This window comes from Heterodontus francisci, chromosome 12, assembly GCF_036365525.1.
Source record: "Heterodontus francisci isolate sHetFra1 chromosome 12, sHetFra1.hap1, whole genome shotgun sequence".
NCBI classification, from domain to species: domain Eukaryota; kingdom Metazoa; phylum Chordata; class Chondrichthyes; order Heterodontiformes; family Heterodontidae; genus Heterodontus; species Heterodontus francisci.
Genome location: NC_090382.1, coordinates 65,103,749 through 65,175,837, shown reverse-complemented (window position 1 = coordinate 65,175,837; position 72,089 = coordinate 65,103,749). Strand labels below are relative to the sequence as shown.

The following is a 72,089-nucleotide window of genomic DNA, read 5'->3' as shown; positions in this document are numbered from 1 at the left end:
ATTTAGTATCCACACTGCCACTGTTCCCTTAATCCCTTGGGTTCAATTTTGCTAACAAGTGTAAAATGTGGTACATTGTCATACACCTTTTGGAAGTCCATATACACATCAACCATCACTGTTACTTAGCTAAAGCACACAATTAAGTTAGTCGAGCACGATTTGCCTTTTACAAACCTGTACTGACTTTCATTCATTAGCCAACATTTTTCAAAATACCAATTAATTTTGTCCTGGATTATTGTCTCTAAAAGTTTCCCCACCACTGATGTTAAGCTGACTGACCTATAGTTGCTGGGTTTTTCCCTCCACCCTTTTTTAAACAGGGACATATAACATTTGCAACCCCCCCAGTCTCCCCCATCACCCTCATATTTAAGGGAGGTTGTAAGAATGGCCAGATCCTCCCCTATTTCAACTGTTAATTCCCTCAGTAACCTAGGATGCATCCTGTCCGGACCTGGTGACTTTTCCACTTGGAGGACTGCCAACATTTTAAATATGTCCTCCTTATCTACATTTATCTTATTATCGCTACTACCTCTTCCTTTACAGCTACATTGGCAGCATCCTCTTCTCTAGTGAAGACAACTGTAAAGTATTCATTTAGTACCTCAGGCATGCCCTTTGCCTCCACAAGAAAATCTCCTTCTTGGTCCTGAATCAGTCCCACCCTTCAGTTGACTACCATTTTACTACTTATATGTTTATAAAAGACTTTTGAGTTTCCTTTTACATTAGTCGCTAATCTATTCTCATACTCTCTTTTTTGCTCCTCATTCCTATTTTATATATCATCTGTACTTTCAATATTCATCTTGGTTCTCTACTGTATTATGTAACTTACATCTGTCATCAGCCTGCTTTTTCTGTCTCATTTTAATCGCTGTATCTTTTGCCATCCAGGAAGCTCTAGCTTTGGATGCCCTTTATTTCCCCCTCTTGGGAATGTATTATTTCCCCTCTGAAGGACTCTCATTGTTTAATTACTGGTTTGCCGAACAATTTTTGATTCCAGTTCCCTGGGGCCAGATCTCTTTTCAACTCACTGAAGTTAGCCCTCCTCCAGTTAAGTATGTTTACACTTGATTGTTCCTTGTTCTTTTCTATAACTATTCTAAACCTGATGATATTTTGATCACTATTTCCCAAGTGCTGCCCGCTGAATCATGCTCCATTGCCCCACTTCATTCCCCCAAATTAGATCCAGTGTTGCTTCCTTCCTTGTTGGGCTGGAAACACACTGAATCAAGGAAGTTCTCTTGTAGGGACACAAAGGGCCGACTGGCCTCCTCTGTGCTGTAACCATTCTAGGATTTTATGATTTGTAGATGCCACCTGATCAAGTGCACATAGTCAGATCATCACATGGTCAGAATGTCACGTGATCAAATCTTCAAGAATGCCTCCAGCCAAAGTTGGCAACTCGAAATCACTGGCTGCATTAGGGCTGTGCAAATGGTGCAATTACACAGGGCCCTGGCTCCAAACTAACTTTTGCTCGGGTCTGTCGTAATACCAGCTCTCTCCCTGCTGAGCTTAGTTGCTAGAGGTGCTTCCTCTGTGCTTGGCAGAATTCAGTCTGGATGACATTGCCTGAGGAGTCACATGATAAAGGTCGCACTGATGTGAAGCTGAAATTGACTTCCGCCTGCACAAATTGTGAAGTGTAATTGTGTCAAACTAAAACTTGACTGGATGTTGCGAATGGGTTAGTGATCAATGGCTGCTATTGCAGGATTTCAAATTTTAAATATATTTAATGTGACTGGTGTACAGGACAGCCATCCCAGCATGTCCTCTTTAAAAGAGAGCAGATATTTCAGGGTGCTGAAAAGTTATTCCATGCTTTCATTGTCTTGAGGGTTTAATTCTCTAATATTCTTTTTGCTGATCTCCCTGCTTCACAAATTCCAACCTATCCACAATTTTGCATTCTCACTCATATAAAAGTTCTTTGCACCCCATCCCCACTGGCTCCTGTGCCCTGGCAAAGTGACTTAAAGATTCTCATCCTTGTCAAATACAGCTTTCCTTTGTGCTATCACAGCATTTTCTAGCGCACCTTCCATTATGCACTGTTTGTTCTTCTGACGCTCATTTAGTAGTCATCCCTTGCACCCTCTATCCAACATTGAAACCATTTTTGCAATCACCCAGCCCCTACCTGCTGTGGTGCTCGTCCAAAACCACTCAATCCATCTTGCCAGCTCCCTTCCTGCCTTCAAAACCACCTAAACATTGCTTTGATTTTGACGATGCCGTCAACAGTGTGTACTTGGCATTTCTCCCATTCCCAATTCTCATGTCTTATAACGTGCAGTTTTATAAAACTTTTCACATAATGAAATTGTCTTAGAGCATTTAACGTATAATAGCATATAATCTGGTAGGTACTGACAGTGGGGTCTGACTGAGTTTTTACAGTAAACATCTTAGTTCATCTGGAAGGCTCACTGAGCAGCCAAGACTTTCAAACTGAGTTTACTCGACTGTGTTTCTGGCATTTCTCTCTCAGCTCACATGTCTCTTCTGCTGTTGCTGTCCCTCCTGCTTTTGGTTATGCAACAAGAAACAAGCTCTGCCGGTTTCTGTGACCATTGTGCAGTGTCAAAGTCTCTGGCTATATTTGAGCCAGCTGTTATACTAAGGCTGGCTGAGAAAGACTGAAAGTAGTGCTCAACGTTCCAGCCATGCTGTCTCCTACCTTGAGCACTTCACAACATATCTATTTTAATTATTTTAATATTATGCCCACTGCCTTAGCAGTTTTTTTTTACTGCTCTACCTTGGAAAACTAACAACAAAAAATTTGAACCAATTTTTCAACTGATTGGATTATTTGCAGTAAGGCTGAAAAATAATAATGGTTGCATTTAAACTAAAATAAGTTTCAATCTTCTTGTTTGTAAGCATTGGAGATTTTGAATCATTCTATGTGCTATTCACGAGGACTGAAACATCTCAAAGGCTCATCTGTTTATTTTAATATTTATTCAAAGTTATTTTATCACCATTTTTTTCTCTCTTTTCCTGAAGACATGGACTCCTGCAGGGGTATGCTTCCAGGGCCCCAAACACCTCATATTATATACATGTGGCCATTTTTTTTTAAAGTACGCCCCCAGTTAGTGAGTGTTGGGAGGCATTCAACTATGATGGGATTGTGGACTGAATCAGCCACACATTTCAACAATAATCACTGGACAGAGCTCAAGAGTGTGGGCTGGCATGAGGAGCCTGCAACCTGTGCAATTCCACAAGGCCCTGAGTGAATCCAACAAATACTTAGCATCGCCTAGTGAAATATAGGGGCCACAAACCAAATCTCTGCAAAGGGGACCACACAAGACAAACTCTGTCCCGGATCCCATGTTTAAATGTAATAGTTCCAGAAAAAATAATTGTCAGGGAATATTTCAGTCCACTGACAGAAGCATTTCGCACATTCTTGGCCAAGAATTCAGTTAAAAAAACTAATCACATCCTAGTTGCACAGTGGCTAGTAACCCTAAGGAAATTTAGAGCAGTTCACAAGAAAAAGGCAGTGCACTGAATCATTTTGACAGGCTTGTCAAAACTATCTTAGCAATAAACAGAGACAAACAGGGTGAAGAAGCAAGGAGGCTGTTCTCAGAACAGGAACACATTTACTGGTGGGTAAAATGATGCACATGATAGAGGTATATAAAATTATGAGCAAGGGGAGAGCCAACTGTGCAACAGCCCCAACAAACAAATTTCTCTGCAGCACCTGTGGAAGAGCCTGTCACTCCAGAATTGGCCTTTATAGCCACTCCAGGCGCTGCTTCACAAACCACTGACCACCTCCAGGCGCGTATCCATTGTCTCTCGAGATAAGGAGGCCCAAAAGAAAGAAGAAAAAATTATGAGAGGTATAGATAGGGTAGATAGCCAGAGTCTGTTTCCCATGGTATGGGTGACTAAAACTTGAGGACATAGATTTAAGGTCAGAGGGAAGAGTTTTAAAGGTGATCAAAAGGGTAAATTTTTCACACAAAGAATAGTGGGTATCTGGAATGAGCTGCCAGAGGAGGTGGTGGAGGCAGGAACAGTAGCAACATTTAAAAGGCTTCTGGACAGGTACTTGAATGAGAAAGGCATAGAGGGATATGGAATTAATGCAGGCAGGTGGGATTAGTATAGATAGGCATTATAGTCAGCATTGACGCGATGGGCCAAAGGGCCTGTTTCTATGCTGTACTACTCTATAAAGAAAATCCACTTTTTGAAATAAGGATAAAAATGCGGAAGCAAGCAAATGGATCCAAATATAGAATATACACAATATCCTCAAAGTCAAAGGTGGTGACAATTCTGGACATTGATGCCAAGTGACTGTGCACAAATCTCATTAGGTTATAAATGAGACCTGGGGGGTAGGGAGCAGAAATTTCTCTTTTAAGTTGGGAACCCGACTTCAGGGTCAAATACGGGTTCCGACCCTGCACCGTGTTGGGAGCAGTAACCCAATGTCAGTTTTTGCTGGAATAGCCAATTAATGGCCAGAGAGTGCACTCGCCATCAAATTAAGGACAGCTGGCTGCCTCTCGAAGCTGGAGGGCCAATAGGAGACTCTCCAGCATTGAAGGAGCTACAGCCTTTTGTTGCAAGTAAGGGGGAGAGAGGGCACCTTCATCTTGAAGTACCCTTTCAGTTCTTTTAACATATTTGAAATATAAAATGGCCACAGCTGCTGGACCAGCATTGAGGGGGTTCCCCTCCACAGGGCAGCATGCAGCCACAGCTGTGGCCATGTGGGTGGGAGGCCCCTCAAAGTATCCTGGAGCACTGGCCCACTGGTCTGCTGCCAGGAGACCGCCTCCAGGCATCTGCCATTCTTCTGATGCCACAGGGGGCTCACAGACCAACTGGAAAATTCCAGTTAGCTTCTGATCAATGGCCTTAATTGACATTTTAATTAACTTAACAAGCTACCCACTGCTTGCGGGTGGGTAGTCATTCCTTGCATGATCTGCCCTCCAGGAAAATGGCTGGAAGTCAAAATTGTAGCAGGGACCAGCGTCAGGATATTCCATGCGGGCCCGCCTCCATTCCTGCCTCCATATTAGTGTCAAAATCCTGGGGTGGGGGTTTTAATTCCAAGCCTCATTTAAATCCCACCAGCTGACATCCTACTCATTGCAAGACAGAAAGTAGAAGAAAAATCACATGGCCTGGAAGACACCCATCAATAGCAGGTAAGTGGTAAGATCGGATGCCGGGTCCTCATAATCAGGAGTGGGTCAAGATTGTGGAGGGGTGGGGTGGGGGGGGGGTGGCAAAGCTCTCTGAGCACTCCTACTCCTTTGATCCCATAACTAAATTAAATACTGTTTTGGGCCTCTTTTGGCTCCACTCCACTTTGTTGCTGGGTTGGGTGTTCTTGCTGCCTGGTGAGTTGAGCATTGTAAAATTGAGGCATGTCAGCTTCCAGCAGCTTCGGGATAGGTAAAATTAAAATTGCCCATGTCACATTGTAGATGTGTCTGGGAAACCTTGGGCAGGATTTTACATGTCCCGGGCAGGGAGGCAGGTGGGCTGGTAAAATGCCGGAGAGCTGCGCCAGGACAGCTCCCTGACGCAGTCATGGCACTGGGGACATTTCCCAGCAGTGGGAATGGCAGTGGCTCGGCTGCCCACCAACTGGAGATGGGCAGCTAATCTGAATAATTAAAGGACTAATTAAGGGCCATTTTCCTGGGCTGCTGGCATTTTGCCAGTGGCAGAGCAGCCCCCTGCTGCATGGGGAGGCTGCCAGCTGCATAGAAGTGGCCTCCCACTGGCGTCCTGGATAGGGGACCATTGGAGCCGGAGGCCCCTCTGCCCCGGAGGGGGCTTCCAGGGGCAAAGGCCTCCCCCGCAGCTCTGACACCGCCACTGGAGGGGTTTTCCTTCCGAACGCCAGTGCCTGCCTGCTTGGCCCCGGCAGAAAAAATCTCTGACACTCTTGCAACGTACCCCAAAATGGAGATGCCCTCAAGTTCTCCTTGCTGTTTCAGCAGCGGCCCCCTTCTCTCGGTGGCACTGCCAAAGCTGCAGAGCTGCTGGCCCTCTGATTGGCCCGTCTTCCTTAATTAGCCACCTCTCCTGCCTGCTGTTTGTTAATTGGACCGCCCCACAAGTATTGTTTTCTCATTTCCACCCCCCATTTGCATGGCTACACCACCTGCTTTACATCCCGACGTCAGGACTTCATCATTGCCAGAAAAATTTCACCCCTTCTGTGGATACCAGGTCTGGAGAGGACTTGTGTGTTCTGATAAAGGGTCACTGACCTGAAACGTTAACTCTACTTCTCTCTCCACAGATGCTGCCAGACCTACTGAGTATTTCCAGAATTTCTTGTTTTTATTACTGGAGAGGATTTTGCTTCCTTTCCAATTCCTTCTGGAAACTAGTTGAAACTGAGGTGTTGCGATCTGTCATTGGTGATTGGCAGGCTTCGTTGAATCATACTGCAGTTCTATTGATACTTTGAACTTACGTGTCAACTGCTCATTCTTCGCGGAATCATACTGCAGTTTTATTGATACTTTGAACAAGTGTCAACTGCTCATTTGATACACGTTCTTTCTTTCTTTTTTCTTTCTTTTGGGCCTCCTTATCTCGAGAGACAATGGACACGCGCCTGGAGGTGGTCAGTGGTTTGTGAAGCAGCGCCTGGAGTGGCTATAAAGGCCAATTCTGGAGTGACAGGCTCTTCCACAGGTGCTGCAGAGAAATTTGTTTGTCGGGGCTGTTGCACAGTTGGCTCTCCCCTTGCGCCTCTGTCTTTTTTCCTGCCAACTACTAAGTCTCTTCGACTCGCCACATTTTAGCCCCGTCTTGATGGCTGCCCACCAGCTCTGGCGAACGCTGGCAACTGACTCCCACGACTTGTGATCAATTTCACAGGATTTCATGTCGCGTTTGTAGACGTCTTTATAGCGGAGACATGGACGGCTGGTGGGTCTGATACCAATGGCGAGCTCGCTGTACAATGTGTCTTTGGGGATCCTGCCATCTTCCATGCGGCTCACATGGCCAAGCCATCTCAAGCGCCACTGACTCAGTAGTGTGTACAAGCTGGGGATGTTGGCCGCCTCGAGGACTTCTGTGTTGGAGATACGGTCCTGCCACCTGATGCCAAGTATTCTCCGGTGGCAGCGAAGATGGAATGAATTGAGACGTCGCTCTTGGCTGACATACGTTGTCCAGGCCTCGCTGCCATAGAGCAAGGTACTGAGGACACAGGCCTGATACACTCGGACTTTTGTGTTCCGTGTCAGTGCGCCATTTTCCCACACTCTCTTGGCCAGTCTGGACATAGCAGTGGAAGCCTTTCCCATGCGCTTGTTGATTTCTGCATCTAGAGACAGGTTACTGGTGATAGTTGAGCCTAGGTAGGTGAACTCTTGAACCACTTCCAGAGCGTGGTCGCCAATATTGATGGATAGAGCATTTCTGACGTCCTGCCCCATGATGTTTGTTTTCTTGAGGCTGATGGTTAGGCCAAATTCATTGCAGGCAGTCGCAAACCTGTCGATGAGACTCTGCAGGCATTCCTCAGTGTGAGATATTAAAGCAGCATCGTCAGCAAAGAGGAGTTCCCTGATGAGGACTTTCCGTACTTTGGACTTTGCTCTTAGACAGGCAAGGTTGAACAACCTGCCCCCTGATCTTGTGTGGAGGAAAATTCCTTCTTCAGAGGACTTGAACACATGTGAAAGCAGCAGGGAGAAGAAAATCCCAAAAAGTGTGGGTGCGAGAACACAGCCCTGTTTCACGCCACTCAGGATAGGAAAGGGCTCTGAGGAGGAGCCACCATGTTGAATTGTGCCTTTCATATTGTCATGGAATGAGGTGATGATACTTAGTAGCTTTGGTGGGCATCCAATCATTTCTAGTAGTCTGAAGAGACCACGTCTGCTGACGAGGTCAAAGGCTTTGGTGAGATCAATGAAAGCAATGTAGAGGGGCATCTGTTGTTCACGGCATTTCTCCTGTATCTGACGAAGGGAGAACAGCATGTCAACGGTCCACATGAAAGCACGAAAGCCACACTGTGCCTCAGGGTAGATGCGCTCGGCCAGCTTCTGGAGCCTGTTCAGAGCGACTCGAGCAAAGACTTTCCCCACTATGCTGAGCAGGGAGATTCCACGGTAGTTGTTGCAGTCACCGCGGTCGCCTTTGTTTTTATAGAGGGTGATGATATTGGCATCGCGCATGTCCTGGGGTACTGCTCCCTCGTCCCAGCACAGGCGTAGCAGTTCATGTAGTGCTGAGAGTATAGCAGGCTTGGCACTCTTGATTATTTCAGGGGTAATGCTATCCTTCCCAGGGGCTTTTCCGCTGGCTAGAGAATCAATGGCATCACTGAGTTCTGATTTGGTTGGCTGTATGTCCAGCTCATCCATGACTGGTAGAGGCTGGGCTGCATTCTCCCTGGAGTACAGTTCTAGGTAGTGCTCAACCCTGCTCATTTGATACACATATTGATCTTTTAACACATGCTATATTGATCTTGGCATTGTAACATTATCTGTTATGTACTGGCCCTCTCCTGTTCAAACCTCCACCATCAATCCCCTCCTTTCTTGACCCATCAGTTCTTGCAAACTATCCCTAACTCCCTTTTTCTCCAAAGTCCTTGAACATTTTGTCACCTCCCAAATCCATGCTCATCTTTCTTGCCACTTTATGTTTGAATCTCTCAAATCAGGGGTTCAATCCTGTCACAGCACTGAAACAGCACTAATCAGTCACAAAGACATCCTCTAGTGACCATGGTAGACCATCCTCTATCCTGCCTTGTTCATCTCAATCTCTCTGCAGCCTTTGAAACGATGGACTAAATCAATCCTCCTCCAATGACTCTCCTGCATTGTCCAGCTGAGTTGGACTGCCCTTGCTTGGTTGCACTCTCACCTATTCAAACATAGCCAGAGCATCTCCTGCAAATGACTTCTCTTCCCACCCTTGCATTGATACCTCTGGAGCTCGCTAAGGATTTATCTTTGGACCCCTCTGCTATGTCATCTACATTCTGCCCCTCGGCATTATCATCCAAAGATATATCAGGCTCTGCATTAGGTTCTACAGCTCACTGTAGGAACTAAGGGATTAACAACTTCCATGTTTAATCTGTTGAATGAATCTATGCAAGTTATGGCCTGATCCAATTCATGAGTCGCTATGTTTTAAAGCACTACATGAACTGCTATGCCTTTGCTGGGACGAGGGAGCAGTACCCCAGGACATGCGCGTTGCCAATATCATCACCCTCTATAAAAACAAAGGTGACCGCGATGACTGCAACAACTACCGTGGAATCTCCCTGCTCAGCATAGTCTTTGCTCGAGTCGCTTTAAACAGGCTCCAGAAGCTGGCCGAGCACGTCTACCCTGAGGCACAATGTAGCTTTCGTGCTTTCATGTGGACCGTTGACATGCTGTTCTCCCTTCGTCAGATACAGGAGAAATGCCGTGAATAACAGATGCCCCTCTACATTGCTTTTATTGATCTCACCAAAGCCTTTGACCTCGTCAACAGACGTGGTCTCTTCTGACTACTAGAAAAGATTGGATGTCCACCAAAGCTACTAAGTATCATCACCTCATTCCATGACAACATGAAAGGCACAATTCAACATGGTGGCTCCTCCTCAGAGCCCTTTCCTATCCTGAGTGGCGTGAAACAGGGCTGTGCTCTCGCACCCACACTTTTTGGGATTTTCTTCTCCCTGCTGCTTTCACATGCGTTCAAGTCCTCTGAAGAAGGAATTTTCCTCCACACAAGATCAGGGGGCAGGTTGTTCAACCTTGCCCGTCTAAGAGCAAAGTCCAAAGTACGGAAAGTCCTCATCAGGGAACTCCTCTTTGCTGACGATGCTGCTTTAATATCTCACACTGAGGAGTGCCTGCAGAGTCTCATCGACAGGTTTGCGGCTGCCTGCAATGAATTTGGCCTAACAATCAGCCTCAAGAAAACAAACATCATGGGACAGGACGTCAGAAATGCTCCATCCATCAATATTGGCGACCACGCTCTGGAAGTGGTTCAAGAGTTCACCTACCTAGGCTCAACTATCACCAGTAACCTGTCTCTAGATGCAGAAATCAACAAGCGCATGGGAAAGGCTTCCACTGCTATGTCCAGACTGGCCAAGAGAGTGTGGGAAAATGGCGCACTGACACGGAACACAAAAGTCCGAGTGTATCAGGCCTGTGTCCTCAGTACCTTGCTCTATGGCAGCGAGGCCTGGACAACGTATGTCAGCCAAGAGCGACGTCTCAATTCATTCCATCTTCGCTGCCACCGGAGAATACTTGGCATCAGGTGGCAGGACCGTATCTCCAACACAGAAGTCCTCGAGGCGGCCAACATCCCCAGCTTGTACACACTACTGAGTCAGTGGCGCTTGAGATGGCTTGGCCATGTGAGCCGCATGGAAGATGGCAGGATCCCCAAAGACACATTGTACAGCGAGCTCGCCACTGGTATCAGACTCACCGGCCGTCCATGTCTCCGCTTTAAAGACGTCTGCAAATGCGACATGAAATCCTGTGACATTGATCACAAGTCGTGGGAGTCAGTTGCCAGCGATCGTCAGAGCTGGCGGGCAGCTATAAAGGCGGGGCTAAAGTGTGGCGAGTCGAAGAGACTTAGCAGTTGGCAGGAAAAAAGACAGAGGCGCAAGGGGAGAGCCAACTGTGTAACTGCCCCGACAAACAAATTTTTCTGCAGCACCTGTGGAAGAGCCTGTCACTCTAGAATTGGCCTTTATAGCCACTCCAGGCGCTGCTTCACAAACCACTGACCACCTCCAGGCGCTTACCCATTGTCTCTCGAGATAAGGAGGCCAAAGAAGGATTTGAAGCGATGTTGCGATTATGCCACTGTCACAGGCTAAAGCTGGCATTTTGCAGCCTTGTCCTATTTAACTGAGCTCTGGCTCCATATCCTCTTCATAACAATGACGCTCACTTCCACTTCCATAACATCGCTCATGTTTGCCCTGGCTCAGCCCATTTGCAACGAAGACCCCATTCATGGCTTTTTCACTTCCAGACTCACTGAGGAGAATTTTTACAAGGGTGAGTGTGTGGGATTGAGTGCAGGTGAGGGGTTAAATGGGGAGTAAGTCCAATAGGGTCAGGAAGCCGGCTCCAACCTCCCAACTTCCAGGTTTTACTGAGGTGCAACAAGGCACCACAGGCCAACTCGCTCCCAGGAGGCAGATTTATATTTTAAATATGTTAATGAATCTGGAAACCTCTGATTTAACCTGTTTTGTGGGTTTTACTGTGGGCTTCCCATGACAAGGCACTTCCCCTCGCCTCCATCGGATCCCCCTCATAAAAAGACTCCCAGGAGCTGCAGTATCCCACTAACCACCCCCCCCCGTAGCTCTAATCCCCCTGACCCTGGTTGTGGTTTGGACCTACCTGGTCCTGCAGCTTGCTCGGGAGTGCTCCACATCTGACTGGAAGCTGATCCTGCCAATCAGGCTGTGTTCTAGGCAGGGAACCTGTCTGGGATAAAAGACACATGCTGTGGAATTAAAACTCCACAGTCTGCAGGGAAACCCAAACTTCAGGATGTCCTATCTGAAACTCCGCCCCCATCTACATTACCAGTCCTAGTAAATATCCAGGCCAACTATTCCAAAGCTCTCCTGGCCAGTCTTCTATCCTCCACCTTCCATAAACTTCAGTTTGCTGCCGTGTCCTTAGTTGCACTGAACTCTGTTCACCCATCACCCTGTGCTCACCGACCTCCATTGGCTCCCTGTCTCCCAATATGTCCAATGTAAAATTCTCCTCCTAGCATTCAAATCACTTTGCAGCTTTGCCCCTCCCTAACTCTATAACCTCTTCCAGCTTTACAACCCTTCTGACAGCTTCTGAATGTGCAACTCTGGCCACTTATAGGAACTTAGAAACAGATGTAGGCCATTCAGCCCCTCGAGCCTGTTCCATCATTCAATGAGATTATGCTTGATCTGTAACCTAACTGCATCCACCCACCTTGGCTCCATATCCTTGGCAAGGAAAAATCTATTGATCTCAGATTTAAAATTAATTAAACTAGCATCTACTGCCTTTTTGCAGGAGAGAGTTCCACACTATCCTTTGTGTGAAGTGATTCCAAACTTCTCTCCTGAATGACCAGGCTCTGATTTTAAGGTCCCTCGTTCCAGACTCTCCCACCAGCAGAAAAGGTTTCTATATACCCTATCAATTCACTTCAAAATCCTTAAAACCTTAATCAAATCACCCCTTAACTTCCTATATTCTAGAGAATATAATCCTAGTTTCTGTAATCTCTCCTCATAATCTAACCTTTGGAGCCCTGGCAACTTTCTGGTGAATCTGCACTGTACTCCTCCAACTCCTTTAGTCCCAACATTGGCAGCCGTGCCTTTAGCTATCCAGGACCTAGAAGCCCCGAATTTGCCCCCCAAAACATTTCTGCCTCTCCAACTCTCTCTCCTTCTTTAAAACCGTCGCTCAAATTTACTTCTTTGACCAAGCTTTTAATCATCTCTCCTAATATCTCTTTCTTTGGTTTGGTGTCAATTTCTTTCTGATTATGCTTCTGTAATGTACTGAGACATATTTCTACATTAAGGGCAATATATAAATGGAAGTTGTTGGCATGAATAACTTCTATTGGTGGGATTTGAGGTCAGATTCTCATTGTACAAGTCTTCAAAGAAAAAAAGACAGTACTCTTTGTCCTTTTCTCAACACTGCTCCCAATTCCGCGACTTCAGCCTGGATTAAGAATGGCACTAAGATTTAAAAAATGACAGGTGGAATGACTTTGAGTGCTTGGGCAAACTTGAATTTTTAATCAATTTTCTTTCTCAAATCCTCTAATTTTCTCCCTCTCTGCCTCTCCTGACAGTCCTTCTCTAAAGTAGAATTAAATGGGCACCAGTTGTCTTGTGGAGTTTGTCCAAATGACCGCTATTTCTGTTGTGTACCTTGACAGGGAATATCCATAGCTTGTAAATATTGTGGAGGGAATCATACATGAGCCTGGTCCTGTTTCACCAGGCATCACACAGGTACGCTTCTCGTAGGAGTTGTTGTTTAGCAATAAGGAACAGGAACTCTTGATTGATATGGCACTGCATGGACCAATTTCTAACCTCCATGTCTGAGCCACACAGACCAAAAAAGATTCCAGGTTGCATATCTGGTTTCTGCTGTCATCCTGGAGCATTGGCTCCCCCAACTGCCACAAGGAGGGCACCTCCACGTACACCTGAATCAGGCATTGGGCAACTTATATGCATGTGCAAGGGCCTAACACCTACTTGAGGCACCTCTCTAAGATTGCTTTGCCCTGAGGCATTCCACATCAGCTCCATTTGCATTCAGGGAAACTAGCCCCAGAGATCGCCTGTGACTAAGAAGGTAAATAATTTACCTGAATATGGAGCCAGGAGGGTCAGGAGCGTTCCTCTCGGATCTAATAGCTGCTCCCAATCCCATGCCCCATCACCACTGTTCTCCACTCAATTCTCAATCACCGTTCTCTTCTCTGCTCCTGGTGCAACCTGCATGATTCTCCCACCCTGACCCCTGATCTGAGCCCTGACAATACTTACCTGAAACTTGGGGCAGGATTTTGGCTCTAATATGGGGGGTGGGGGGTGGTAGAGGGGTAGGAACAGAGGCAGGCCAGTGCAGAATTTCCTGACACTGGCCAGCGTGCCAGTACCCCACCATGGTCCTGACTCCCAGCCATTTTCCTAGGGATGAACGGCGGGTAGCTTGTTAAGTTAATTAAAAGGTCAATTAAGGCCATTGATCAAAGGCTGACTGGAGTTTGGGAGCACAGCATGTACCTGGAGGTGCCCTCCTTGTGGCAGTTGGGGGAGCCAATGCTCCAGGATGACATTGAGGCCCCCCACCGCTGCCTATATGGCCACAGCGGCAGAGGGGTTTCCCCTGTATTGGCCCTCCAGCTTTGAGAGCCTGCCTGCCATCCTTAATTGAATTGCCAGCATGCCTGCTGGCCACAAATTGGCCAATCCAGCAAAGATCGATGTTGGTTTACCGGACCCAACATGATGTGGGTTGGTACCCACATTTGACCCTGACATTGGGGTCCCAACCCAAAATGGAAAGTCTTGCCTTTGGAGACCTCTTCACTGGTGAGCTTCTTCATGCTACGTCAGCAACACTGAAATGGGATTAGAGGACAAATAACTGGGAGGCTCAAGCCTCATGATACAGGTGCAGAGATTGTGAATTAAACCCCACCGTTATGGGCCCTAAAATGGTTAAGTCCAGTTTCTAGGTCTTTAGACTTTATGGACTTTTTCTAGGACTTTATGATGGAATAATTTGGGAGGTTGTAGGCAATTTGAATTTATTAATATATTCAGGACGTGATTCATGAATTTTTCTTTTTAGAATATCAATCAATTGAAAGTAGTTAGGTTCAATATGTTCTAATTATTGTAGCAGAAAATCTGAGCTAGTGAGTATATAAAGCAGGCCAGTTCTGAGCTGAACACAGTGAGGAGACACAGTGGAGATGTGGCTGCAGGATGACAAGGATTGGGTCCTGAATAATGAGGGGTATATAACATTCAAGAAGAATAGGAAGCTAGGTAAAGGTGGAGGTGTAGCACTGTTAATTAAGGATAGCATTGGTGCTATAGTTAGAGATGACCTTGGTTCAGGACACAAGCAATTCAGCCATAATCTTATTGAATGATGGAGCAGACTCAAGGGGCTGAATGGCCTACTTCTGCTCCTAACTTGTATGTTCGTATGAATGAATGAAAGGCATTGAATTTGATCCATGGTGAAAGGAAAACTTTTCTGCAATTTACCCAAAGTTTTAGCCATTACTTGTCATAATTAGAACCAATTTCAATATTTTACAAGTAAACCAGCTATAATATTTACTGAGTCCAATAACCCACAGATCAAGAAGAGTTATGCTATGGAATAGAACGTGTTCTTGTTATTTACGAAAGCAAGAGAAATACATCTATGGCTGAAAATGAGTAAAAACTGAAAAAGGTTCATGGGGGACATATGGAAATGATATGGAAAAGATCACAACAGGTGTGAATTCAATTCAAAAGGAACATTTCCTGTTTCTGCCTTTAAACAAAATCTTCTGTGTCTTTTGACAGATCACTTGACTATAGCAGTTTGCATAACCACATAAATTTCAGTAATAAAGGTGACTATCCAGTCCACTGTGTTTGCACCAGTTTCCATACTCGAGCTAATCACTGTAATCTGTTGTGGGACCAGTTTAAGAGCAGACCACCTTAAGGAGCTGTAAGTGAAGATCACTGGAGGAAGTGATGTCACGTCACACATGACCCAGGCAGTTATGGGGGGTGTCCAACAGGGCATGACGTGTTTAGATGTAGCTCGTGCAGTAATTGTTTGTATATATATGTTCCAGTTAAAGTATAATAAAATCCATGCTTACTTTGGATATTACTTGTAGCCCTGTGAGTCTTACAATAGATCGCGTGCCAAAGGATCAGTATTACATAATCTTACTCCCCTATTCTTTCTCTGCACTTTCTAAATATTTCACGTGGTCCTATTTGACCGATATGAGCTTCTGACCAATATGCACTTCATCTCCAACACACCCGACTTCTTCCTTTGTACTGTCACCTGTCTCCACCCCACCTCAGGTCATCTGCTGTTGAAACCCCCATCTGTGCCTCTGTTACTTCTAGATTTGACGATATCAAGGCTTTCCTGGCCGACCTTCCAACATGCACCCTCTATAAATTGAGCCCATCCAAAACTCTGCTGCCTGTATCCTAACTCACACCAAATCCAATTACATATGAACATACGAATTAGGAGCAGGAATAGGCCACTTGAGTCCTCGAGCCTGCTCCGCCATTCAATAAGTTCATGGCTGAACTGATTATTCCACATTTCCACCTACCCCCGATAATCTTCCACTCCCTTGTCAAGAATCTATCTACCTCTGCCTTAAAAATATGTAAAGATTTACCCACCCCTGCTCCTGTACTCTACATTGGATCCCTATCCGGTAACATCTCAATTTTAGAATTCTCATCATAGTTTTCAAATCTCTCTAGGCTTCGTCCCTACCTAACTCCATAACCTCCTTCAGCTCCAGAACCCTCAGAGATATCTGCATTTCTCCAATTTTAGCCTTGTGAGCATCCCAATTTTAATTGCTCCACCACTGGTGGCTGTGCCTGCAGCTGTCTAGGCCTTAAGCTCCAGAATTCCCTCCCTAAACCTCTCTATCTTCCTTTAAAACACTCCCTAAAACCAAACTTTTCTGCAGCTGTCCTAATATGTCCTGAAGTTGCTAAATTTTGTTTGATATCATTCCTGTGAAGGACTTTGGGACATTTCACCAAAAACGTGGCAATGAAGTGGGCCGAGACAGGTGGTGGTGAGGTACAGCTGGGTGATGTCCGCATACATGTGGAACCTATCAGGTATTGAACAACTGGTGAGTGCTTTCAAAGAATGTAGTACATTCACAAAGGCTTTCTAAAAATAATTATTTCACACAACAGAAAATAAATCAGTTTTTGCAAAATATATGGGTAAGTTTCAGTATTCAATTGATTTTCTCGGAATGCATGGGTTCACAAAAATGTGAAAAATTACGTTCCAAAAATGATCAGATTAGGCTGTTAGTAGGACAGCAGAGATCAACATAAAGTACACAGACTACACACAAATAATACAAATCTGCACCATTTACTCATTTTCTTTCATATGCACAGCAAAAAGCTACAGCACAGAACAAAAAAAAAAATGCAGCAGAATGCATACAAATTTGAACCAATTCCTAGAGAAAAAAGATTAAGAGATTATGGCCTGGTGCTTGCACTTGATTGCGCCATTTCTTTTAAAGCACAATTTGCCTGAATTTGCCATAACCAGTGCAAAAGATTGTGGTATTTTACACACCATTTGTGTCCAATGCAACTTGAGTTTTCACGATCTTTTGTGCTAGTTTTAAAAAAGCACGCTGAAAGTAGGCTCCGCCCAGAATACTGGCTGCAACCCCAGGATGAATTAATCACAATTGGGAATTTTCACTAATGGTGCTAGTTAGCAGGTCTTCAGGGAGGCTTTAAACTTAAACTGATTCTGTTGGACACAAAGCCATTGAAAGGTATGGTTTAAAAGTTTTAAAATATAATTTTAATTTACTAAGAAACTGACCATTGTACCCCCATATAACTTGAATTTGTATCTTGCCTTTAATGTAATAAAATGTCCAGGGCACTTCACAGGCACATTACAAAAAACAATATATGACATGAGGAGATATTAGGTCAGGTAACCAAAAGCTTTGTCAAAGAGGTAGTTTTTAAGTAGTGGCTTAAAGGAGGAAAGTGAGGTAGAGAGACAGGGAGATGTAAGGAGGGAATTCCAGAACTTCGGGTCTAGGCAGCTGAAGGCATGGCCACCAATGGTGGAGCGATTAAAATCGGGGGTGCTCAAGAGTCCAGAACTAGATGAGCACAGATATCTCAGGGGGTTGTGGGGCTGAAGGAGATTACAGAGAGAGGGAGGGGCAAGTCCATGGAGGGATTCAAAAACAAGGGTATAAAACAATATAACTCGAAAATACCATATATTTTTTTAAACAGTGAAATTCAGTAATTTATAAGTCAAGTTACTTACATGTCATGAATTGACGCCGATTAAAAATGATTATTTATGATAAACCTATCTTCAGCTGTTTTAAAAAACTTCAGCAAGTTACCATTTATAAATATATGAAGGAATTGCTTTGAAAGTAAAATTAATTTTTTTTAAATTGCGTTTCAAAACACTGCTGAATTGTGCTGGTTGATGGCAGATTTTGCATTTGGTGATATGTAAATGAGTTGAGTGGAAACTCGGCAGGAAAACTAAACACTTTTTAAAACGGGTGCAATTTTGGGTACAATTTACGCCAGAATGAGCAATCGTGCTCAAAGGGTAAACTACCCCATAATTTCATGTGATTTTCATACAGGCAAGTACATTTAATGAAATTGTTCATTATAAGAAAAACAAATTAGGAGATGATGTTGCATTAAAATATTCACTGACTGCTACATATTGCACTGATAGATTGGGAATTAAGCTATTTTCGTATATTGGCTTTGTTGACTAGCTGCATTAAATTCTATCCATTTCATTCACAAATGCAAAACAGTTGGGAAAACTAACCACATAGAAAACAAATAAAAGGTTAATATCTTGCAAAATAAAGAATGGACATTTATACTGCACCTTTCGTAACTTCAGGACATCCCAAAGCATTTCATAGTTAATTAAGTAATTTACAAGTGTAGTCACTGCTGCAATTTCCAACAACAATTTGCATTTATATAACAGTTTTAACATGGTAACATCTTAAAAGAGATGTAGAGAGGCGAAGAGGTTTAGGGAGAGAATTCCAGGGCTTGGGACCCAGGCAATGGCGAAGCACAAGAGGCCAGAATTGAAGGAGCAGAGGTCCCAGAGGAGGGTTGGAGGAGGTTACAGAGATAGGGAGGGGTAAGGACGTGAAGGGATTTGAAAACAAGGATGAGAATTTGAAAATCAAGGCATTGCCAGACCGTGAGCCAATGTAAGTCAGTGATCACAGGGATGATGGTCTTGGTGCAAGTTAGAATATGGGCAGCAGAGTTTTGGATGAGTTCAAGTTTATGGAGGGTGGAAGATGGGAGTTCAGCCTGTAGAGCATTGGAATATTCAAATCTACCAGTACCAAAGACATGGTTGAGGGTTTCACCAGCTGATGAGCTGAAGCAGGGGCAGACCCGGGCAATGTTAGAGAGATTGGAAGTAGACTGTCTTGGTGATAGAGTGGATATTGGTCAGAAGCTCATCTCAGGTTCAACTCGGATGCAAAGGTCGGTTTCATCCTCGTGCAGGACCCAGAGAGAGGGATGAAGTTGGTCACACGGAGTTTGTAGTGTGGACTGAAGACAACGGCTTCAGTCTTGCCTATATTTGGTTGGAAGAAATTTCTGCTCATTACGTATATTACTGTTTGGTTATTGAAAGTCATTAAACTATTTAGTGTATGTAAGATAAGTATAATTCGATATCTTTTTTAAAACTAGATTTTATATTTTTCAAACAATGTTATCAATATTTACAGGGAGGTGGAAGGGAGCAGAGGTGCGTGTTTCTGGGGGGCATGGGTGGGGATCTGGAAACAACGGGAATGCAGAGGTCCTGCCAAATTTAATGGCAGGTCCTCATTATTGTTTCTTCTTACTCCATTTCCCATCCAGCAGTTGGCCGGATTCAGAATCTGGTCCACTGCCGAGTGAGTAAGCTAGTGGTATATAGCCACAGTACGGGACAGTCCCCAGGTAACCAAGGAGCATCGCAAATTGGTGTGGGGAAGGATCTGACCAGAAATTGGGGTGGGGTGTGGTGGAGATCATCAGATTGGTAAGGAGGGGTTGATGTTGGACCAATCATGAAGAGGGGAGGGGAGATGGGTGATATCAACAGGTTTGTAGAGCGATGGAGGGTTGTCAGCCAATCACAGCAGAAGATTTGTTTGGGGGGAGCCGGAGGGAGCACTCTTGAGCCTCTTGGCTCATAAGCAGTGCTATACCTTGCCTCCTGGAACTAGCTGCTCCCACCTCCATTTAGTCGCCAGGTTTTCAGAGTCCAGGGAAATCCAGCCAGCCAGCATTGAGCCTAAATCGCTGCAATATATTGCAAATGCAGCCTCATTTGAATAGAATTATGGACCAACCCCACCTCTACCAGAGTGGGTTACTCTGTGCCAGATAGTCACTACAATTACACTGTAAGTAGGCCCATTGGGATTATGTTTCACAAATTCCCAAGTTAATCTCCTCCAACCCTCTCCTTCTTGTTGTAGGGGTGTTAAAATTACCCCCAGTGAAATTACAGTTCGAGAGAAGTCAGAAGAGCATTGTGTATATTGTTTTTATTATAATCAAATATTTCAAGTTCACTGAACTGTATAACCTCTGTTCAGGAGTGTGGCAATTATGTTATTCACCTTTACCCACCACAGAATAAAGTTATTTTCGTTGAGTAAGAAAATGACAATAAATATATTGCCTTAACCGTTGTATAGTAGAAGCCCTTATTACAAATTTGCAAAAGGATATTTAATCAATCAGCGCTTAAAGGTTTTAACATAGACATTTACAGAACTGCAAATAATATTTTTTGCCTCAGGAGAGTGTAACTGTAGGAACAAACATCTCAGTCCCCATCACCCTGGTAATGTTGCTCCCCAGAGCTGTAACAACCCTAACATAATCACTGCCAGACAGAAAATAGCAGGCATTTTCAGACATAGCAGTTTGTACTGAACTCACTGATTGATTGTTTTTATTGTCAGTAGTTGGCTTGGTACAACTCATAATATTCCATTCATGTACTTTAAGCATTGAAGTTAAACCAATATAAAAGCTAAAATGATCAAAAATGAGAAACTTACTAAATTTTACAGTACTTATTTTATTTGTATACAGAATCGCTACAGACGAGACACCATATTGCTGATGCATATAATTTGTTCCATTTTCTTTTGCTGTTTTTGCTTTAAATATACCAAACAAATCTTAAGACCAGTTTACAACACTGAAATGAATTACATAACTAGAAAAAAAACTATCAATATATTTTGTGTGTTTCTTTGCAAATCATTTGCATTGCTATCTCTTACAATATCTGGAAGGCATTTTTAGAATCAACATAGAAAAAAAAATCAGTGCTCAAGCTGAGACAAAATAGTCAAGGGCTCTAAAATAGTGATTATTTCAAAGTAGCATGAATCCTGTCTAAATAACTAGATTCTTGCACATTGTCATATGATTCACCCTGAAGCAATATTGATTCCAATGAATCATTGAAAAACATGTAAATTCTTAGAATCTTTTTTCTCTTGCTTATCTTATGAGGACTATAAAACTTTTTTTTTTCTGGGAAACAAATACATTTCATCATATTTTGATGTCTAATATTATTCAAAAAGTATAATAAAAAAAAACTTAGTATCTATTTTGGAGAATGGCACAGCAACAGTATTGGAATCATCATAGGTTAATTGTTTCTACACCCTGGCTCTTGTCAGAACTAATTTTCACCAGTTCAGCTTAGCAGTCATTTGTAATGCCTATCAGAGACCTGTTTTTGCTTTAAACATACCAAAGGCAACTGATGTCATCCATTTGGATTCCCTGGGGATGCAATTTTTCTTGGGGGGGATGCAATTTTTCTTGGGAGGAGCACAAAACAGACGATGGCAAATCAGCAGCCTGTCTTACACTCCACCTGATTTTTGGTTCCAAAGTATTTGCTATCGTTCGTTTTGTGCTATCTTCCAAGAGAATCTTCATCTCCTGTGTTTCAGACAGAAGATATTTACTCAGATCAATGCTTTTCCAAAAAGGAATTTTGGCTCTGTAATTCTTAACATGCACAACTGCATGCAATCAAGGGTGTGTTTACATCATGCACAGTTATTCACACTTCCTGTTTACACTGCTTGGCATCTGCCTGGCTGGAACTTCAACTGTCCTGTATAACAGAGAACTGGATATGTCTGAATAGACATATGCCCAGAGCTCTCCCCATAACAATTAGCTTGAATGTCAAGAAAGCAGGGAGGGGAGAACTCTCTTTAAACATTTTAATTGAGGTTAAGTAGATTTACAAAACACCCAGGGGATCCACTGCACTGAATTTACTCTCCATGTGGTGTCAAATGGAAGCAATGTGAGACTACCCAATTCAAAGATGTTTCACTTTGTTCTGGAGTCAGGTTGGACTGGATTTACACTGTAAACTGGACCTTGGAATGAAGCTCAAGTCAGGCCACAAGGATGCTACACTTGCAGCGTGAAGGCAGCTTAAACCATATATTTTACTTTAAATTATTTTTTGTGTCTGTTTTTATTTTGCATTTCTATGTGGACAGGAATGGTAATACATTCAGTGCTCAATTTGGTGAGGTGCATTTAAGTAGCTACTATTGATTACAGCCAATGTGTGCATCATTTGTTTCAAAGTACTGTAGTCCTGTCTCAAAAATAAAACACTGTGCTCCTTTCCACACAAGTTGTATAAACATAAATACCATTCTCTATTTTGATCAACAAAGTACAATTTATGTGGCAGGAAAAATACTTGCTTGCTGGAAAAAGTCCTTTTATTTCCAAGTATAGCACCTTAATCCCTTGGCCACCTTTAAACCATTTCTGTAATATGCTGTGTTCCAAAAATGACATGCTTTTGTGATCCAACAGGCATGAGGTTTGAAAGATTTCACAAACAAGGGATTCCAGTCTAGGTATTGCTGGGGCACTGATTTTCTTCGCAGGCAGTTAGAACAATTGTGTTAAGTGTATCTTTACACCAGAAGCAACATAAAGTTTGCTAGATCATGAAAAGCTAACCTCTCGAAAAAGCATTTCCAGAATTCTGTCTGTTCATCATAAGGGATGTCAAGTGCCACATGCAAGGTTATGAGCTGCAAATTGAAATTTGATACACAAAAAAACACTAATTGTCTACACAAAACAGCCAAAACAGCCAAATCATTACAAAATGCACCATGCAATAGGTGTGAAGCTGGTGATTTTACATGAAAACCAGTGGCTTAATGACCACCACAGAAGTGATGTTATTTCAGCAATTTACAAAAATGTTTATAAACAAAATTATGAAAATTATATTCTAGTGTCTACTTAAGTGTCCAAGACTACAATGTCAAGAGGTGCCATGATACAATGATCAACCCAATGACTGCTGGGGAAATATGCATTAAAATATAGAATAAAGGTAGATTGGAAAAGGCATGTAATTTAACCATTGTGCTATGTCTAGAACAGTGTGTTCAGTCAACTAGTCTTAAAAGATATCTGTAAAATTAACTTTCTAAACACTCCTAGCATCTTCCACTATATGCAACAGACATCAACATCAAACACAAATAAAATCTGATTGTCCATACTCTGCCCATTTTGTCTTGGTACTGCATTTTACAGATTAGTTGTAATAGCACTGACACATTGTACAATGACTAAAGATATTCATTCTTACAACATAAAATTCACCTCCATAAAAATTGGAATGAAAGTTGCAGAAAGAGAGTTTTGGTTCTAAGAAAACACAGGGTGCGTCCATTTACTTCAGCCGACAATGTTTGCCTGAGACAATACAAGCAAGCAGACACATTGCACTTAATGACACAACTCTGGGAATTGCGTGCTCACATCTATTGGAACCATCGAAATGCTGCTCCTGAAGGAAGAATCACCTTCTGAAAACAGAAAAAAGAAAAAGGAAATAATTACCAAATATAAGAAATAATCAGCAGTAACTGTTAACAATCTGCATGCAACGTGAAATCCTGTTACATGAAATACCTTAAGGACAAGAGGTTTTAACAAAACTAAACTTGATTGTCTAGACTAGACCAGGGTGACTATGCTATTTCTCTGAATAACCACTCAAATTTTACAACAAAAAAAACAAATTAGTACATAGGATGCACATATTCCTGAATGAGCAGCAACAATAATCATCAAAATTTCCAGTCACAAATCTGCTACCAGCAAATATCTGGATTTCCCCTTTGCAACACAATTTGCACTTACATTCCAATGTCTGACAGACTGCACCGATCACTTTCTTTGGCCTCCACCAGAAAATAGAACAGGTACTAATCCTGCCCATTGGTCAAGTGTATTCTTTTTTGGGTTGTTGATAACTTTAAAAAAAAATCTATATTAAATATGCTATACAATGTCCAACTGGCCTCCAGTCCAATTATAGCTACAATGACTTAGAGTGCCTACTTGTTCAACAGTTGGACAGAGAAGGTCAGCTTCTATTTGGCTGCTACTAATGTCCCCAGACTGGGAAACCAGATAGTGGATCAGTCTTTTCACTAAGTCTCCCTTTATCGATAAATATTCCTTCTTTCCAAACTCCAGCGATTGAAGTGGAAGAAATAATTTACGATTGGTGGTAAAAATGGAGTTGTATGACACCACTCCTGGTTACCACCAAGAAAATGCTGTGACAACAGCCTATACTATTTTGAACCTTCCAATCTTCCTTACAATCTTCTCCCCTTCTCTTTCCTCTCAGGAAGCTGTGATTCATATCAGGGAGAGGTGTGCCTTTCCATAGAAGGTGGGAGCCCTGCACCACCTCGTCAAAGTGATGATTCTGCATGCAAGAGCTTATTTAGTTTATGAAGGTATCACAGTTGAGCCCGCCACCTGCTGCCACCACCCCCCACCCCAATCCCCGAGCTAATAACTACACATACAAACTTGAATCTGAGATCATTGTTCAAACACGCAAAAATCCATGCAAATTTACCTGTCCTTATCCCAGAAATGTCAACCTAAACACAGTAGAATGGCTACCTCAGCACAGTACCACACAGTTAGAGCAGCTGTAACTTTAAAAAAAAATCAGATTTGCATACACATAGTTTCAACAGTAGTAATTTCACCAATAATAATCCTTGTTATTGTAGTCTTAGTGTTCAACAAGTGAATTAGTTATTTATCGCAGTCCTGAAGAATTAATATATCAAAGATTCTTCTAAACCATAGCGATAACGCTCAATCTTAAATTCACCCAGGAGTAGTGAACAAATGCTTAACAGACCTTTATTTAAATGTAAAGGCAGGAGGACAATAAGTAATCCACTTCTTTTCTTCTAATGAGGTGTTCCCCACACTTGAGTGGTAGTTACGTAGCAACAGAATTGTACTTATCCAGGAGATAACCTGTCAAGGTGATGCCTCATAGGATACAAATGCTACATAGGTGAAGGCATTTATCTTCTGTGATGGGCACTAAATTCCAGTGCTAAATTGTTCCTAATCAGTAAAGTTTATCTAAATATACCATTAAAAATGTTAAAGCACTGTGTTGCAGATCACTGTGTGATACTGATATCACTTCGGTCAAGGACACAGCCAGAACTTTGGCAGTCTGGCCTTCAATTGCCCTAAGTAGACAAGTTTGGTCTTTAGATAACAGCAGAGTAATGGATATCAATAGTCATCTGTAAACTCTGTTAAAATAGATTGGCCTATTTCTCCCTCTTTGTGGATGATGAATTGGTTCAGAGATCTGAGCCCAGATTATCGGTAAGCAGAAGAATGAAATGGACTCTCTAAAATTAGATTGTATTTGAGTTTTGTCTAGAATGTTATATTCATTTGTAGAAATGTTGTGTCCTCATACAACTAAGTGTCCATTATAGTGAACTAGATCCAATGTGTTATAAAGTTATTGTATAATTAATTCAAGCTGCAATATCCTTACTATAAAGGAAGCAGCTGACCATGCTAGAGCTTGCTTAGAAATTATTCTCTCTCCCTATTAAAGGGCTAGCGTCACCATTTTCAGACACTGCTCATTCCTGGAACAGCCTGTGAAAATACTATTCAAACATAAGAACTTAAGAAATAGGAGCAGGAGTGGGCCATTCAGCCCTTCATTGCAAAGTCAGTCACAAGGAAAAGCTCTCAATGTATCTGATGTTTACTTATTGCTGCATAAACTTTCTTTCCAATTGCAGTTTAAGATAGTAAAGATGCAATTAACAATGCAATAATGTTGTTGTGGCACTGATTGTGTCACACCACTGAAAAGGTGCTTTGCCATGACAGCACCACTCCTTTAATGTAATGTAATATAACATAATTTCATTTTAGCATGAGCTTAATATCAAAAGTAAAAGTTTCAAATCACAACAAATTTCAGGAGAGCTAAAGATGCCTGCAGGCAGGCACTGCTCAAGTTTGCCTAAAAAATGAAGTTTAAAAAAAAATATTTTTCTTGCCAATTTCCCTCCTCCACTCCTTGAAAGAGGTGACTCCTTAGGGTTCCACAGGTACAGATTGCTTTGCCCTTGTCGAAATGGCCATTATTTCTGCATGAGCTTCAACAGTAAGCGCTGATGGACTATTCAATCATGACAAGTACTAAAGCTAAGCCTGATCTTGACCTCATTTAATATCCACCCACATGCAATCGCAACAGAGGTTTGATTTCCCATCTCTAACCCAAGGGTGCTGCAGTTATCTGTAGCACACTCCTGAGATCAGCTGACTCAGCACAGACTGAGAATTGTTTCCCATTTCTTTGCCTCAGGGACTTGCTGAGCGACTGGCGGAGCCTGACAGTGTTGTTTTTAACATTAAGGGAAGATGGACCTCAAGAAAATGCTTCACAAAACTACCAAAATGAAGACATTTAGAAATAAACTTATCAAGGCCAGAATTCTGCCCCTTTATAGTTAATGAGGAGGTAAAATTAGAGAGGGTTGGGGCCGACCATGACTCATGGCCCTCCTGCCTTGGGCGCTATGGCGTTGGAAGGATGAATGAGAACGGGCAGAGACTGCTTGAGTTGTGTACCTATCATAACCTCTGCATCACCAACTCGTTCTTTCACACTAAACCCTGTCACCAGGTTTCATGGAGGCACCCAAGATCACGTCGTTGGCACCAGCTAGACCTCATTGTCACAAGGCGAGCCGCCTTAAACAGTGTTCAAATCACACGCAGCTTCCACAGTGCGGACTGCGACACCGACCACTCCCTGGTGTGCAGCAAGGTTAGACTCAGACCAAAGAAGTTGCATCATTCCAAGCAGAAGGGCCACCCGCGCATCAACACGAGCAGAATTTCTCACCCACAGCTGTTACAAAAATTTCTAAATTCACTTGTAACAGCCCTTCAAAACACTCCCACAGGGGATGCTGAGACCAAGTGGGCCCACATCAGAGACGCCATCTATGAGTCAGCTTTGACCACCTACGGCAAAAGTGCGAAGAGAAATGCAGACTGGTTTCAATCTCATAATGAAGAGCTGGAACCTGTCATAGCCGCTAAGCGCATTGCACTTTTGAACTACAAGAAAGCCCCCAGCGATTTAACATCCGCAGCACTTAAAGCAGCCAGAAGTACTGCACAAAGAACAGCTAGGCGTTGCGCAAACGACTACTGGCAACACCTATGCAGTCATATTCAGCTGGCCTCAGACACCGGAAACATCAGAGGAATGTATGATGGCATGAAGAGAGCTCTTGGGCCAACCATCAAGAAGATCGCCCCCCTCAAATCTAAATCGGGGGACATAATCACTGACCAACGCAAACAGATGGACCGCTGGGTTGAGCACTACCTAGAACTGTACTCCAGGGAGAATGGTGTCACTGAGACTGCCCTCAATGCAGCCCAGCCTCTACCAGTCATGGATGAGCTGGACATACAGCCAACCAAATCGGAACTCAGTGATGCCATTGATTCCCTAGCCAGCGGAAAAGCCCCTGGGAAGGACAGCATTACCCCTGAAATAATCAAGAGTGCCAAGCCTGCTATACTCTCAGCACTACATGAACTGCTATGCCTGTGCTGGGACGAGGGAGCAGTACCCCAGGACATGCGCGATGCCAACATCATCACCCTCTATAAAAACAAAGGTGACCGCGGTGACTGCAACAACTACCGTGGAATCTCCCTGCTCAGCATAGTGGGGAAAGTCTTTGCTCGAGTCGCTCTGAACAGGCTCCAGAAGCTGGCCGAGCGCGTCTACCCTGAGGCACAGTGTGGCTTTCGTGCAGAGAGATCGACTATTGACATGCTGTTCTCCCTTCGTCAGATACAGGAGAAATGCCGTGAACAACAGATGCCCCTCTACATTGCTTTCATTGATCTCACCAAAGCCTTTGACCTCGTCAGCAGACGTGGTCTCTTCAGACTACTAGAAAAGATCGGATGTCCACCAAAGCTACTAAGTATCATCACCTCATTCCATGACAATATGAAAGGCACAATTCAACATGGTGGCTCCTCATCAGAGCCCTTTCCTATCCTGAGTGGTGTGAAACAGGGCTGTGTTCTCGCACCCACACTTTTTGGGATTTTCTTCTCCCTGCTGCTTTCACATGCGTTCAAATCCTCTGAAGAAGGAATTTTCCTCCACACAAGATCAGGGGGCAGGTTGTTCAACCTTGCCCGTCTAAGAGCGAAGTCCAAAGTACAGAAAGTCCTCATCAGAGAACTCCTCTTTGCTGACGATGCTGCTTTAACATCTCACACTGAAGAATGCCTGCAGAGTCTCATCGACAGGTTTGCGTCTGCCTGCAATGAATTTGGCCTAACCATCAGCCTCAAGAAAACGAACATCATGGGGCAGGATGTCAGAAATGCTCCATCCATCAATATTGGCGACCACGCTCTGGAAGTGGTTCAAGAGTTCACCTACCTAGGCTCAACTATCACCAGTAACCTGTCTCTAGATGCAGAAATCAACAAGCGCATGGGTAAGGCTTCCACTGCTATGTTCAGACTGGCCAAGAGAGTGTGGGAAAATGGCGCACTGACACGGAACACAAAAGTCCGAGTGTATCAGGCCTGTGTCCTCAGTACCTTGCTCTACGGCAGCGAGGCCTGGACAACGTATGCCAGCCAAGAGCGACGTCTCAATTCATTCCATCTTCGCTGCCTTCGGAGAATACTTGGCATCAGGTGGCAGGACTATATCTCCAACACAGAAGTCCTTGAAGCGGCCAACATCCCCAGCTTATACACACTACTGAGTCAGCGGCGCTTGAGATGGCTTGGCCATGTGAGCCGCATGGAAGATGGCAGGATCCCCAAAGACACATTGTACAGCGAGCTCGCCACTGGTATCAGACCCACCGGCCGTCCATGTCTCCGTTATAAAGAAGTCTGCAAACGCGACATGAAATCGTGTGACATTGATCACAAGTCGTGGGAGTCAGTTGCCAGCATTCGCCAGAGCTGGCGGGCAGCCATAAAGACAGGGCTAAATTGTGGCGAGTCGAAGAGACTTAGTAGTTGGCAGGAAAAAAGACAGAGGCGCAAGGGGAGAGCCAACTGTGCAACAGCCCCAACAAACAAATTTCTCTGCAGCACCTGTGGAAGAGCCTGTCACTCCAGAATTGGCCTTTATAGCCACTCCAGGCGCTGCTTCACAAACCACTGACCACCTCCAGGCGCGTATCCATTGTCTCTCGAGATAAGGAGGCCCAAAAAAGAAACCCAAGGGTGCTGCAGTTATCTGTAGCACACTCCTGAGATCAGCTGACTCAGCACAGACTGAGAATTGTTTCCCATTTCTTTGCCTCAGGGACTTGCTGAGCGACTGGCGGAGCCTGACAGTGTTGTTTTTAACATTAAGGGAAGATGGACCTCAAGAAAATGCTTCACAAAACTACCAAAATGAAGACATTTAGAAATAAACTTATCAAGGCCAGAATTCTGCCCCTTTATAGTTAATGAGGAGGTAAAATTAGAGAGGTCTGTTTTGTGAAACTGAACTTATTTTAAGAATATGCAATACAATTTTAATTTTAGACAATTAGACATTAAGAACATCAAATCCTTTATTAGTGCAGACCAGTATCGTGAAAGATTTGAAAATATGTCATTGATAAAATTCAGTCGCTTCACACGACAACTGCTTTATTTTCAATAACATACTTTACAACAACCAAGTTTCATAGTTCCTTAACATGCCTACTAGTCTGGGTTCAATGGTACAAGGTTTGGTAACAATTATTAACCCTTTTTACGACCATATTACAAGTACCATAATACTTGAGTATGAAATAGGGAAATGCTCAATTATGAATCATAATTTAAGAATGCACTGTTAGGACCAGGTGAGAAAGGGGTCTAGGATTCCCTCTCCGGGTACTGCCTGTGTGGAGTTTGCCAGTTCTCCCTGTGTTTGCGTGGGTTTCCTCCGGGTGCTCCGGTTTCCTCCCACAAGCCAAAAGACTTGCAGGTTGATAGGTAAATTGGCCATTATAAATTGTCACTAGTGTAGGTAGGTGGTAGGGAAATATAGGGACAGGTGGGGATGTTTGGTAGGAATATGGGGTTAGTGTAGGATTAGTATAAATGGGTGGTTGATGTTCGGCACAGACTCGGTGGGCCGAAGGGCCTGTTTCAGTGCTGTATCGCTAATCTAATCTAATCTAATCTCAGTTCAAACTCTTCGTAAAATTCAGAAAAACCCAGATTGCCAAGCAGGTTAGTCATGTGACTAGCTGGTCTGACCATGTCTGTTGTGGATTCTCTTGCCTTAGCCGACCCTGGAATGTCTTTTCTTACATACAATACCTGGTGCTCAAAGTCCATTGTGGGTTAAATTGGAGGAGGGACTAGCCCCTTTGTCCGTCCAAGCACTGTCTGCTAGTATGCAAATGTTTTTTCCAGTCACAGCTAATCTGTTTAACAAGTCATTTCCTTGCTCCAGCAACAGTTTAAAATCAATGTTCATGTGACAAAATTAATATGCCTCATTCTTGGCAGGTGGGGAATCTGCAGGACAACTGCATGAAGTACACATTATAGGATGTACCAATGACTTTATATAACTAGTCAGCACCTTTTCTTAAATCAAATATTGTCATGGAAATTAATAAGTATAAATTTTCAATTAATGTTTATTTAAATTTACCATAGCATCCAATATAACGATTACAAAATAATCTTTTAAACCCTTCGTCTTTAATTTTAATTCTAATTATGCCATGTTCATCCAGATTTTTATGTCAGTCCATGGCTCCCACTAAATTCCCACCATCTCTAATCAGGGCCTGGAATTTCTGCTAGGTTGCAGTGTTTATTTCAGCATAATTCACCCAAAATTAACCAAAACAGTGCAAGAGATGATGTGAATTCAAGCACAAATTATGTTCGGTGCAAATCAAGTTTCTGGGATCTTTTGCGCTGGTGTAAAAAACATTGTATTAGAAGCCGGTCCTGCCCACAAAACTGGCCAACCTTTTAGACTGAATCAATCATCATTGCTAGTTTTGCCAGTCTTCGAGGAGGCTCTTAAAATTAAACTGATTCTGAGTGCAAGGATACTAATAAGTACCTCTTAAAATCTTCTGAATATAATTTTTTTAGCTAAGAAACTAACTACTTTGTTACGGCCAAATGGGAAGAGGATCACAGTCACACCCCCTCTTGCTCTTCCTCTTATTTGACCACAACAGGGTTTATTCCTTTTGTCATGCAGGCCCCCACCTGATAAGAATGAGGCATATTAATTTTGTCATATGAATCTTGATTTTAAACTTGCTGGGAAAAAGAGAAGGCCTGTTACAAGGGCTGCCAGACACTTAGCTGAAAAACATTTGCATACTAACAAGCTGTGCTTGTTGAGACAAAAGGTTCATTCCCTGACACATTCAACCCACAATGGATTTTGATCACCAGACATTGAAGGTGTAAGGAAGAGCATTCCAGAGACTGCTAAGGTGATACAATCCACAAAAGCCAGGACTGGTTAAACCAGCTGGTCACATGACTAACTGGCTGGTCCAGGGTTTTTGAACTAGCCACAGAGTTTTTGAACTGAAGAAAGACTGTTTGCTCCTGGAGTGAGAAGATCTCTCCTGTCTGCTCCCATCTCCTTACAAGCTTCTGGACCCACTGAGGATACATGAACTTCAAGACAGAAAAGTCTCCTACATCGAACAAAGTTTAAGAAGAATATTGGGCCTAACAAAAAGCAAGACCTATCTACAATCAAGGACTTTACAGCGAGCTCGAAGAACAGTAACCAAAACCATCTTCAGATATTGCCTCAAACTTTTCCACTGTATTTCTTCTGCTTCTTTTCTGTCTCTATCTGCATGTGTGTATTGCGTATACATGCTAGTGTGGGCACGTCGCGTATCTGTCGGCATTCACCGAATTAGAGTTTAAGTCTAATAAAGTTCAACCTTTTTTCTTTAAACCTAAGAAAACCTGTTTGGTTAGTTTCTTTGTCTTATAATTGGAAGTTAGTGAACAAGGATTCACTAAGGGGGGAGCTAAAAAAAACAGTGTGTTTAAAATTAAACCCTGTTACGGTATGACCAGGTGAAGGCAGAGAGGGAACCCTAGACCCCTTTCTCACCAGGTTGTAATACTTTTTGAACAGTAGTTATGCTTACCATCTCCATGAGTGTTTTACCTTTTTCCTTTACTGTGATCGTGAAAGAACCAATCGAACAGGTTTTCTTGAGTTTAAATAAGAGGTAAGGTTATTACACTTAACATTCTAACCTCCGATTTAAAAATACTAAAAAATACGCTACATATTCACACACACATTTACATGAGAATCACACAGACACAAATAGATTACAGAAGGAAAATAGATTTGGTGGTTGGATTGAAGTCCAGAATAAATGGAAATGAAATACACAGTCTGTGAAGCGGATGATCCGGTAGTCCTCTGCTGAAGCTGTATTCTTGATGTCCTCGCTGGTATAGGTGCACTTTGGCTGGCTTGCTTTGCTCAGGGTTTTCCTGAAGGCAGAATTGTAGTTGGCTCTCTCCCCCGGTTGCTGGCTGTAGCAGTCTGTCGGCTTGGAGGGTCCCCCAGTCGCAGATGGTTTTCAAAGTTGATGTTTTCAGGAGAGACAGAGAGAGAGAGAGGGAAGCAGCAGCCTCCTCTGCTGCTGCTCACTCAGTCACATAGTTGCTTCAAGTTTTCTGGAATCTTCTAATGAAATTCAAGGTTCCATGTGCCCCAGGATGCCAATTTACACTTGGAGGGGGCTTACTGTTTCAAAGTCAATACGTGAGGATTGCCTTGACTGCCATGTGAATGAAACCATTTTAGGCAATTCAATCACTTACAGAAAGTCATTGTCCTGGCTGGGCTTCTTGTTTGACTTTTGTCTCCAATTCAATCTCCTGGTATTTCAGATATAAATTGCAGTGGCAATCTTGGCTGCTAGATTTTTCTTTAAAGTTACTGTTGGATTTTTTCCATTAAAAATTCAACGTAAGTTTCTGACTGATGAAATTAATATTTCTCATTTGGCATATCGGGTTTTCTTGACAACTTACTGTATACCATTCTAACTAGCAAATAGTTCTGTCTAGCTTTATTTTTAAATCATTCTCAGTTATTTAAAAATGGGTTACTCAGAAGTGGTGACTAGACATTCTGATTAAAATGATAATGATTATTTGTGATTAACACATATTAAGTCAACCTACACCATGTTACCACTATTAAATATATCAAGGAGTATTTTTAAAGTAATTTTTTTTTAAAATACTGAATGCTGCCTGATTGCACTGGTTCATGAAAGATTTTATATTTGGTGATATGCAAATAAGTTTGAGTGGAGACTCGAGGAAAAAAATACTTCCCAACTAGCAGAATTTTGGGTGCAACTTGCATTGATTGCTGAAACAGAAACTTTACCCCTAGATATAATTGCTTAATTGCAGTCAATAGAAACATTAGTGCAAATTATAAACAATTTCCCTCAACTTCATATAAAATAAGACAATGTTGTAGAATTTTACTCACAATCCAAAACAGTATTATGGAGCAAGATTCCTGTTCATAACAGTAAACATAAAAACATCTACAGATTTTCTTTACACTCTGATTTGTCACATTACATTACTTGTATGTCGATTGAATGCATGGGCACAAAATCAATCTGCACACCTTTACTACTAATGCGGCTTGATTCCCACTCGATTTTTTTCCTTTCTGAAAATTCTGCTACATTTGATATCTCTTCTGGTAGCCTACTGAGATAAGGAACTAAGTGGGAGAATCACAAGGAATCCTTGTCCGCATGTTACCACATCACTGTGTTGTGCCACTGTAACCACACAGCACTAGCATAATTCAGTATATCATCTGCTTTATATCTTTAGTAAAATTACCTTACTCCAAAAACTATGCCACTAAAATTGTGCTATAACATCTACAAAGATTGAATATAATTTATAATGCATTACGAGAACAAGAAGGCACAGATTTAAGGTAATGGGCAAAAGAAGCAATAGCGACATGAGGAAAAACTTTATCATGCAGCGTCTGGAATCCACTGCCTGAGGCATCTCATTCAGTCTTTGTTCCTACCTATTCCAGGATCATGATCCAGGAGAATAGAAGCAAAATACTGCAGATGCTGGAAATCGGAAGTAAAAACAGAAAGTGAAACAGAAATAAAAACAGAAACATCAGAACAGTTCTGATGAAAGGTCACAGACCTGAAATATTAACTCTGCTTCCCTCTCCACAATGCTACCTGACCTGCTGAGTATTTCCAGCACTTTCTGTTTTTATTTCATGATCCAGGAGACTACTTTTGTCACTGCATATTATCATTCCTTGGGGGCAATAATATTTTTTATTCAATCATGGTCATGGGCGTCGCTGGCAAGGCCAGGATTTATTGCCCATCCCTATTTGCCCTTTTGAAACCACTGTAGCCTGTGTGGTGAAGGTACTCCCACAGTGCTGTTAGGCAGGGAGTTCCAGAATTTTGATCCAGCGATGTGAAGGAACGACGATATAATTCCAAGTCAGGATGGTGTGCAACGTCGAGGTAAATTTGCAGGCGGTGGTGTTCCGACGTGTCTGTTGCCCTTATCCTTCTAGATAGTAGAGGTCGTGGGTTTGGGAGGTACCGCCAAAGAAGCCATGGAAAATTGCTGTACTGCATCTTGTACATGATAAACACTGCAGACATGATGCGCCAGTGGTGGAGGGAGTGAAGGATTAAGATGGTGGATGGGGTTCTGATCAAATAGGCTGCTTTGTTGTGGATAGTGTCAAGCTTCTTGAGTGTTGTTGGAGCTGCACTCATCCAGGCAAGTGGACAGCATTTCATCACTCTTGATTTGTGCCTTGTTGATGGTGGACAGGCTTTGAGGAGTGATGAGGTGAGTTACTTGTGGCAGAATTCTCAGCCTCTGACCTGCTCTTATAACCACAGTATTTATGTCACAAAATCACAGAATTGTTACAGCACTGAAGGAGGCCATTTGGCCCATCTTGTCTGCACCGTCTCTCTGAAAGAACAAGTTACCTAGCGCCACTCCCCGGCCTTCTCCCTGTAGCCATCCACATTCTTTCTTTTCAGATAACAATCCAACTCCCTTTTGAATGCCTCGATTGAACTTGCCTCCACCACGCTGTCAGTGCATTCCAGATCCCAACCATGTGCCGCGTGAAAAAACTTTTCCTCATGTCACTATTGCTTCTTTTGCCCATTACCTTAAATCTGTGCCCTCATGTTCTCGATCCCGCCATCAAGGAACAGTTTTTCCCTATCTATCCCCCTCATGATTTTGAATACCTGTACCAAATCTCCTCTCAACCTTCTCTTCTCCAAAGAAAACAGTCCCAACTTCTCCAATCTATTCACATAACTGAAGTTCCTTATCCCTGGAACCAACCTTGTGAACCTTTTTTGCATTCTCTCCAAAGCCTTCACATCTTTCCAAAAGTGTGGCGCCCAGAACTGGGCACAATACTCCAGTTGAAGCTGAACCAGTGTTCTATACAAGTTTAGCATAATTTCCTTGCTTTTATACTCTATGACCCTGTAGTTGCTAGGCATAGCTTTACACCCTTTTTTGAACAAGGGTGTAACATTTGCAATTCCACACTCTTCTGGCACCATCCCTGAATCTAGGGAAGACTGGAAAACTATGGCCAATGCCTCCGCAATTTCCACTCTCACTTCCTTCAGTATCCTTGGATACATCTCATCCGGTCCTGGTGCCTTATCAACTTCAAGTACAGACAGCCTATTCAATACGATTTTAAACCCTTCAAGTGTCTGAATTACCTTCTCTTTCACCATGACCTGCACAGCATCTTCTTCCTTGGTAAAAACAGATGCAAAATATTCATTTAATACCTCAGCCATGCCCCCTGCCTCCAAGTATAAATCCCCTTTTTGGTCCCTATTTGGCCCACTCCTCCTTTCACCACACTTTTACTATTAATATGCCCATAGATGACTTTTGGATTCCCTTTTATATTCGCTGCCAGTCTCTTTTCATATTCTTTCTTTGCTTCTCTTATTTGCTTTCTCATTTCCCCTCTGAACCTTCTATATTCTGTCTGGTTCTTGGTTTTATTATATAGCTGAAATCTCTCATAAGCGCACTTTTTCTTCTTCATCTTTATCTCTATCTTTTTTGTCATCCAGGGAGCTCTGTATTTGTTTGCCCTACCTTTCCCCTTCATGGGAATATACCTTGACTGTGCCCAAACTATCTCTTCTTTAAAGATAGCCCATTGTTCAGTTACCATTTCGCCTGCCAACGTTTGACTCAATGAGTCAGATCCATTCTTAACCCATTGAAGTTGGGTTTCCCCCGGTTCATTATTCTTACTCTGGATTGTTTCTTGCCCTTTTCCATAGCTAACTTAAACCTTATGATACAATGATCACTGTCCCCTAAATGTTCCCCTACTGACACTTAATCCACTTGGCCCACCTCATTCTCAATAACCAGGTCTAGCAGTGCCTCCTTTCTCATTGGACTGGAAACATACTGGTGTAGAATATTTTCCTGAACACACTGTCGGAACTTTTGCCTGTCTCTGTCCTTTACACTACTACTATCCCAGTCTATATTTGAATAAAGTCCCCCATTATAACCACTCTATAATACTTGCACCTCTCTGTAATTTTCTTGCTAATTTGTTCCTCTACATCTTTCCCGTTAGTTGGTGGCTTACATACTACACTGAACAATGTAATTGCACCTTTTTTGTTCCTCAGCTCCAGCTAAATAAATTCTGTCCTTGACCCCTCTAGGACATCCTATCTCTCCAGCACTGCAATGTTCTCCTTAATCAAAACTGCCACTCCTCCCCCTCTTTGAGCCAGGTCTCCGTTATCGCCACAACATCATACTTCCACTTGGCTATCTGTGCCTGCAGCTCACCAACCTTGTTTGCCACACTCACACACATGCACAGTAACCCTAATTTAGTCTTTATTACTTTCCCTCTTACACTGACCCCACCTAATACTTTATTATTTCCTACCCTAGTGATATCCATCTCTCCCAATTCTCTATGCACCTTTGCGTTCCTCTCTTGTATTATCTCCTGGTTCCCCCACCCCTGCCAAGTTAGTTTAAACCCTCCCCAATAGCCGTAGCAAATCGTCCTGCAAGGAAATTGTCCTATCTCTGTTCAGGTGTAACCCGTCCTATCTCTGTTCAGGTGCAACCTATCCAGCCTGTACAGGTCCCATCTTCTCCAGAACTGGTCCCAGGAATCTAAAGCCCTCCCTCCTGCACCATCTTTCTAGCCATAAATTCATCTGCTCTATGCTCCCATTTCTATACTCACTTGCAAGTGGTACTGTGAGTAACCTGGAGAATACTACATTTGAGGTCCTGCTTGCTAATTTCTTACCTAGCTCCCTAAATACTGACTGCAGGACCACATCCCTGTTCCTACCTACGTCGTTGCTACCAATGTTGGCCATGACCGCTGGCTGTTCACCTTCCCCACTTGAGGTGCTCGCTGTTAAGTGACATCCTTGACGCTGGCACCAGGGAGGCAACACACCATCCTGGATTCACATCTGAGGCCACAGAAATGCCTGTCTATTCCCCTATCGAATGTCTTATCGCTATTGCTCTTCCAGTCTTTTTTGTGCACCCCAGTGCAGCTGAGCCAGTCATGGTGCCATGGCCCTGGCTGTGGCTGCACTCCCCACATGAACCATCACTTTCCTCAGTATTCAGAACTGAATACCAGTTGGAGAGTGAGATGCACTCAGGAGTCTCCTGCACTACCTGCCTGTGGTTGGTCCAGTTAAGTTTCTGGTTGATGGTGATATCTAGGATATTGATAGTAGGGAATTTGACAATGGAAATGCCATTGAAGGTTAAGGGGAGGTGGTTTAACTCTCTTTTATTGAAGATGGTCATTGCCTGGCACTTGTGTGGCATGAATGTTACTTGCCATTTATCAGCCGAAGCCTGAATGTTGTCCAGGTCTTGCTGCATATGGACATAGACTGCTTCAGTATCTGAGGAATTGCGAAGGAACTGAATACTGTGCTATCATCAGTGAACACATCTGACCTTATGATAGAGGGACAGTCATTGATGAAGAAGCTGAAGATGGTTGGGCCTAGGACACTACCCTGAAGAACTCCTGCTGCAATGTCCTGGGGCTGAGATGATATGTCTCCAATAACCACAATCATCTTAGGTATGACTCCAGTCGGTGGACAGTTTTCCCCCGATTCCCACTGACTTCAATTTTACTAGGACGTCTTGAATGTCACACTTGGTCAAATGCTGCCTTGATATCAAGGGCAGTCACTCTCATCTCACCCCTGGAATTCAGCTCTTTTGTCCATGTTTGGACTAAGGCTGTAATGAGTTCTGGAGCCAGGTGATCTTGGCCAAAACCAAACTGAGCATCAGTCAGCAGGTTATTGGGGAATAAGTGCCACTTCATAACACTGTCGATGACCTCTTCCAGCACTTTGTTGATGATTGAGTAGGCTGATGGGGTGGCAATTGGTTGGATTGGATTGCTTTTTGTGGACAGGACATAGATGGCAATTTTCCATTTTGTCATCAGGTAGTGTTGTAGCTGTACTAGAACAGCTTGGCTCGAGGCATGGCTAGTTCTGGAGCTCAAGTATTAAGTACTACAGCCAGAATGTTTTCAAGGCCAATAGTCTTTGCTGTAGCCAGTGCACTCAGCTGTTTCTTGCTATCACGTGGAGTGAATTGAATTGGTTCAAACTGGTTTTGATAATGATGGGAACCTCAGAAGAAGGCTGAGTTGGATCATCCACTCTGCACTTCTGACTGAAGATGGTTGCAAACCCTTCAGCTTTGTCTTTTGCACTCATGTGTTGCACTCCGCCATCATTGAGGATGGTGATATTCATGGAGCCTCCTCCTCTTCCAGTAAGTTGTTTAATTATTCACTACCATTCACGACTGGATGTGGCAGGACCACATAGTTTTGATCTAATTGGTTGGTTATGGTATCGCTTAGCTCTGTTTATAAAATGCTGCTTCCACTGTTCAGCATGCATGTAGTCCTGCATGGCAGTTTCACCAGGTTGACATCTTATCTTTAGGTGCACCAGGTGCTGCTCCCGGCATGCTCTTCTACACTCATTAAATGACAGTTGGTCCCCTAGCTTGATGGTAATGGTCGAGAAAGGGATTTGCCGAGCCATGAGGATACAGATTGTGGTGGAATACAATTCTGCTGTGCCTCATGGATGTCCAGTTTTGAGCTACCAGATCTGTTCTGAATCTATTCTATTTAGCACAGTGGTAGTGCCACACAACACGATCCAGGGTGTCCTCAGTGTGAAAATGGGGCTTTGTCTCCACACATATTGTGTGGTGGTTATTCCTACCAATACTGTTATGGATAGACGCATCTGCGACAGGTAGATTGGTGAGGACGAGGTCAAGTAGATTTATTTCCTCTTGTTGGTTCTCTCACTAACTGCCGCAGGCCCAGTCTTGTGATTATGCCCTTCAGGACTCAGCCAGCCCGGTCAGTAGTGGTGCTACCGAGCCACTCAAAATGATTGACATTGAAAACTCACACCTAGAGTACATTCTGTACCCTTGCTACCTTCAGTGCTTCTTCCAAGTGGTGGTCAACATGGAAGAGTACTGATTCATCAGGTGAGAGACAGCAGTAGATGGTAATCAGCAGGTTTCCTTGTCCATGTTTGACCTGATATCATGAGACTTCATGAGGTCTGGAGTCAAAGTTGGGGACACCCAGGGCCATACCCTCACTCTTGCATATCACTCTGCCACCACTTCTGGTGAGTCTGTCCTGCCGGTGAGACAGGATATACCCAGAGATGATGATGGAGGAGTCGGGGGCGTTAGCTGAAAGATATTATTCTTTCAGTATGACTATGCCAGGCTGTTGTACAGCAGGTCAATCAGCATCTGTGGAAAGAGAAACAGGAAGTTAATGTTTGAGGTCTATGACCTTTTGTCAGAACCTTTGACGAAAGGTCATAGACTTGGGACATTGGGCTGTATTTTCCCAGCTCTTTGGAGATGGGCTGGGAGGTGGGTGGGCTGGCAATATTGCGGGGGAAGGTGTCAGAAGGGGAGCCCAATGTCTTCCCACCGCCCTGGCATATTGCCAGTAGTGGGCACCTCATTGAGCCACTTAAGGGCCCAATTAAGGATCACTTCCTGCCCCTGAAGGCATTTTGACCACATCAACAGCAACTCTGGTGACCTCCCAGCAGGTTCCATAGGGTGAGGAAGGTGGGGTGGTGCCCTCCTTGATGGGTGCTCCATGGCCCATAGAGAGGCCCCCCAGTGGCAATGGCTGCCCCCGTGCCTAACATATTGCCAGTGCAACACAAACCCCACCTGCCCACCCTGTGATCACCCTGGCCCTGATTTCCAAGGAGAACTTATCCGTCTTCAAGGGCGCCTCAGCACTGATTCACCCTCTCCGTCGAACTGCAGCCTCAGCAGCGGCCACCGCTGGTGGTGGCGCTGCTGAGCTGCCTATCCTCTGATTGGGCCGGCAGCTCTAGGGGGTGGGTCACCATCCTCAATTGGATGGCGGCACTAGTGATGGCCTGTTAATTGGCAAGCGCCGGAAAATGCCACCCAAGGATCCTGCCACCAGCCGGAGCCAGGTCGGCTCTCACTTTCAGCCCCAGTGGTGAGACTTCGGCCTCCTCCAAAAAATTCAGCTCATTAGCTCTGTTTCTTTCTCCACAGATGCTGCCTGACTGGAGTATTTCCAGCATTTTCTCTTATTTCAGATTTCCAGCATCCACTGTATTTTCATAACATCATAAGAAGTAGGAGCAGGAGTTTACCATGCGACCCTCGAGCTAGCTCTGCCCTTCAATGAGATCATGGCTGAACTGATTGTGGTCTTAACTCCACTATCCTGCCTACAACCACCAATAACCCTTGACTCCCTCTAGATCAAAAATCTGTCTAACTCAGCCTTGAATATATTCAATGACCCAGCCTTCATTGCTTTCTGGAGAAGAGAATTCCAATGACCCTCAGAGAAGAAATTCCTCCTCATCATTTACACTGGCCAATTGAGATTTAGTTTAGGAAGTATTTAGGGTTGCACCATAAATAAAATACATCTTCTATTACAAAAATATTTATCAAGTTATATGGAAAATTCTAAGCATGAATAGATGGAGATTTAATAAAAGTGTACAAGATTATGACAGGCTTAGACAAGTTAGACAAGGAAAAACTATTCCCATTAACAAATAGTACAAGGACTAGCGGACACAGATCGAAAGTTTTGGGCAAAAAATGCTGGGGAAATATGAGGAAGCGCTTTTTTACTCAGCGGGTGGTAATGACCTAGAACCTGCTTCCTATAATCAATGACTTCAAGACGAAGTTGGATTGCTACTTTCAAGAAATAGACTTGCAGAGCTACAGGGATCGAGCTGGGGAGTGGGACTGACTGCATAACTCTGTGGCCTGGACTTGATGGGCCAAATGGCCTCCTTCGGTGTTGTAAATCATTCTTTCACTCTATCTTAAATGGGAAATTCCTTACTTTGAATCTGTGCCCCCAGTTCTAGATTCTCCCATGAGAGGAAACATCCTCTCAGCATCTACCCTGTCAAGCCCCTCAGAATCTTACATGTTTCAATAAGATCACCTCTCATTCTTCTAAACTCCGATGAGTACAGGCCCAACTTGCTCAACCTTTCCTCGTAAGATAACCCCTTCATCCCAGGAATCAGCCTAGTGAACCTTCTCTGAACTGCTTCCAATGCAAGTATATCCCTCTTTAAGTAAAGAGACCAAAATTGTATGCAGTACTCTAGGTGTGGTCTCACCAATACCCTATATAGTTGTAGCAAGACTTCCCTACTTTTATACACCATCCCCCTCGCAATGAATGCCAACATTCCATTTGCCTTCCTAATTACTTGCTGTAACTGCATGCTAACTTTTTGTGATTCATGTACAAGGACACCCAGATCCCTCTGTACCACAGCATTCTGCAGTCTCTCTCCATTTAAATAATATTCTGCTTTTCTATTCTTCCCACCAAAGTGGACAACCTCACATTTTTCCACATTGTACTCAATCTGCCAAATTTTTGCCCACTCACTTAACTGATCTATATCTCTTTGTAGACACTTTGCATCCTCCTCATCTTTGTATCGCCTGCAAATTTGGCTACAATACACTTGGTCCCTTCATCTAAGTTATTAATATGGATTGTAAGTAGTTGAGGCCCCAGCACTGATCCCTGTGACACTTCACTAGTTAGTTTGCCAACCTGAGAAAACCCCATTTATCCCGATTCCTTGTTTCCTGTTAGTTAGCCAATCCTCTATCCATGCTAATATATTACCCCCAACACCATGAGCTCTTATCTTCTGTAGTAACCTTTCATGTGGCACCTTATCGAATGCCTTTTGGAAATCCAAATACACTACATCTACTGGTTCCCCTTTATCCACCCTGTTTGTTACATCCTCAAAGAACGCCAATAAACTTGTCAAACACGATTTCCCTTGCATAAGACCCTGTTGACTCTGCCTGATTGTATTATCATTTTCTAAATAACTGGTTACTACTTCCTTAATAAGGAATTCTAACATTTTCCCAATGACAGATGTGAGGCTAACTGGCCTATAGTCTGTCTCCCTCCTTTCTTGAATAGAGGTGTTACAATTGCGGTTTTCTAATCCGCTGGGACCTTTCCAGAAACTAGGGAATTTTGGAAGATTACAACCAATGCATCCACTATCTCTGCAGCCACTTCTTTTAAGGCCTTAGAATGCAGGCCATCAGGTCCAGGGGACTTGCCAGCCTTTAATCCCATTACTTTTCCTAGTACTTTTTCTCTAGTGATCGTGATTGTTTTAATTTCCTCCTTCCCTTTTGCCTCTTGATTTTCGACTATTGTTGGGTTGCTTTTTGTTTCTTCTACTATGAAGACAGATACAAAATACTTGTTCCATTTCCTTTGTTTCCCATTATTAATTCCCAAGTCTCATCCTCTAAGAAACCAACAGCTACGCTCTTCCTTTTTATATATTTGTAGACGCTGTTCCTGTCTGTTATTATATTTCTTGCTAGTTTACTCTCATACTCTAATTTCTCCCTCTTTTTTTAAGTCATCCTCTGCTGGTTTCTAAAGTTTTCCCAATTTTCTGGCCTACCACTAAGCTTTATAGCATTGTACACCTTTTCTTTCAATTTGATACCATCCTTAACTTCCTTAGTTAGCCATGGATGGTACATCCTTCTCATAGAGTCTTTCTTTCTCAATAGAATATATCTTTGTTGAAAGTTATGAAATATCTCCTTAAATGTCTGCTGTTGTCTGTCAGGCTGTTGCTTGACTCATCTGTGGGACAGCTCTCCCAATTTTGGCACAAGTCCCCAGATATTACTGAGGAAGACTTTGTAGAGTTGATTGGGCTGAATGTGTCTTTGTCATATCTGAATCAGATGCCTAGGTCAAAGGTGAGGGATCTGTCCCATTTTATTCTTATGCTTTTATTGGTAGTTTTGTACAACTGAGTGGCTTGCTCTGCCATTCCAGAGGGCAGTTAAGAATCTACTGTAGTGTCAGGGGGCTGGAGTCACATATAGGCAAGACCAGGTAAGGATGGCAAAATTCCTTTCCTAAAAGGACATTATTGAACCAGATGACTTTGAGCAATAGTGTAAAATGGACGCTATTGGAATAGCCGCCCATTATACATCTCTTCCAATTTTCAATTCCATTGACTTCAATCTGGACAGATATATAAAGAGCAGATGTTCCCATATCACTTGTTATCGCCCAAAGTTAAAATTACCTTGCTTGTGATTTGAATCCAAATAAGAACGTTTCAGCAGAAGATACAAACCAAATATGCAGTTGGAAAGTGAAACAGAAACTTGAATGACAAAAAGGGAAGGGTACAGAAACCTGTGCAATAAGACTTGGCTGCAAGTCCGGAAGACAGGGACTGATAAGAATTTTTTAAGATCACTCTTGTGTGTGTATATAATGAATTTTCTTAATAGCAAGTGCAATTCTCCAATATACTTCTATTCTTAGAGTTACATTTTTCCATTGTTACTTATAGAAGTAACACTTTCCACAAGCCAAATTGGTCTTTAGTTACACATTTCCAAATAAATAAATCTTTAAAACATAGTAACAAGCCAATAGGTGGTGTTGAAGTAAAATGACATAATGTGCACTCAACTTTTAAAGAATAGCTATTTACAACATCCACAAGTATTTTATATCTTGTGTGACTGTGGATTAATAATTGTTAATTAATAGTCCAGACTGCAGCTCTCAAGGATACAAGGTGATTTTATAGTAGCTGAAAAGAAATTCTAGAAACAGAACAGCTTTTCTTTTGCACAAATACGTGAAAGGATGAAGTTTCTCTTAAGCAGAACTTGTGCTCCTAAAAGGGATATACTGTACTATAATGATATAATTGCCAACTATACTCACACAACCCCTATGCACTAAGGATTGCAAAAGCGTTCAAGCATAACTATTAAAAAGCACTTCATAATATTAAAATTATTTCTCCTCATAAATGGATGCATGCTGAAATTGTTTTACTCTGCTTTTCCTCACTTTGAAGAAAAAATAATTTGAATGAAACCTTTATAGATTTACCCCTTACCTCCAATGCTGCTGTTGGTTTTTTTTTAAGTTCCTCACATTTTCGCAGTTTGCAAATTTGGTGGCCAGTTTTGCGATTTCTACAGCTACTGCATTCCTCACAATTTAATCTTCTTCTGCAGGGCTCACACATGCCACATCTCTTTCTCTTCTTTTTTCCAGAATGAATGGCTGAAGCAAGGTCATTCTGCAATGGATATTCTACCAGACCGGCCATTTGAAGTGCACTATCTGCCATGAATATCCCAGCAGGAGTCATAATAAAAACACCTGGATTCAATGGAATGCCACTCATGAAGGGTAAATCAACAGGACTGCTTATTGCTTCAGCAGCAGATACCACTTCCATGTCAGAAATGCCAGCTTCTCGCTCACTGGAGAGGAAAATATGCTCAGGTTCCACCTGCTTTTGAAGATCTGAAGAAGGAATGTGTACTTCATTCTGTACTTCTGATGAGCTTTCCAGTGACCTGTCAGATTTGTCTAGCATGTGAGAGACTCTTTTATGCTTTGAGGTAGTACTGTTTTGAACAACTGTTGATTCTTTTCCATATACTAAGATACTTCCATTCTGCAATTGCCCATTCATTGAGCTGGTACTGCCAAATGTAGAAAAGCGTGTTGACGAACGAGGTTTCTTTAGAACTTTGCTTATTGGCTCATTTATTATACCACTTCTGCTCTTTTTTTCTAATTCAGCAGTAAGTTCATCATCCTTAGGATTATCCTTTTCCGATGGATCTGTGGTCTGAGTGATTTGTTGCTCAGTAAGTTTGCTGGCATTTGACATCATTAAAGATTCCGTAGTGTATTTTGTAAATCAAAATTGTGAAGAATCTATGTGTAGCAGCTCTCTGTTACCAACTTGAACTGGAAAACTGTTGTAAATCTTGGCTAACTCAACAGTTGATCTGAAAACCTCTGTGTACCTTCTGTTTGGCACCTTTTGCAGTTACCCCAGGGGACCAGGAGGCTCTTTAAATAAAGGAAATAAGAAATAGTTATCCTAGGCCTTACTTTTATAGGAAATGTTAATTACTTTACCAGTGTATTGTGCTAATGGTGTGATAAAACAGTACATCAGAAAGGTAGCTTTCTAAACATATCACAATTTTGCAATGAATTGTAAAGAGAGCATTCATAGCTGATATTGATGGCATGTTAATATCCTATAAATAAAGAATTCCTGAAATTCTGACATATTTATGTAAGCATTTATACTTTCCTAAATTGGCCAGAAACTACATAAAATTAGTTTAGAAAAGTAACTGTAAATGTAGTAAGAACTGAATTATCAACTCAAAAAAATACATAAATTAATTTCTGTGAAGATACTCAACTACTTATCTCAGATTGTTACCTCAAAAGTAGTTACTGTAGCATTTCAAAAGAACATATCAACTATTTTAGTTTTAGAGATACAGCACTGAAACAGGCCCTTCGGCCCACCGAGTCTGTGCCGACCATCAACCACCCATTTATACTAATCCTACACTAATTCCATATTCCTACCACATCCCCACCTGTCCCTATATTTCCCTACCACCTACCTATACTAGGGGGAATTGCTAATGGCCAATTTACCTATCAACCTGCAAGTCTTTGGCATGTGGGAGGAAACCGGAGCACCCGGAGGAAACCCACGCAGACACAGGGAGAACTTGCAAACTCCACACAGGCAGTACCCAGAATTGAACCCGGGTCGCTGGAGCTGTGAGGCTGCGGTGCTACCCACTGCGCCACTGCTGAGGAACTAATAAATTGTTGTCACTATGTGTTTTGCTTAAATGCAGATGGCATAAGTATATAGTATCTGAGATCACCAATATATGGATTTACAGAATTGGGTGGGGGGGGGGTGGCGGGAGTGGGGATGCACTTTGATTCCTCATGAGTTTTCAATTTCAGCCATGTTGCTATGGGAATCACAGGGCAGTAGCCTGTTTTCTCCCCACAACATGTGGCATTAGAAGAGACTGAAAACTAATCTTGGATCGTTTTTTTTTTGAACATCCAGCAGCAGGTTCACAAATAGATTGCTGGAGGCCGAGGAGCAGGTCATTTGCCTTCCTGTATGGCCCACTGACCACAGCAGAAACTGGAGGAAATTATATCCTTCACAAAAGATAGCTGATGTGCATGCTTAATTTCTGACTGGGTGATACCACCCTCCCATTACCACCTAAAACAAAAATCTCATTGGATTTTGTGGGTGCGGAAGTCCCCAAACTTTCATACAGAAAAAGAGAATAATAAACTTTGGAGGTGAAATTCAACCTTGGCAGGAGGTACACCTGAGGTACACCACAGGTGGTAATAGTTAGCCTGCCTATTATACAACCAGTCTGATTTCACTTCAATAGAAAGCAAAATGGGACATCGTGTGTAATGGGCTGCCCATTCTGTGGCCCTGCTGAACTGAATTTCATGCTCTTTGTTTTGTCAACTGTTGGCTTTCAAAGCACCCAGAGAACTGCTTTCTCTAAATCCACAAAGATTGTCTCAAGCTTTATTTTAGCTTCAGTATCACATGATTTGAGTAGCAAAATGAGTGTCACATTCCTTGAATTCAGATCACTTGTTATGTTTGAGTTAGGAGTCTTTTTCAAGTTTCTCTGGAAGAATCTTCTGTTGTGTTTATACCAGGAACAAGGTATTGAAACTAGAACAGTCTGGATGAAATAACTGACTCAATAGCTGAGTCTTAGTAAAGTTTCAGGATGAGTTAATCAAGAAGTAGTTAAGCAGAAAATTTACATTAATCATCCAAGCAATCCACTAAAGGGTTCAAAACCAGCTCAACAGTAAACTACCAGTAACATTTTTTCAGTCAGGCTCACAAACTAGAGAATGTTTTTTTCAAGTTCAGCTAAGTTACCAGTCACGTATGACAAAAATATAAGTATATCTTTGATGCCAAAGTCATGTTAAGAACTTTTTCCCAAGACTTTTCCCTTCAAAACTAATTTCCTTCACAGTCCCACTTCAACATACTCAAACATTCTGGACTCTGTGAACAGATAACATCAGAGTCAAAATAGTGGGATTATATGCTAGTCAGAACATAGTCTTTCATCTCCAATACCTAGATCTAGCCTAGAAATATTGGATGATAGGGCTTGCTTTTCAATAGCTGCCCATTGTTTTAACTAACATGAGTTTAACCAGGATCAATCCAGCTCCTAAACTGAACGATTCCATATTACAAGATTGTCCTCAAATTAAACATTATTTGCACAAGTTCATCCCTTTCATCAGCATAGTTGTAAGAAACAAGAAATGGAAAAGTTGCAATGATGTATTAGGGGTAGCCTTCTAGGCTGAACATTCAGCAGTCAGATAATATAAGGCTGCACATACATTACATCTGCCCTATACAATTACTAACTTAGAAGTAGCTACTATTTGTTGAGGGTGATTTTCTTCTACCTAGCACAGGAGCACTTAAACCAATTGTAACAAAGAATGTTACAATTGGTGCCAGTACTCCTGAGCTGAGGAGGGGAAAATCACTCACGTTTTCCACACCTGATTGTTATCCTACGGAATTTTCTGGCAAGTGTGTAAGTCTGTGGATGTTAGGTGAAAACCAGAATAGGGTCAACTGTCACGTCCCCGTGAGCTCACAGTCTACAACCACTGACTAAGCTCACACCTGTAGAATGGTCACTTAGGCAAAGTACCAAGAAATGACTAGTAACTATGAGGCTACACCCTAACAGAAGTTAATGACTTCAAGAGAGGAGGAGGGAAGATAACTGGCTAAAAAAAAATTATAAAAGGTACTTGATATTGTCATCCCTTGTACTTATGCGTCCTTCCTTCCCTTCACCACACCAAATGTAGTCGTGCCTTAATCCATCTAGGCGCTATGCTCCGAAATTCCCTCCTAGAACCTCGCCACCACTCTTCCCTCCATTAGGACCTTTCTTAAAACCCACCTCTTTAATTAAGTTTTCAGTCACTTCTCCCAATTTTTTTAGATTAGATTAGAGATACAGCACTGAAACAGGCCCTTCGGCCCACCGAGTCTGTGCCGAACATCAACCACCCATTTATACTAATCCTACACTAATCCCATATTCCTACCAAACATCCCCACCTGCCTATATTCCCCTACCACCTACCTATACTAGTGACAATTTATAATGGCCAATTTACCTATCAACCTGCAAGTCTTTTGGCTTGTGGGAGGAAACCGGAGCACCCGGAGAAAACCCACGCAGACACAGGGAGAACTTGCAAACTCCACACAGGCAGTACCCGGAATCGAACCCGGGTCCCTGGAGCTGTGAGGCTGCGGTGCTAACCACTGCGCCACTGTGCCGCCCAATATATCCCTCTTTAGTTCAACTTCCACATTTTTTTTAATCATGCTTTTGTGAAGCTCCTTGGGATGTTGTTTCTCTTAAAGGCACAATATAAATGTTGTTATAGACATGAGCATGGGCAAACATATAATGATGACAAAATGATGTGACTAGGTATCCTTTGATCTCCACTACATAACACATAATCCTGATTCAGTACAAGAACTATAGAAAGTTAATTAATTTGGAAAAGATGTCATAATTTCACTATAGATATGATGTGATATAATTCTGAATATTTTGACCAGAAGGAAACTTGATAAGCATGATAGATAAACAAAATGGCTAATGTGGCCTTTTGAGCTGGGCAGACAAAACTGCATTATTCTCTTGAAAAATTACAAAATTATATCAGTCTGCCAGAGTGTTTCCTAAATAGAACTATCGCGCATTGATAGAGAGGTCCCATGCTGATCATAACTCTTTAGATTAATGAGGTCTAGGAATGCTGAAAGTGCTGTTGAGTGAGTATTTCAATCTTAGCAATTTTAGGATGGTAGATTTTATTATTTCAGTATCTGAATGAGAAAAATCATTTATTTTACTTGCAGATGTAGATTGTTTTTATTCAAACAATAAACAAATTATAAGCAAATGTTTGTCAAAATAATCACAAGCGTCAGTGACAACCTTGCTCTCTTCCATGCAGTAGAACACCCTCTCAACTTCTGAAAAGCTGTCTGTGACATCCCTTTTTAGCATGTAATCTTTCCTGGGGAAAGTCTTCCTTCAAGTTACTTAAACTCTTCATCCTGAAAATTCTTGTTTTGAAAATTTACAGATTTGTGATGTTCTGACTAACATTTTGTCATGGATCAATAAAAACATTATTGTAATAACTTCAACAGATGAAAACTTCTTCATGAAGATTTGATTACTGCATTGGTAGCCACAGAAGTTTCTGATGGCTATACTGGAGTTTATTGCTAAATCTAGGTCCTATTCATGTCAAGAATAATGAAAGTAGATAAGGCTGTGGATATACAGTTGCAGCATAGAACACTTAGAAACAAATTCAGGCATTTAATAGTTAAAAATGTAATGCATAATTTTTTAAATCAAATTACTAAAATGATCTTGATGATTACACAGTTTTTAATATACTCTACACATCAGCATAACAATGGTTTATGTGTTTTACTTGTTCAAATAAAAAGTACTGATCACCCAATATGAAGCCATTAACAACCATGGGTAGGATTTTTAGGTTCTACTAGGGACAGGGGCCGAAAATACCACTGGGTGCCAGTTTCCTGTCGCCTTTCTCGGTGCTGGCAAGTTCCACCAAGACAGGGGTGGGGCAGCCCTTGCCCAATCTGGCAATAGCAGTAATTAAGTTTGTTAAAGAGCTCTTTGAGGGCCATGTTCAGATTTTGGTGGGGATGTATGGGCTGCATGCCAGATGTGAGGCAGACCAGGTGCATAGTGGCAAATACACAGCAGGGAGTCAGGTCACGGCCTCATGAAAGGCAAAATAGCACTGAGGGGGATTTAGCCATTGCCACAAAGCTGCCATCGGGTCAGTGCAAGTTGCAGGGAGAGTGGTCGTGCTCAGGCAGCGCAGGAGGTCGTCTTCCTGCTGGCATTGTGGGGGCATAACAGGAGGGGTCAAGGCTTTCAAACACAATTGGGAGGCCACCTGAGTGCAAGGAAGGCAACAGCTGGCAATGGGAGCGGGATTCTCAAATTTCGGATCCAGTGGCATTGAGGAATAACATCCTCCGCTGGAAGGGCAGAGCCTCGGACATCAGGAGGGTACGGGGCAGGAAGGCAACGGAAGTCATACCTTTAGCATAGGGTCTGCCGCTGAAGATGCAGCTACCTTGACATGACCCGAGAACCAGTGCCGCAGGAGACTGCAACTCTCCAGGCAGATGGTCACAGACATTTGTGCCCATTGATCCACATTGTGCAACAGCTCACACCTCACAGAACTGCTCACCATGCCCGGCCAGTAGCCGACAAAGTCACTGTGGCCTTGAACTTCTTTGCCTCTGTCTCATTCCTTGGTGGCGTCTTGCAAAGCACTGCATCTCGCAGGTCACTGATGCCCTATTTGCCAGAACTGGGCAATACATTCAATTTCAGACAGATGAGGCCTTGCAGGCACAAAGGGCAATGGGTTGCACCTTCATCCCTGGATTCTCCCAGGCGGAGGGGATCACTGATTGCACCCACGTGGCAATCCAGGCACCGACTGAGTGCTCAGTGAGATTCATCAAAAGGGCTTCCATACCCTCAACATTCAACTGGTCTGCAACCACAACAAGAGATTCCTGCATGTGTGCACTCACTTTCCTGGCAGCTGCCATGACACCTTCATCCTCTGTCAGTCTAAGCTGCCACAGCTCTTCATTCCACCCCCCAAACTCTATGGATAGATTCTAGGGGCCAAGGGACATCCCTTGAAGAGAGGACTACTCACCCCTCTCTGAGAACCTGACACAGAGGCTCTTTACGCAGAGGGTGGTGGGTGCCTGGAACGCGTTGCCAGCGGAGGTGGCAGACGCGGGCACGATAGCGTCTTTTAAGATGTATCTAGACAGATACATGAATGGGCAGGAAGCAAAGAGATACAGACCCTTAGAAAATAGGCGACATGTTTAGATAGAGGATCTGGATCGGCGCAGGCTTGGAGGGCCGAAGGGCCTGTTCCTGTGCTGTAATTTTCTTTGTTCTTTGTCCTACTACCAAAGCCATCTACTCATTAGGACAATCACTGAGCGGGTCATCAGGCTTCTGAAGATGCAGTTCTGGTGCCTGCATCGGTTGGGTAGCGCCCTGCAGTACACTCCTGCAAGGGTCTTGTGCATGATGGTGGTCGACTGTGCTCTCCACAACATGGTCCTCCAGAAACGTGTGGACTCTTAAGATGCTGAAGCGCTGGATGGACACAGCTCATCAGAGGAAGAGGAGGAAGACGCAAAACACAGAGGTGTCCCAGATGCACAGACAGATGACTGGGCGGGCACAGTGCTCGAAGGTCTCGTCAGGATGCCATCAACTTCAGGGATCATTTGATCTGGGCACATTTCAGCTGAGTCCCTCTAACCAGGAGGAATGCCATAGTATGAAACTCACTTTGAGATGCTTGGTAGAACACTTCCATTGAAGAAGCAGACTCGAACAGCTCAACTGTTATCGCCAAAAAAAAATATATCGGTCCACACCTAGTCAGCCAAATATTCCACCTCCCATATATATTGAAGGAGGGACTTCGGAATATGTTGAGCACTTCCCATACCTTGGCAGCCATCTCTCTCAAAAGGCCAACATTCACGAGGAGATCCAACACCAGATCAGCTGCACCAGTTCAGCCTTCTACAAACTATGGCAGCAAGTGTTTGACAACAAAGACCTCCGCAAGTCAACAAAAGTCCTAGTGTACAGAGCAGTGGTTGTCACCACACTCCTGTACTGCAGTGAGACCTGGACTGTGTATCAGTGACACATTAGAGATCTACAGAAATTCCATCAGCAATGCCTCCACCGCATCCTCCGGATTCAATGGGAGGACCGTCGAACAAATACTAGTGTCCTTCTTGAAGCCAGCTCCACAAGCATTCAGGCAAAACTCCTGCAAAACCAACATCAATGGGCTGGATACTGTGTCCGGATGGCCAAAAACTGTCTCCCCAGCCAGCTCCTGTTTTTTCAACTCTCAAATGGCCAGTGTTCCAGGGGAAAACAAAGAAAATGCTTCAAAGACACTCTGAAGCTTTCTTTGAAGCATGGTAGCATTGACACTGATGACTGGGAGGAGCCTGCTAGCAATCGTTCAAAATGATGACAACTTGTCGATCAAGCTACATCATGCTTTGAGTCCAACTGCCCTAATGATGAGGCAGAGCGGCAACAGAGAAGGAAAGAAAAGGAAGCAAATCCTGCACTCCAGATCGCACTACCTCGTGGCATGTTCTGCCCCATGTCCCCAAAGATCTGTGGGTCGAGAATCAGCCAGTTCAGTCACCTGAAGACCCATGGCAAAAACTCACAAACCTTGAGCAGACGTCATCCTCGAATCGAGGGACAGTCGACAATGACGAAGGATGCACATCTGCCCAAAGGTTTCCCTGTCACCAAGAGTAAAGGGTTATGGGGAACAGGAGTTAAGGTCACAATCAGATCAGCCACAATCGCATTGAATGGCAGAGCTGGCTCAAGGGGCCAAATAGCCTACTCCTGCTCCTATCTCTTATGTTCACGGACCGTAGTTCCCCTTCACCTCTTCTTCCCTCTTCTGATGTGTGGTCATTAATAAGAGGGGGCTCACACGCCTGGCTTCATGGGTCAATATTCATACGGTGCTTAAAAAGACAAAACGTGCACAGTTACATATGATAGAGATCCCAGTGACCCACTCAGTGCTCTGCCTGATGCAGTAGTCTCCACTTGGCCATTTCTATGCGTTGTCCCCTTGCGATACAGGGTGATACGAAGGCAGTCTGCTCACCTGTCTTGACTTGCGGCTGAGATACACATGGCATTCATCCTGGTCGTGGACATGCTGGGGGGGGGGCATCTTCAGAGGCTGCTGCACCACTGTCATTGCAGGGCAGCCACCATCAGTGGGCCTGGTTGCACAGATGGTCCCTCAGTCAAAGGGGCCAGGGAGTCTGCTGATGATGATGGCGCCCTGTGAGCGGTGGCACCCTCATCCTCCTCAGTGACAGCCTCAGCCCTTGGCTGGTGCTCTGGGTGGCTGGAGAGGACCACCAGCTAGGGCACAACTGGCATCCTCTCCAAACATCTCTGCACCATCAGTGCCACCGACCAGACAAGGCTATTTATTGTGGCATGCATCCTGTGAATGTCAGTGTGCAGTTCCTGCCTGCACTTCAAGTGCTGCCACATATGGTTCTCCATCAGGTTGGTTAATATCTCCATGGAGGAACTCATGCGCTCAAAGTCATGAGCCATGGTGGTGCACATAAGCTGGAAGGACTTCTCCATTCCCAGCCCATGACCACACACTGCCTCAGGGAACTCCCAACATCTGGCAGCACATCTGTTGCGGCTGATCTAAGTAGACCCTCCTTTCCTGTGACTCCCAATGCCTTGCATCTGTGCCCAGCTGACCAGGGCTGAGGCTGTCCCCCCTCGTCTGAGGGGGACTGCCCACAGTTGCCTCTACCTATGTCATCTCCTCCTGCACACTAGTGATGTGCTCATCACCCTATGCCGTCCTATCTAATTGCGCGCAACAATCCACTGAAGTAACTGTATCCGCACTGGTGTAGGGTGCGCTTGTAAGCTGTGGTGGTGCTTGGTCTGAACTCTGCTCTGGCAGCTCTTGGCCCAGGGCAGACACAGGAATCTTTGAATATTTTTAAGGCAGAGGTAGATAGGTTCTTGATAAGCAAGGGGGTGGAAGGTTATCGGGGGTAGGTGGAAATGTGGAGTAATCAGTTCAGCTGTGAACTTATTGAATGGCGGAGCAGGCTCGAAGGGCCGAGTGGCCTACTCCTGCTCCTAATTCGTATGTTCATATGAGTCTGTCCTTCCGCCAACCTGTGGGAGACACAAGAAAAGATCATGAAAACTAGCCTTGGAGAGCAGAAGCCTCAGCAGAGCAGAGGCTTCCCAATGCAGTTGAGTCTTTGGTGTGCCGTTGGACAAGCTGTAGTGCAATGCACCCATTTAATGAACGCATTGCAGTCTGTATTCACCATTTCCACCAGGGATGGCCATCTCACCTTCCCTGACTTGCTCTATCAGCAACCCTGGTGATCTCCATGGCTCCGTCTCCCATTGTGGTGATGTACAGGTACGGAATACCCACCTCCCAGCTCTTGCAGGCATTTTGTGCCCATTTCTCCTACAATGAGAAAGGGAGAAATGTAAGACATTGCTGGCCTCTATGACCAATGCCAATGGCTCATGTCTGTGTAAGTTTGATGTCTCATAGCTGCACAATGGCTCTGAGCCTTGCTGAGGGGTCAGTAAGTGCCCTGGGCACACATTCCTCCCATGTTCAGGACCAGCGTTCCGTCTCAGGCTCCTCAGCTGGTGTGCCTGTTGGAAGTTGAATACCCAGAGGGTTCAGCATTACACTCACCTTGCCAGAGCAAATAAGGTCATTGAACCTCTTCCAGCACTGGACCCAGTTTCTACACACCACACTCCGTCTGCTAACTGTGTCAGTGACTTCAGGTCTGCTTGGTCTGAGAGAGTGGCCTCCTCCTGTCATCCTCTGGATTTATGAATGAGAAATCATGTTTGACGAACCTGTTGGGAGTTTTTTGAGGATGTTACTAACAGAATTGATAAAGGGAAGTCAATGGATGTGGTATACTTGGATTTTCAGAAGGTTGGTTAGTAAAATTAAAGCACATGGGATAGAAGGTAATGTACTGGCATGGATTAACGATTGATTAACAGGCAGAAAGCAGACAGTAGGAATAAACGGGTCATTCTCGCGTTGGCAGGCTGTGACTAGTGGGGTACCGCAGGGATCAGTGCTTGGGCCCCAGCTGTTCACAATATAGATCAATGATTTGGATGTGGGGACAAAATGTAGTATTTCCAAGTTCATGGATGACATAAAACTAGGTGGGAATGTGTGTTGAGAGGAAGATGCAAAGCGGCTTCAAGGGGATTTGCAGACTTGGTGAGTGGGCAAGAACATGGCAGATGGAATTTGGAAAAATGTGAGGTTATCTACTTTGGTAAGAGGAACAGACGTGCGAAGTATTTCTTAAATGGTAAGAGATTAGGAAGTGTAGATGTACAAATGGACCTGGGTGTTCTTGTCAATAAGTCACTGAAAGCTAACATGCAGGTGCAGCAAGCAATTAGGAAGGCTAATGGTATATTAGCCTTTATCGCAAGAGGATTTGAGTGCAGCAGTAGTGAAGTCTTGCTTCAATTGTATAGAACCTTGGTTAGACTGCACCTGGAGTACTGTGTGCAGTTTTGATCCCCTTACCTTAGGAAGGATATTATTGCCATAGAGGGAGTGCAATGAAGGTTCACCAGACTTGTTCCCGGGATGGTGGGACTGTCCTATGGAGAGAGATTGGGAAAGCTGGGCTTGTATTCTCTAGAGTTTCGAAGAATGAGATGTGATCTTATTGAAATCTACAAAATACTTATAAAGGGATAGACAGGGTAGATGCAGCTAAGATGTTTCTGCTGGTTGGGGAGTCTAGAACCAAGGAACACAATTTCAAAATAAAAGGGAAGTCACTTAGGGACAGAGATGAGGAGAAATTTCTTTACTCAGAGGGTTCTGAATCTTTGGAATTCTCTACCCCAGAGGACTGTGGAAGCTCAGTCATTGAGTATGTTTAAAGCAGAGATTGACAGATTTCAAAATACAAATGGCATAAGGGATATGAGGATAGTGTGGGAAAAAATAATTTACGTGGATGATCAGCCATGATCATATTGCATGGCGGGGCAGGCCCGATGGGCTGAATGGCCTACTCCTGCTCCTGTGTTCCTATGTTCATCCTCTCCCTCACTCCCTCGAGGAGGACCTCCAGGTCTGCATCTGCAAAACGAGGGGCAGCCCTTCCCCATGTCCCTGCCTCTCCAGCTCCATCTTTATTTTCAGAAGGCTTTTTATAAGGTCCCACCCAGGAGGTTAGTAAATAAAAATACAGCACTTGAGATTGGGGGTAATCTACTGCAATGGACTGAGAATTGGTTAACAGACAGAAAGCAGAGAGTAGGAATAAATGGCTCATTCTCAGGATGGCAGGCTGTTACTAATGGGGTACCGCAAGGATCAGTGCTGGGCCACAGCTTTTTACAATCTATATAAATGACTTGGATATGGGGACCAATTGTAATATTTCTTTCAATTAGGAAGGCAAATTGTATGTTGGCCTTCATTGCAAGGGGATTTGAGTGCAGCAGTAAAGAAGTCTCGCTGCAATTGTATAGAGCCTTGGTGAGTCCGCACCTGAAGTAATGTGTACAGTTTTGGTCTCCTTATCTAAGGAAGGGTATACTTGCCATAGAGGGACTGCAACAGAGGTTCACCAGACTAATCCCTGGGATGGGTGGGATTGTCTTATCAGGAGAGTTGTCAGAAAATGGGCCTGTATTCTCTAGAGATTTGAAGAATGAGAGGTGATCTCATGGAAACTTACAAAATTCTTACAGGGCGTGACAGGGTAGATGTGGATAGGATGTTTCCTCTGGCTGGTGAATCTAGAACAAGGGGTCACAATCTCAGAATAAGGGGCAGGCCATTTAAGACTGAGATGAGGAGGAATTTCTTTACTCAGAGGGTGTGGAATTCTCTATTCCAGAGGGATGTGGAAGTTCAATCGTTGAACATGTTCAAGACAGAAATTGATAGAACTAATGACATCAAGAGATATGGGGATAATGGGGAAAAATGGCAGAGGTAAATGATCAGCCATGATCTGTTTGAATGGCGGAGCAGGCTCAATGGGCCGAATGGCCTACTACTGCTCCTATTTCCTATGATCCTATGAACGCAGAAAATAATGCACTGAAATGGAAGCCACAGGAATGGCTGCCCGGGTCGGTATAAATCGGGCCCGTGTTCTTTCAGACCTGCCCCCATTCCTGCCCTCCACAGCCATTAATTGGCCACCCAACCCACCATCTAGCCAACTAACAGTCCACACCGTGAAAATCGGGGGCTGAGACTGCTTCCCCAAAGGAGTGAGATCAGAACCTGGAAACTGTTGCAATGTCTGTTTCCTGCCCCCAGAAAGAAAATCCTGCCCCTGTAACTGTTTTACAGTTCTTGTTTTATATGTATAAAGCACCATTCTCATTTTCAATCCAATTTACCTGGAACTTTGGTTGTGCTAGGCCAAGCCACACCTTTGATTCAGCTAGCGTTTAGATTGATTTTGGAAAGTTTGTAGCCTGTACAGCTTTTAAGAAATAATGTCCATCATATACTTGAATTGTTCCACTTGCCTATTAAGTTGTGCCATAACAATATATATTGTCAATTGAATCTGCATTTTTATTTATCTGCTGTGTTCCTGAATTTGCCACTTCATATCATGGTGGCTTTTTCTTTTTTGTTAATGTGGACAAGTACTCAAACCTCTCTTTAATAGTTCTCCACTGAAGGAGAACAAGCACAACAACCTGAATATACCAGAGATGTGATGACTCTACCTATACATGTTAAGAACACATCTTCCTGCTTCTAATGAACAATTTTGTACTTCTATTGTAGGCATGGTTGAGTACAACTTTAAAAAGGAACTGTTTTCTTCTTAAGCTCTATATAAAAATGGCTCCGATGTCTCAGTTAGTTAAGGGAATAAATTGATATAAACACCAGCACTGGTTGAGTTAGCTAATCTCCGCCCTGGATAGTTATAGGGGATACTAAATTGGCTTCAGTTAGGGTGACTGAAGTCAGCCAGATTCCTGCTCCTGGTTGCTATCTTGTCTCCCTTGGTGGAAGTGTGAATTTGGGCATTGGTTGAGGGCAGGTTCAGGCTTGGTGCGATACCCCCATGATGAAATACACCCTGTCAACACCTACAATCTAGGCTCACAAATGAAAAACAGATACTTAGATAAGGCATTGGACACACACCTGTGGAACCACTCCCAGCAGGAGTCCTTGTCTTCAGGAGAGGAAAAAGAGAGGAAGAAATTGTCTGCTGCCCATTTTAAATGCCAACAATAATTTAATATTTGATGAACAGATATCATAATTAGTTACCATGACATTTAATTAGGTTTCTATAAACATAAGGAACAGGATTATTGTGCAATATTTTAATACTTCAATTAAGACAAATGAACTGCTACAAAACTAAACACACTTTGCAAAAGACCTCGTAGCTACTATATACTCGATGTACATAATTTTATTTTTTTCTGGCTTCATACAAAACACTAAATAATACATACAAAACAAGTGACATTATGAGACAAGAAATGAAGATACAATAGTCAGTGATCCACAGAGGTTGGATCTGAAAAAAAGAGAAGCTTATGAACAAATCTCAGAATTAAGTCTTTCATGACTTGACTCAAGGACAGAGGCAATTTTGACTGAAGAAAGCTGTTTGTTTAATCAGAGCTTTTTACTTGGATGTAGCTTTCTTTTACATTTTCCCAAAATTCTATTGATTAAAGGAATTAAGCTGAAGCAAAACTGGAAACACCCACCAATCAATTGACAAGCTTTAGTTTTTTTATGTTTTAATGCAGAAAAGCTAGGCCTAAAATAGACCTGTGTAAACTTGTAGTTATTACAGAGGCGATGAAAAATAGCAATAATATAGTATGTTTTGCATTATAAAGCCTATGGAGAACAACAGCTTAAGCATCAATACTTTACACACTACTGGGTTGGTTGAATAGAAGTAAATCTTTGCGTCACATAACCATAAGTATTTCTTCATGTTAAAAGAACAACTGATTAATACATTCATCAGGAATGCTTTCTTGCCTGCAGACTGCACTTTTACTTTACCTAAAACAGCTATTTTACCAATGTAAAAGTATCAATTACCCTTCAGGTCATTGTTGCTGCTGCAACCTGTTTGTTTCTGTAATAATATCTTCTACATTCACTACATTTAAAATTACATATCAATTTTAACAAGTACTAATCACTAGAATATTGACACATACACCATCTTGACTATGAAGCAACTAATACCTGCAAGATGACTATGTTTATGTTGCAATCACAGACCTATTTATATAATACCGATTCACAGAGATTTAAGTTTTAAAATAATAGCCTAGGGTTTACAACTTCTTCCTGCTTTATATCAGCATCTTAAATGAGTTATATGAATGATACAAAAATGTTGTCAGTTTTAAGAGAAACTTTTTCTGTGGTACTTGGTATATTGATACATTTTTCAACAAATAGGCTTCAATATTGGAAGATACTGATAAAAATAAAGTGTTGAACTTAAGTAAAACATTGTGAATAGGAAAATTACAAAAAAGTGGGAATTTATTTCACTTATGAGAAAATATTGTACTATTGGTGTGCAGTTGATAGATTTTTTCCATTGAATTATATCGAGAAACTGTTTTCTCTCCCCAACTTCAAAGCATTGAGTGATAATTATAGATGGGTTTTAAGGGAATTGTACCAATAAGAATTTTCTCTATTTTTACAAAAATTGAACATTGTAACAAATTAATAGTTTTTTCAATGACTTGAAGCAAAAATAAATGAGGTATTAACAAAAATATTAAATCAAAATTAATTCCAAGTTGAGTTTCCACTTCAGGGTTAAAAGTGGTGTTCTGCAGTGATTGATGAATACCAGTTCAAATAAGGTCAAAGTGAAAAAAAAGCCAACTTACACTGCTTCTTTTGGCACTATATTGGGTTTCTTACTGAAATGGTTGCCACAGTCAGGGAGGAGCTATTACATCCAGCAGTGCAGAAAAACTGTCAGGTAAGTATACTGTATAATCTATTAAAAATGTATCTCTTCCAGTACAGGTATTCTTCCCTTCGAGTACTTGATCATATACTTTTCAAATATGCTTCACAATGCAGATCTTTGCCTACTGTAAAATAATCTGCTTGATATCTGCCCAAACAGCTTTTCTGATTCTTTATTTCCTGAAAAATACTTATCTGTTCAAACCCACAAAAGTGGAGGAACAGCTGTTAACCGGTAATAAAGTATCTCCCATCATAGCAGAGCTTTCAAAATAGGAAGAAACCTCATCCAGTATTAGCACTGAACCACCAAAATCATGAGTCCTGCAATAAACATAAGAGGTGAGAGCTCTCCTTTCATTCGCTCTGCTGCAAACAGAACTAATCAGTGCTGGAGGTCAGTGCAAGATGAATCACAGCCATTGGGAGAGATATCTGTGCAGTCACAGCAACCCTCTGAGTATATATGGACAAACAGCATGTAAAATCAGTGTAAAATTAAGAAACTACAGCAAAGTGCAGATCTATAGTTTGTTTCATTAGTTATACATTACAATATTTTTCCAATTGACCAAACCTAACTCTTTGTCTTAACAAAATTAAATTTGCCCCCCAGAAACCTAATGACGGATAGATTCTAACTAGCCATTACTTGAACACTGCTGTGTGTTAAAACCTTACATTTCTAAAGTCGGTTCCACAAATCACATTTTCATGCAGTCATTCAACAAGCACTGGCCTACAACAGCTACAGCACCATGTGGTTCTCCAGACAGTTTCTTCAACAACCAAAGATCAAACATGGATGCATAGATTTTTTAAAGTTTTAAAGACTCTTTTACTGTTGTTGAAATGAACAGGACATTGTCAATCCTAATGTCAAAAAGCAGGTTTCACTTTTTTGCCACTATTGAAAATATGGTTGCCTAAAAATATGTATTTTCACTTTTGGTGGTGGTGAAACTGGCAGTAGCGGATCAGACTCCGGTTAAACACCCTTCCCGATTCTGCTTTTGGTTGACATCAATGGAAGGGAAAATTGGGTGATGCATATAACAGACAGTTGATCCACTTCCCGCTTCCTGCCCTTGCCCTAAGTACAAATTGTCCCCAGTTTTGCTTTACCTTACCGAATTGCAATCTCTTTTATTGGAATACAACAAAATTCATTCCAATTTATCCCCAATTTTATTCCCTCCTGAAGGCAGTGATTCACACTGAAATAGGAGCACAGGGGTTCCAGTTACCCTCCAAAACCTCACTCAAATAAACATTCTCCACTTGTCACCTGAGTGTTGATAGGCCACCAACCACTGAGCAAAGTGAAGGATAGCACAACCAAGCTTGGTCCTGTCCCCCTTTACCTAGCACCCACACACATGTCCTTTGTAAAAGGCGTAACTGTATAATGATGAGGAACATGAACGCTTGTTTTTTTTTTCCCCTTTCTAGCCAAAAAGCAGCGAACAACAGCACTCCAACTACTATGCCAGTTGATGATAACTAAGTCAGCACAGACCAGCATTTCAACTCATAGCTGCCTAGTCTGTTTGCTAAGTGTACTAGATAATATAACCACCTTCTCACCCATTAAAGGTTCTCAAAATTCAGTACTTTTTAAAATGATCTTTTATTTGATGTTGTATTATGTATTAACTAATGGTAATTTTTCAGCACATTTTCATCTCAAGTATGATATCCGGAACTGCTTAAAAGTTACCTCTGATGCATAATTTAGCTCTCAGGTAACTTAGTTAACCATGTAACGCACCAAAATATGTAGTATTGAAAATATCATCACACAGGATCTCAAATTTGGACTTTGCATTTTTTGCCATATAAACTAAGAAAAATAATTCATTTCACAGTATTTTTCCACCTCCATTACCTGGCAGCTATCAGCATTTTGCCAACTGTTCCAACCTAACAACTGCTCCAATGCATTGTGATATCATTCGGGGACCCAAAAAGCCACTAGAGCCACAGTCAGAAATTCTGCCTATTCCTATCTCAGAAATGAGGCATTGTCAAAAATACTCAACAGTATAGCATAAATATCCATTACATCCCTCGTCCCCTCTCCCCCCTTTACCTATTTCAAGATTTTTAAAAGTCTTTCATACTATTTAACTTCCCATAATCACTGCTATAGCAAGCTCTGGAGTACTTCTTGATCCACACAAAGGTTGTCCGTTAAAAGGTGGCATTAACGTTTTGCACAACCACTAGACAAAACGCTGCTTTGATCCAGCGCGCTATTCAGGTTTAGCAAACTACCGGCTAATTTATTTATCCTGTTGAACTGAACTACAACAGCATTCCAACAACTAACAAATCCTAATTTCAGAAAGACGTAGCACTAGTGATTACGGCTGTGAAAATAAAATAAACACACACGTATGTTTTTCATTGATAACCACAACTTCTCGATTAATAGGCGTACATCTTTTGAAAGGAAAGCCTCGTTTAACAGAAGGTGGAGCTGACAAACATTGCCCTCGATAAACTGTAAGGGAAAAAAAATGAAAAAGAGACTAAGTGAAAAAGAAGCAGATGCATACATTTTTAAAAAAAATATGTAAACACGCCTTCACCAATTTACAAACTACACGAGCTACAAGCTTGGCAGCATGGACTATTTGCGTGCACAATTTCACATCATATACTTTTGTTTCATTTTTTTTCTCTTTTTTGCTAATTTCCACCAATGAGCTGAAGCCCGTATGTTAACAGCGACCAACACCACATTCACTATCTGCACAAAACCAGCTACTTTCCTTTCCCATCGGCCATCCAAAAAATTGCAATTTTTTTTGCCTCTGATCCACCACAGTACACTAAGATTTCAGCAATGATAACATCTGCATATTTGCAAACACAGGCCCTTTTTTCCCGCACCTACCAAACGCAGATCCAACAGAGGGAGGGATGTGCCAGTCCAGCCAGTGTCTAACAGCTGCAGCACTAAAGATCAAACAAACCCTGAGACACAGAACACAATCATACCTCAAAGCAGCAATAACAATCCCGTGCAAAACTCTGCAACAAGGTAACTGTGTTGCAAAAACTCACTCAATAACACAAAGTGAGGGGGCTACAACCTTCCGATTCCTGCAAGCCTTCCTCTACATCCCAGATCGCTCTGGAAGTACATGCAAATACATTTCATAGATTTTTGGAGCGCGCCACAAAAACCGAAGTGGATCTTCGTGAACCGAAGGCTCAACCTTTTGAACTAAAATGTAATCCAACGCAAACAGTGATAACATTTTTACTTTGTTATAAGCGCGCATTTAAACATGAAATTCAGTTTGCAGAAATGTATTTATGTATAGAAACTGACGCGAGAGGTTTCGCTGGAAATGTGCAAATCGTTTTTTTTTAAACGCACTACCATTCGCAATATCTCACTGATTGATCACATTTTTTTGCAGAAAGGCTTGTAGTAATTGGAACACGCTGAAATGTGTGCGTCTGTGGTCTGGAGAGCATTTAAAACGTATCTGATCCTTAATACAAATTACCAGTCCATCTTTTCGGTGTGCTTCTCCTTGGATTTGGCAGACTGCCAAGTGAAGTGTGTGGAAACGACACCGCCAGGGCGGCAGAGATTTTCCTTAATTTCATTTTTCCCCATCCTGGCTAGCCGGAGACACGCTGACATTGGTTGGAAAGTGGAGCAGCTCGTCAGGGACAATCAATGAGCATCGATCGGGCTGAGCCTCTGCAACTAGCAAACAACACATCAACACACACTGCCTTAATCTTTCGTTTCACAGCCGGACTGTCGAAACCTTTTTCACACAGACCCGCTCTGCATTCTCACTTCAGACAGTCTCCATATTTTCCCAGACGAACTCCAGTTACACACAATGTTCGCATGGTTTATTTTAAAATAAAACCTCAAGCGCCGTTATACTGAGATTTGTTGGCCATAGTGACCAAATCTGAATGAACCGCACATTCGGATTTCCAATCACGTGTAAAGAGGGGAATTAAACACATATTTCGGTCTTAGCCTAGTACAAACGTGGGGAAATTGATTTAGCAAAACCTGAGCGTTATTTTTAATAAAACAACTAATGGCAGGAAACCATTAACTAAAGTTTTCCTGACTTGCTTTTTACTTGAAAAAATGATTTCTTTCTTCAACATCTTTGCACTACTTTTTTAAACTGTTGTAATATTTTACTGAGGTATTTGGTAGGGTCAGCATGATACATTGATTTTCCCATGACATTTTTAATAAATAATTATCTGGATAATTTTTCCATGAAGCAAAAGTGTCAATAAAATGTAACATATAACCAAGAAGCATGAGGCTACTTGAATGCTACTATTGGATGATTTGATCTGCACAAGGGCTTCTGTCATTGGGTTAAGATATTACACTAGTACCCTTTGATTTCCTTATCAATGGGGTTTATTCCCAGGATTTTCAGTTTAGAAGAGAAAAAAATACGGTGGTTCTTTGTTTTCCCTTTGAAATCATTTAGGCAATTGAATACTTGGTGGAGGGGCGGGTAGATATTCTCACGAGTGTCTAAGGAGCAGGTAAACAAAATGCAGTTTTATTTACCCTTAATATGGACAAATATCTAAATATTAAGCTGATGTATCATAAAGAGTATATAATGTAGCTACTTCACAGAATAGAATCGTTACAGAACAGAAGGCCATTTGACCCATCGTGTCTGTGTCTGGAGGAGCACTCCTCCACCCCCTCTGCATATCCCTGCACATCCCTCAGATATTTAGAATATTTAGAAAATGTAGAAAAACTTACAGCACAGAAGGAGGCCACTCTGCTTATTGTGTCTGAGATGGCCGAAAAACAAGCCACCCATCCTAATCCCTTTTTCCAGCACTTGGTCTGTATCCCTTGAGGTTACAGAACTTCAGGTGCACATCCAGACACTTTTTAAATGAGTTGAGGATTTCTGCCTCTACTACCCTTGCACCTCAATCCCCAAAGACACATTGTATAGCGAGCTCGCCACTGGTATCAGACCCACCGGTCGTCCATGTCTCCGCTTTAAAGACGTCTGCAAACGCGACATGAAGTCCTGTGACATTGATCATAGAGTCGTGGGAGTCAGTTGCCAGCGATAGCCAGAACTGGCGGGCAGCCATAAAGGCGGGGCTAAAGTGTGGCTAGTCGAAGAGACTTAGCAGTTGGCAGGAAAAAAGACAGAAGCGCAAGGGGAGAGCCAACTGTGTAACAGCTCCGACAAACAAATTTTTCTGCAGCACCTGTGGAAGAGCCTGTCACTCTAGAATTGGCCTTTATAGCCACTCCAGGCACTGCTCCACAAACCACTGACCACCTCCAGGCGCTTACCCATTGTCTCTCGAGATAAGGAGGACAAAGAAGACCCTTTCAGGCAGTGAGTTCCAGACCCCACCACCCTCTGGGTGAAAAAACCTTTTCTCATCTCCCGTCTAATCCTTCTACCAATCACTTTAAATCTATGCCCCCTAGTCACTGATCCCTCTGCTAAGGGAAAATAGGCCCATCTATTCTATCCAGGCCCCACACAACCTTGTGCACCTCAATCAAATCTCCCCTCAGCCTCCTCTGTTCTAAGGAAAACAACCCCAACCTATCCAATCTTTCCTCATAATGGCAATTTTTCAGTCCTGGCAACATCCTCATAAATCACCTTTGTACCTTCTCTAGTGCAGTTACATCATTTCTGTAATGAGGTGAACTGGAATAGCTATATAAATACTGTGGCTACAAGAGCAGGTTGGAGGCTAGGTATCCTGCGGCGAGTAACTCACCTCCTGACTCCCCAAAGCCTGTTCACCATCTATAAGACACAAGTCAGGAGTGTGATGGAATACTCTCCACTTGTCTGGATGGGTGCAGCTCCAACAACATTCAAGAAGCTCGACACCATCCAGGACAAAGCAGCCTGCTTGATTGGCACCCCATCTACAAATATTCACTCCCTCCAACACTGACGCACAGTGGCACCATCTGTGTACCATTTACCAGTGTGTACCATCTACAAGATGCACTGCAGCAATGCACCAATGCTCCTTGGAAATCACCTTCCAAACCTGCGATCTCTACCAACTAGAAGGACAAGGGCAGCATATGCATGGAACACCATCACCTGCAAGTTCTCCTCCAAGTCACACACCATCCTGACTTGGAACTAAATCGCCGTTCCTTCGCGGTCGCTGGGTCAATTTCCTGGAACTCCCTTCCTAACAGCACTGTGGGTGTACCTACCTCACATTGATTGCAGCGGTTCAAGAAGGCAGCTTACCACCACCTTCTCAAGGGCAATTAGGGATGGGCAATAAATGCTGGCCTGGCCAGCGATGCCCACATCCTGTGAATTAATTAAAAAAAAGAACTGCGCACCATACTCAAGTTGTAGCCTAAATAGCGTTTTATATAGTTCCAGCATAACCTTCCTTCTCTTCTATGTTTCAGCTAATAAAGGAAAGGATTCCATATGCCTTCTTAACCACCTTATCAACCTGTCCTTCTACCTTCAGGGATCTGTGGACATTCACTCCAAGGTGCTTCATTTCCTCTACATCTCTCAGTAACCTCCCATTTACTGTGTATTCCTTTACCTTGTTTGACCTCCCTAAATGCATCACCACACACTTCTCTGGGTTGAATTTCGTTACCACTTTTTTGCCCATCTGACCAGTCCATTGATATCTTCCTGCAGTCTATAGCTTCCCTCGTCAGTATCAACCACGGAGCCAATTTTTGTATCGTCTGCAAACTTCTGGATCATTCCCCCTACATTTAAGTCCAAATCATTAATATATACCACAAAAAGTAGGTCCTGAGCCCTGCAGAACCCCACTGGAAACAGCCTTTCAGTTGCAAAAACCTGCAAACCATTACTCTTTGTTTCCTGCCACTGAGACAATTTTGTATCCAGCTTGCTGCATTTCCCTGGATCCCGTGACTTTTATTTTTTTAACCAATCTGCCATGTGAGACCTTGTCAAAAGCCTTGCTAAAATCCATGTAGACTACATCAACTGCACTGCCCTTATCAATCGTCCTTGTTACCTCCTCAAAAAATTCAATCACGTTAGTCAGACACAATCTTTCCTTAACAAATCCATGCTGACTGTCCTTGATTACTCTGTGCTTTTCTAAGTGACAATTTATCTTGTCTCTCAGAATAGATTCCAATAATTTCCCCACTACTGAGGTTAGACTGACTGGCCTGCAATTATTCAGTCTAACCTACGCTCCCTTTTTAAATAAAGGTACAACATTAGCAGACCTCCAATCCTCTGGCACTGCATCTGCATCCAGTGAGGATTGGAAAATGATGATCAGAGCATCCACTATTTCTTCCCTGGCTTTGTTTAACAGTCTGGGGTACATTTCATCTGGCCTTGGTGATATTTCCACTTTCAAGGATGCTAATGCCCTTATTACTTCTTCTCTCTCCTTATGTTTATCACATCCAATATTTCACACTCCTCCTCCTTAACTACAATGCCTGCATTATCTCCCTCTTTTGTGAAGACAGACACAAAGTATTCACGAAGAACCATACCCACATCTTCTGCCTCTACACATAGATTACCTTTTTGGGCTTTTATGGGCCCTACTCTTTCCTTAGTTATCCTCTTACTTCTAATGTATTGATAAAACATCTTTGGATTCTCCTTCATTTTACTTCCCAATATTCTTTCATGGCCTCTCTTTGCTTTCCTAATTTCCTTTTCAATTTCACCCCTGCACTTTCTACACTCCTCTTGGCTTTCTGCAGTATTGAGTTCTCAGTTTCGGACTGAGCTTTCCTTTTCTGTCTTATCTTACCCTGCATGCTCCTTGACATCCATGGGGCTCTAGATTTGGCTGTCCACCCTTTTTCTTTGTGGGAACATGTTTACCCTGAACCCCTTGAATCTCCTTTGAATGTCTCCCACTGCTCTGACACTGATTTACCTTCAAGTAGCTGTTTCCAGTCCACTTGCTAAATCACTCCTCAGCTTAGTAAAATAGACTTTACCAAAATTTAGAACTTTAACTCCTGTTCTATCTTTGTCCTTTTCCATAACTATGTTTAAGGTAACTGAATTATGATCACTACCCCCAAAATGCTCTCCCACTGCCACTCCTTCCACCTCCCCAGCTTCATTTCCTAAAACTAGGTCCAAAACCGTGACCTCTCTTGTTGGACTTGCTACATACTGGCCAAAAAAGTTCTCCTGAATGCACTTCAAGAATTCTTTTCCCTCCATTCCTTTCACACTAAAACTATCCCAGTTAATATTAGGGTAGTTAAAATTCCCTACTTATACTGAACTGTTGCTTTTGCACTTCTCAGAGATTGACCTACATATTTGCTCTTCTATCTCCCACTATTTGGGGGTCAATAGTATACTCCCAGTAATGTAACTGCCCTTATTTTTGTTCCTTAGCTCAATCCATATAGCCTCATTTGATGATCCTTCTAACATACCATCCCTCCTCACAGCTGTAATTGTTTCTTTGACCAAAATTGCCACCCCCCCCCCTCCTTTTCTATCCCCCTCTCTATTTCATCTGAAAACCCTGTAACCAGGTACTCTTTAAGCCATGTTTCTATAATAGCTATGATATCATACTGCCACGTTTCTATCTGTGCCCTCAGCTCGTCTGCTTTATTTACTATACTCCACCCATTGAAATATATACCCTTGAGCACTGCCAAACACTTCTTTTTAATTTTCTAACCTTTGTTTCCTCTGCCTTCCAGACTCATTCACTAATTTTCTGCCTTCCATTTCCATTTCTGATTTTGTCCCATCTGAATTCACCCTCAGGTTCCCATCCCCCTGCCAAACTAGTTTAAACCCTGCCCACAGCACTAGCAAACCTCCCCACAAGGATATTGTTCCGGCCCTGTTGAGGTGCAAACTGTCTGGCTTGAACAGGTCCCACCACCGCCCCCATCCCCCCAGAACCAGTCCCAATGCCCCAGGAATCTAAAGCCCTCACTCCTGCGCGATCTCTTCAACCATACATTCATCTGCTCTAACCTTCTATTTCTATGCTCACTAGCTCGTAACATTGGGAGTAATCCGGAGATTGCTGTCTTTAAGGTCCTGTTTTTTTAATGTCTTTCCTAACTCCTTAAACTCTACCTATGAGTTACTTAGTAACTCTTCAGTTAAAATAAATATAGAGCTGATAATGCAACCTTCTGTGCCAGTAACACTGCTTTGTGCAGGGCACTCTCAAATAGGGGGCCCTGAGGTATACTACATACTCCATATACAGTATGTGCCACAATACACCCTAAAAACATCTCCAGCATAGAGAACCTGCACACATAATGAGCATTTAACTTTGATACGACCCTAAGAAATATGTATATTGTACCAGGCTCCATAATACATTTACAGCACCTGTTCTTTCTTTTGGGCCTCCTTATCTCGAGAGACAATGGATACGCGCCTGGAGGTGGTCAGTGGTTTGTGAAGCAGCGTCTGGAGTGGCTATAAAGGCCAATTCTGGAGTGACAGGCTCTTCCACAGGTGCTGCAGAGAAATTTGTTTGTTGGGGCTGTTGCACAGTTGGCTCTCCCCTTGCGCCTCTGTCTTTTTTCCTGCCAACTACTAAGTCTCTTCGACTCGCCACAATTTAGCCCTGTCTTTATGGCTGCCCGCCAGCTCTGGCGAATGCTGGCAACTGACTCCCACGACTTGTGATCAATGTCACACGATTTCATGTCGCGTTTGCAGACGTCTTTATAACGGAGACATGGACGGCCGGTGGGTCTGATACCAGTGGCGAGCTCGCTGTACAATGTGTCTTTGGGGATCCTGCCATCTTCCATGCGGCTCACATGGCCAAGCCATCTCAAGCGCCGCTGACTCAGTAGTGTGTATAAGCTGGGGATGTTGGCCGCTTCAAGGACTTCTGTGTTGGAGATATAGTCCTGCCACCTGATGCCAAGTATTCTCCGAAGGCAACGAAGATGGCAACAGCACCTGTAAGCACTCCAAATGCTCAGCAAGCATAAAAATTGGCACTGCAAGAATGAATCATTCCATTATGTTGGGTCTTTGCTCTAAATGTAGATTTGTTTCATACTTGATATTTACTTTTCTGCTTATTTCAGTGCTTCTTTGCTGTTCAGCTATTTTGCCACATAAACAAGCTTACAATTTTCTATAATTGAACACCATCTGCGAGCTCTGCCCATTTTCATTATGTTCTATCTATATGGGTATCCCTCTGGGGATCCTCCCATATTTATGCATGTTGGAGGAGAAGGTGGATAGATGTGACCCATTTTTGTCGCCAACAGAGTCTTGATGGAGCAGACCATTGGCATTCTGAAGTAAAGGTTCAGATCTTTGAATGAATAGGGGTTGTGCCACAATACATGTGTACTGGGACAAAGAATTGTCCCTGTATATAACGTTCAAAGACATTTGCAATGGTAAGACAATGAGTGCTTTGGAGGCTGCCACTGAACTATGCACAACCCTGCCCTGAAACGACTTCCAGGACATGGACGGCCATCAGCAGTTGAGAAGATAACAACTTTAATGCCACTGTATCCTTTAAAGCAGCATCAGAAAATCTCTACAAATCTTCTAAGCTGCCGTGCACTGTTGCATTATTCAGGCACAGGTCTCTCAGTGGATGGTTAAATTTGGCAAAATCCAAATATGTCAGGAAGACAGCACCAACCCACCGATTTCCATATTTAACTTGAGCTAGTAGGTTGCTTGCACAAAACCTCCTTGGGAGTAGCGGGTTGCCTATTATCATATGGTAATCACTCAATTGGAGTGATATTTCAACTCAGTTTTAAGTTTAATGTAGCATCCCTGAGTTTTCCAGACTTCCTGAAACTCACCAGTGAAGGCAAGTCGAGAATACTGTGGTAATTGGCAGCGGGTGGAGGAGAGGGCAATCAATCTCTTTTTTTTAAATTCCAAAATATACTTTATTCATAAAAATCAGTAAAAAATACATTACAAAACAGTTCCAATAAGTACCAAGTCAAACAATACAAAGAGTGCAAAGGAGATCAGTTTCCTTCAATATAGGACTGAGTTGCCTCACAACCCTTCCATTTCATTTTACATGCCATGTACATTTTACAGCAAACAAATATTTTCTGGATACAGTTCGAGGGGTTTTCCATGGATCCAGCCCCTCAGTTCACCTTGGTGGGGGGACCTTACACAGTGGTCTTTCCACATTGAGCCTTTGCCGCGGCTGCCCCAAGCTTTAGTGCGTCCCTCAGCACGTAGTCCTGGACCTTGGAATGTGCCAGTCTACCACACTCGATCGTGGACAACTCTTTGCGCTGGAAGACCAGCAAGTAAGTTTCAGGCAGACCAACGGGCGTCTTTCACCAAATTGATAGTCCTCCAGCAGCAGTTGATGTTTATCTTGGTGTGCGTCCCTGGGAACAGCCTGTAGAGCACAGACTCCTGTGTTACAGTGCTGCTTGGGACGAACCTCGACAAAAACCACTGCATCTCTTTCCACACCTGTTTTGCAAAGACACATTCCAGAAAGAGGTGGGCAACCGCCTCTTCCCCACCACAGCCACCTCAAGGGCATTGTATGGAGGGTATGAGACTCCGAGCGTTCAGGAAGGATCTGACAGGGAGGGCTCGTCTCACCACCAGTCAAGCTACATCTTGGTGCTTGTTTGAGAGTTCTGGTGATGAGGCATTCTGCCAAATGACTTTGGCAGTCTGCTTGGGGAACCATCCAACAGGATCCACCATCTTCTTTTCCTGTAGGGCCTTGAGGACATTCCGTGCAGACCACTGCCTGATGGATTGGTGGTCAAAGGTGTTTTTCCGCAGAAAAGTTTCCAAGAAG

The 72,089-nt window shown here is 42.9% G+C and overlaps 1 protein-coding gene across 7 annotated transcripts; it reads right to left on the bottom strand.

Annotated features, from left to right (window-relative positions):
- Positions 1 to 20,540: 20,540 nt before the first annotated feature.
- Positions 20,541 to 63,407, bottom strand: LOC137375609 (CXXC-type zinc finger protein 5-like). Of its 7 annotated transcripts, none has more exons than XM_068042983.1 (5): positions 63,330 to 63,396; positions 55,815 to 55,891; positions 54,945 to 55,114; positions 44,518 to 45,491; positions 20,541 to 23,319 (listed from the first exon to the last, which is right to left on the bottom strand). In XM_068042983.1, the coding sequence occupies exons 4-5, from the start codon at positions 45,307 to 45,309 to the stop codon at positions 23,275 to 23,277; spliced, it is 837 nt and encodes a 278-aa protein (XP_067899084.1). In that variant the 5' UTR covers positions 45,310 to 45,491; positions 54,945 to 55,114; positions 55,815 to 55,891; positions 63,330 to 63,396; the 3' UTR covers positions 20,541 to 23,274. The 7 variants fall into 7 exon arrangements, with proteins under 7 accessions (XP_067899084.1, XP_067899081.1, XP_067899087.1 ...); XM_068042980.1 differs by having other exon boundaries at positions 63,264 to 63,387; XM_068042986.1 differs by lacking the exons at positions 54,945 to 55,114; positions 55,815 to 55,891 and adding an exon at positions 62,655 to 62,763 and having other exon boundaries at positions 63,330 to 63,407.
- Positions 63,408 to 72,089: the final 8,682 nt, after the last annotated feature.

What these genes read in the sequence shown, in the direction of transcription:
- LOC137375609 (XM_068042986.1), bottom strand. Translation starts at nt 45,309, where the DNA reads ATGATGTCAAATGCCAGCAAACTTACTGAGCAACAAATCACTCAGACC. An exon ending in AACCAACAGCAGCATTGGAG is followed by an intron (nt 23,320 to 44,517) that starts GTAAGGGGTAAA and finishes TTCTGTTTTCAG; the next exon opens with AAGGTGATTCTTCCTTCAGG.